The sequence below is a fragment of the Sapajus apella genome, unplaced genomic scaffold (assembly GCF_009761245.1).
Source record: "Sapajus apella isolate SASKATOON/1434 unplaced genomic scaffold, GSC_monkey_1.0 scaffold21, whole genome shotgun sequence".
NCBI lineage: Eukaryota > Metazoa > Chordata > Mammalia > Primates > Cebidae > Sapajus > Sapajus apella.
In genome coordinates, this window is record NW_022436961.1 from 5,972,224 (window position 1) to 6,041,248 (window position 69,025).

The following is a 69,025-nucleotide window of genomic DNA, read 5'->3' on the forward strand; positions in this document are numbered from 1 at the left end:
AATAAATAAATAAATAAATAACTGTTGTATTTTCACTTAGAGGAAGGGCCCCTCTTACCTCAACATCATCATGTTCGATATGGATAGGAAGGTTTAAACAGACTATTTCTGATCTATGAGCTGTTCTTAAAAAAAAAAACAGTACAGTAAGTTGGCCAGAATTAACTTTGGTTTTAAAACAAAAACAAAAAATTATATGAAATTCAATTTCAGCACCCATAGAGGAAGCTTTATTGGAATATAGCCATGACCATTTGTCTGTTTATGTAACTGTCTATGGCTGTTTTCACATTACAACAGCAGGGTTGAGTAACTGCAACAGAGTATCTACTGTTCACAAAATCCAAAATATTTGCTATCTGGCCTTTTATAGAAAAAGTCTGATGGCCAGGTAAGTGACTCATGCCTGTAATCCCAGAATTTTTGGAGGCCGAGGCAGGCGGATCATTTGAGCCCAGGAATCTGAGACCAGCCTGGGCAACATAGTGAGATCCTGTTTCTGAAAAAAAAAATTAATAAAAAATATTTTTTAAAAATAAGTTTGCCAACCCCTAGGCCAGGATTGCTTTGAGGGGCAGGAAGATAATGTTCTATGATTCACTTGGAATCGTGGAGGATTGGGGCAGGCAGGGAAAATGGAGGCCATATGACTCAATCCTCTCTCGGGACTTTCCATAAAGATGAGCCTCAGCCTCCCAGCAGAGAGGCGTTCCAGGTCAGGTTGCTCTGGGCCTCCACAGTGCACCAGGTCTGTGCTGTGACCACCTTCCTCAAGTTACCAGATACCTTTGTTCCTAGGAGTTCAAGAAACTGAACATGTGAATCCTTAGCCTGGAGAGAAGTGGCTAGGAGGGGCAGACTAAACTATGCAGAAGGGAAGCTGCATGTGAGTGAGGAAAGGTGCTTGGCACGGGGATTTGGGAAGCTCCCAGCATGCTCTGCTCTGAGGCTATCTCATCGGAAGGTGCTGGAGAAGGAGCACCCACTGAAGAGCGGTGGGAGGGAAGTCCGGTCAGAGAGGCTCCAAGGCCTAAGGCAACCGCCAGGCCCGGTGCCACAGTGCGAGCTGTACTCAGCGCTCGGTGAAACTGGGTCAGGGTCGCAAAGCATCGTCAGCTGAGCTGAGAGCTCAGGACTGAGGCCGGAAGGCAGGCCTGGAGAGTAGCTGCTGTCAGCAGTCACTTGCTCTAGATGGAAATGGCCTACCTCGGAGGAACGGGGTATATTTGGTGCTTCTGCTTCTTTAATTTTTTTTTTTTTTTTTTTTTTTTTTTAGAGTCAGGGTCTCAACTCTGTTGCCCAGGCTGGAGTGTATTAGTGCAATCATAGCTCATGGCAGCCTCTAACTCCTGGGCTCAAGTGATCCTCCTGCCTTAGTCTCCCAAGTGGCTGGGATTATAAGTGCACACCACTATGCCCTGCTAATTTCTTTTGAGTGGGGAGGGGGTTCTCACTATGTTGCCCAGGACAGTCTCGAACTCCTGGTCTCAAGCTATCTTCCCACATCAGACTCCCAAAGTGTTGGGGTTACAGTCGTGAGCCACGTGCCTGGCCTATTTGGTGTTTTGAACAGGCCCTCCTAGGACAGGAATTCACAGGAGTTGGACTCCTCTTTACTGAGTGCCAGCCTGCACTTTAGGAGGTCCTCCTGGGGACACAAGGATGAGAAAGCCAGATGGTTCCCACAGAGACTTCCATCCAAAGAGAAAGTCAGACAGTGAACTAGAATGTACACAGCCAACCAAGGGAGGATGGGCAGAGGGCTTCATTCAGGTGCCAGATCCTCCTCTTCCTCAGTGCCTTCCTCTACTCTCCTCTAGAAAGAACTCTGGCCTCAACGTCAGCATTATACATCTGGTTCACAGCTGGGCTGCCGTTCAATGGTCTCCCCCCAGCAGCTTTCTGATCTGGCCAAGCCCACCCTGGGTACTCAGCTCGAGGGACATCTGTTAAAAAGATAATCACTGCCAGGTGCAATGGCTCACTTCTGTAATCCCAGCACTTTGAGAGGCTGAAGTGGACGGATCAGGAGGTCAGGAGTTTGAGACCAGCCTGGCCAACATGGTGAAACCCCATCTTTACTAAAAACACAAAAATTAGCCAGGCATGGTGGTGGGCACCTGTGATCCCAGCTACTCAGGAAGCTGAGGCAGGAGAATTGAACCTGGGAGGTGGAGGCTGCAGTGAGTTGAGATTGTGTCACTGCACTTCAGCCTGGGTGACAGAGCGAGACTCTGTCTCAAAAAAAAAAAAAAAAAAAAAAAAGCCAATCACTACCACCAATAATGATAACTTTTAGATGAGTTGGGAGTAGTGGAGAGGGCACCGAGGATTATTTCCACGCCTGTCCTGATTTACTGGAGCAAGGCAAATACATTTCCCAAATAAATGGACTTCTGCCTGAGAAAGTGAACCTCAAACTTACACATCTTAGTGGAGAGCGCCATCTTCTGGCCTAGACCCTGCCTCCCTCCCAGCCAGTGTGTGCCCCAGGACCAGGCTCTTCTAGGCTCGCAGCAAGTATCGCACACGTGTGACTGGGAAAGACAACCAGCCTTCTCCTCCTTCCATGACTGGCTGCAGGATCATAAAACTGCTTTCCCACTTTACAATCAATCAGGTTGGGGCAAGCGGAATGTCAAGGCTTCTGTCACAGGTAGATGGGCTCTGTAAAGTCCCACTTAAAAAAAAGTTGAAGTAGGTTCAAGATCTGCACACAACTGGGGATAAGGGGAGTCTGATGCTCTGCTGTGTAATAATGCAAGGAGCTGCTCCAGTGCAAGCTATGTCGCCTTTAGGGACATCTTCTCCCAAGTAAGAATGTCAACCACAGTGTCTGAAACTAATGGATGTCTCTGTGGTGTGTGTTTGCACGTGTGCATGTGCAAGTGTGTCTTAATTAACTGTCAGACAGCCAAAATAAGTCCTCATCTCATACTTCACACTAGCAGGAGGTCTAGAAAATGGGGAGCTTGGACTGCCAAAGCCCACCCATGATTAATGTGCTGAAGCCCCCTTCCGTGATGACACTGGAGTAATTTGAATTGAAGAGAAAGGGTGTCGTTGTGTCCCTTGGCCCTCCAATGTGATCAAGCCCTGTGGAAATGGATGGGATGTCTCTGAGAAGGAGTAGTGATTCTCACACTCTGAGAAAGTAGTCTCTTAGGGAGGGGATGATGTCTTTAGGTTTGAATATCAGGTGTAAAAATTGGATGTGGAAAAGAAGGGACTGACACTTCATAAAGGTATGTTTTGTTTTGTTTGAGATGGAGTCTTGCTCTGTCGCCCAGACTGGAGTGCAGTGGTGCAATCTTGGCTCACTGCAACCTGTGCCTCCTGGGTTCAAGCAATTCTCTTGCCTCAGCCTCCCGAGTAGCTGGGATTACAGGCATGTGCCGCCACGCCCAACTAATTGTATTTTTAGGATTTCGCCATGTTGGCCAGGCTGGTCTTGAATTCCTGACCTCAACTGAGACACATGCCTCAGCCTCCCAAAGTGCTGGGATTACAAGCATGGGCCACCATGCCCGATCTGTTTTGTTTTGTTTTGAATGCTTTCCTCTTGAACTGTGAAGACAGTCTTGTGACAATTCGTGTTTTACAAGTATTTTTCTTTTTTTTTTTTTTTTGAGACGGAGTTTCGCTCTCGTTACCCAGGCTGGAGTGCAATGGCGCGATCTCGGCTCACCGCAACCTCCGCCTCCTGGGTTCAGGCAATTCTCCTGCCTCAGCCTCCTGAGTAGCTGGGATTACAGGCACGTGCCACCATGCCCAGCTAATTTTTTGTAGTTTTAGTAGAGACGGGGTTTCACCATGCTGACCAGGATGGTCTCGATCTCTTGACCTCGTGATCCACCCACATCGGCCTCCCAAAGTGCTGGGATTACAGGCTTGAGCCACCGTACCCGGCCCACAAGTATTTTTCATCTATTTACAATCACCTTAAGTCCCTCAACCCTTCAGTAAAGTCTCATTTTTGTTTTGTTTTGTTTTTGTCTTTTTTGAAATGGAGTCTTGTTCTGTTGCCCAGGCTAGAGTGCAGTGGCGTGATCTCAGCTAACTGCAACCTCTGCCTCCCGAATTCAAGTGATTCTCCCACTTCAGCCTCCTGAGTAGCTGGGATTACAGGTGCCCCCCCACCACGCCCAGCTAATTTTTGTATTTTTAGTAGAGATAGGTTTCACCATGTTGGCCAGGCTGGTCTCAAACTCCTGATCTCAAATGATCAGCCTGCCTCAGCCTCCCAAAGTGCTGGGATTACAGGCATGAGCCACCACACCCGGCCTAATGTCTCACTGTTAACACTCTCATGTGATACTCCTGTGGAAAATGTAAAAATGGAAGTTTGGCTGCTTTGTGTTCAAGGGTCAACTAACACTTAGTCAACAGGCCAGCATCCTGCCAGTCCACTCAGGTCAGAGGTACAGGAATTTCCGTCGTCCAGTAGTAAGAGAAAGGAAGTTTTTAGCATAGCTGTGAATAGAGGGCAGGGACCTGTAAGCCACCAGCGGCAAAATTGTACTCAAGATTCTTTGATCTATTCTATACCAAGCTAGGAACTTTGGAGCCAGAATCGTGGAGCATCTTAAAGCTCAAGTTTTGTTTTGTTTTGTTTTTAAAGACAAAGTCTTGCTCTTGTTGCCCAGGTTGGAGTGCAGTGGCACGATCTTGCCTCACTGCAACCTCCACCTCCAGGGTTCAAGCGATTCTCCTGTCTCAGCCTCCTGAGTAGCTGGGGTTAGAGATGTGCACCATGATGCCCAGCTAATTTTGTGTATTTTTAGTAGAGACGGGGTTTCACCATGTTGCCCAGGCTGGTCTTGAACCCCCAAGCTCAGGTGATCCACCTGCCTTGGTCGCCCAAAGTGCTGGGATTACAGGTGTGAGCCACCACACCTGGCTAGCTCAAGGTTTTTAAAAAACATCTGAATCTGCCTTTTTGCACCCTCCAGCTTGCCAAAAGCCCCATCACTCCATATTCTTTCACTCCAAACTCCCTTAGCCATTCCTGCCGTGCCGCCAAAAGCATTTGGGTTTGCCACTCGATTTTATTTCAACTTCCTCATTTTACAGTCGAGAAAAACAGGAGGTAAAGAGAGAAAGGAACCTGCAAAGGAAGCAGCTCTGGAGGCCAGGAGCAGTGGCTCACTCCTGTAATCCCAGCACTTAAAAAAAAAAAAAAAAAAAAAAAAAAGGCAGCTTGGGAAAGGGGAACACAATTTCCTGCTCTTTGTCTCTCTTCACTACTATCCCCTCAAAAAATGTACTTTTTTCTACGGCCAAATTCAACATTCATTACCAACGTGTCCACTAGGACTTTAAAAGGATTGTTGTTAATTGGGACAACAATCTCCTGTCTGTTATACGTGTCCATGTAGGTAGAAACGTACCCAAATTCAACCCCTAGTCTGGGCCCAAACACTAACTACAGAGAGTTTATAAAACAGAACGGGCCGGGCGCGGTGGCTCACGCCTGTAATCCCAGTACTTTGGGAGGCCGAGGCGGGTGGATCACGAGGTCAAGAGATCGAGACCATCCTGGTCAACATGGTGAAACCCCGTCTCTACTAAAAATACAAAAAATCAGCTGGACATGGTGGCGCATGCCTGTAATCCCAGCTACTCAGGAGGCTGAGGCAGGAGAATTGCTTGAACCCAGGACGCGGAGGTTGCGGTGAGCCGAGATTGCGCCATTGCACTCCACCCTGGGTAACAAGAGTGAAACTCCGTCTCAAAAAAAAAAAAAAAAACAGAAGGATACAGTTCAGACCAGGAACCTCCCCTCCTAGCTCACGTTTCTACCCGAGCCCGCGGAGGAACAGACAGGAAGTGGCGCGCAGCCGCCCAGCGGTTGGAACGGCCTATCCCGCCGTCGCGCTGGCCGGAAGACTAGGGCGCAACCTTAGAAGTGTCCGTTCCTACTTCTTGTCGCACGGTTGCCTTTGCAGACGCAGGAGTCTCCGAAGGATTCCGCGGCCTTGGGGCCGGTTGTGAGATGCCAGGCAGAGGCCGCTGCCCCGACTGCGGCTCTACGGAGCTCGTGGAAGACTCGCACTATTCGCAGAGCCAGCTGGTGTGCTCCGACTGCGGCTGCGTAGTCACCGAGGGCGTCCTTACCACTACCTTCAGCGACGAGGGCAACCTCCGAGGTACTGTGGCCCTGGGGACAGCCTGGGGCGGTGGAGGGATTAACATCAGATTCCTTTTGTCTCCCCGCTCCCCCCCAAACTGCTAACTGGAACGCGCACACTTAATATGGGAAAAAACGACCTAAAGTGAGTGAGGGAGCGGAAGGAGATGGGGACTGCCATTGATCTGTGTTTCCCTAGCACTTAGTAGCTGGCATATACGGTGCGTATAATAAATGTTGAATAAGTGAAACAGAAACAAGTTCCACTCATACTTGCCATGTCTGGTCATGGTGGAAGGATTGCCTGTCGCCTAGTTCTTTATGATTATAGCATGTATTATTACTCTGAAATAGCTTTACGCACAAACTGGCACATCACTTTTTTCCTTTGCTTTCCAAGTTTCTGACCAGTGAAGCCCTCAAAATCTGCAGCCATTGTCTGGGTGGAGTGGCTTACGCCTGTAATCCTAGCGCTTTGGGAGGTAGAGCAGAGAGGATTGTTTGAGCCAGGTAGTTTGAGACCAGCCTGGGCAACGTAATGAGACAAATGCCTTGGGGAAAAAAAAAAAAAAAAATTAACAATTGGCCAGGTGTGGTGGCATACACCTGTAATACCAGCTATCCAGGAGTCTGAGGCAGGAGGATTGCTTGAGCCTGGGAGTTGAAGGCTGCCGTGACCTATGATTGCACCACTGCACTCCAGCCTGGGCTGTAGAGGAAAACTCCTTAACAAACAACAAAAAAGTCTGCTACTAGGAAAATTGTCTGTATGGAATGTACTGGAAGGATGACTTGAAATTTGGAACACATGGAGCTCCTTTAGTGCAGTCCTAATCTTTCCCAGTCTCCGTGTATCTGGAATTGCTTGTAGACATAGAAAACTAGATGGGGCTTTTAATTGTGCAGCAGCAGATGCTCAATAGTTTGAATCCTGTGTCCTGGTTTTGTGTGGTGGAAGGGCAGCGTTCTGATGAATAAAGGCTAAGCACACTATTTGTTGTTTATTATCTTACAGAGGTAACATATTCCCGAAGCACAGGGGAAAACGAACAAGTTAGTCGCAGTCAGCAACGAGGTGAGAATTGACCTTTTATGATACAGTGGTTTTAAAGAAAACTATCCGAGGCTACGTGCTGTGGCCCATGCCGATAATCCCAGCACTTTGAGAGGCCAAGGTGGTGGATCACCTGAGGTCAGGAGTTCAAGACCAGCCTAGCCAACATGGTGAAGCCCTGTCTCTACTAAAAATACAAAAATCAGCCTGGCTTGGTGGCACCCGCCTGTAGTCCCAGCTACTTGGGAGGCTGAGGCAGGAGAATTGCTAGAACCTGGGAGGTGGAGGTTGCAGTGAGCCGAGATCGTGCCCTGCACTCCAGCCTGGGTGATAGACCAAGACTCCATCTTCAAAAAAAAAAAAAAAAAAAAAAAAAAAGAAAGAAAATTGTCCTGGTGGTGGCCCTACCCCTGCTCTTCGCTTTTCCTGTTTTCAGCATTGCTGGTGTGAGGCAGAGTAGAAGCAAATGGCAGTTAGGAATTTAAAATGGGAATGGTGGCTCACACCTGTAGTCTGAGCACTTTTGGAGATCGAGACTGGCAGATCGCTTGAGGTCAGGAGTTCAAGACCAGCATGGGCGTGGTGCTACGCACTTGTAATCCCAGCTACTCAGGAGGCTGAGGCAGGAGAATCACTTTAACCTGGGAGGAGGAGGTTTCAGTGAGCTAAGATTGCCCCACTGCACTCCAATCTGGGTGACTGAGCCAGGCTCTATTTCAGAAAAATAAATAAAAGAAAATAAAATGGGATGGTTCTGATAAGGCAGCAATTCAGTATAAGGTTTAGGTTTGATCAGATGTATGTTAGAGGTAGCCTCTAAGAGCCTGGTTAAAACTTTGGCTTGGTCCTGAATCAAACCAGCCTCCGAAAACTAGTAGGTTGAAATGTGACTTCTTTACAGAAATGTTTTTGTGTCTTTAGAATGATGGTACCAAGTGTCACTTCTGTTTATGCAGAAAGGCACATAATTTATGCATCTGGTATCTGAGGCAAGTTTAGCAGATCTAAGTAAGTCCTAGCAGAATGTTCTAGGAACTGCATGATAGCTCCTTTGACCCCTCTAACTCTTCCCGTGGGTTTTTCCTAGGTCTCCGCCGAGTGAGAGACCTTTGTCGAGTTCTGCAGTTGCCACCAACATTTGAGGACACAGCAGTTGCCTACTACCAACAGGCATACCGGCATGCTGGCATCCGAGCTGCCAGGCTGCAAAAGAAGGAGGTGTTGGTTGGGTGCTGTGTCTTAATCACCTGTCGACAGCATAACTGGCCCCTAACTATGGGAGCCATCTGCACGCTGTTGTATGTAGATTTGGATGTATTTTCTAGCACTTACATGCAGATAGTGAAGCTTCTGGGACTGGATGTGCCATCTCTGTGCTTGGCAGAACTGGTGAAGACCTATTGCAACAGGTACCTTCCTGGTGGGAGACAGTGGGATGGGATGGGTCCTTAGACCTGAGTTCTTTGACCTTTGGCCATCTCTTTTTTTTTTTTTTTTTTTTTTTGAGATGGAATCTTGCTTTTGTCACCCAGGCTGGAGTGCAGTGGTGTGATTTCAGCTCACTGCAACCTCTGCCTCCTTGGTTAAAGCTATTCTCCTGCCTCAGCCTCCCAAGTAGCTGGGATTACAGGTGCCCGCCACCACCCTGTATTTTTTATTTTTTAGTAGAGGTGGGGTTTCACTATGTTGACCAGGCTGATCTCGAACAACCCTATGGGGGCGCCATTGTTTATAGGACTAGCCTTAGGGACTGACTAGATTCTGCCCCCGTTCCACCTGCCAGCTCCCTCTACTTCCCTCAGTTCACCTGACCTCAGGTGATCCTTCTGCCTCAGCCTCGAAAAGTGCTGGGATAACAGGCATGAGCTACTGCTCCTGGCCCTGGCCATCTTTTTTTGACCAAAGCCCATGTAAAAGGATGTGGGAGAAAGATCTTTAGTTTATACTTGTACTAATAAGGTTAATATTGTTTTACCTGTTTCGAATGCTATAATTTGTTTTTTTTTTTTGAGTCCGTGTCTTGCTGTGTCGCCCAGGCCTGGAGTGCAGTGGCATGATTTCAGCTCACTGCAACCTCCGCCTCGTGGGTTCAAGTGATTTTCGTGCCTCAGCCTCCCCCGTAGCTGAGACTACAGGTGCATGCCACCACACCTGGCTAATTTTTGTGTTTTTAGTAGAGATGGGGTTTCACCATGTTGCCCAGGCTGGTCTTGAACTCCTGGGGTTAAGCGATCCACCCATTTCAGCCTCCCAAAGTGCTTGGATTACAACCATAAGCCACTGTGCCCCGCCAAAGAATGCTATAATTTTCAAACCTCTTTTCCCTCACAGCAACCCAATAATGTGGGGAAAGTAGGTCTGAGCCTTGGCACAGGGCTGCTGAGTTGTGCCACTCATGTGCTGTGTACATGGCAGTTCCTAGAGTTGTGCTGTGCTCGGGCCTGTGTGGCTGAATGCCCAGCTCTGTCTCAGCAGGATCATCTGCATAGGAAGCCGAAAGGACATTAGTTAACGACAGAACTGGGCTTGGAAGCTGAATTTTTTTTCTAGTTTTTTTTTAAAGACGGTCTCACTCTTGTTACCCAGCCTGGAGTGCAGTGGCGCCATCCTAGCTCACTGCAGCCTGGAACTCCTGGGCTCAAGCGATCTGCCCGCCTCAGCCCCCAAAAGTGCTAGTATTACAGGCATGAGCCACCACGCCCAGCAACCCTTTTCTCATTTGAAGTAGCTGTGTTCTTTTCTTTTTTCTGACAAATAATGTTGAAAGCAGAGGCTGTTGGTGTCAAATAGCCTTGTATTTGAAGCTTGGTTACTGCGTGGCTGGATGACCTGCGGGCAAGTTTTTCAACTATACATGCACGTAAGATGGTGCATGTGCCTGTAGATTACATGAGAACATTGTAAAGCACTCAGAATAATGGCGACTGGGAGGCACTCAGTAAATGTTCACGCTCTCATGCATTCCTCCGCCTTCCCCTAACAAGCGGAAGACACCCTCTTTTTTCTCACTGCTTTTATAAACTTGCTGCCCAGTGAGCTTGAGTAGTCCTGAGGGCAGAATAGCTTCCCTGTCTTGAGTGGGCTGCCTTTCCTCAATGTGGGAGAGCAGCCCCCATATCATTAAGATCCAACCCTCATTTTGGTTGTTTCAGCTTCAAACTGTTCGAAGCTTCGCCTTCTGTGCCAGCCAAATACGTGGAAGACAAAGAGAAGATGCTGTCTCGAACACTGCAGTTGGTGGAGCTGGCAAGTGAGACGTGGCTGGTGACCGGGCGGCATCCCTTGCCCGTCATCACTGCTGCAACTTTCCTGGCTTGGCAGTCACTGCAGCCTGCATATCGGCTGTCATGCTCCCTTGCTCGATTTTGTAAATTGGCAAATGTGGACCTGCCCTACCCTGCATCCTCCCGCCTGCAGGAGCTGCTGGCTGTGCTGCTGCGGATGGCTGAGCACCTGGCCTGGTTACGGGTTCTGAGGCTTGACAAACGGTCTGTGGTGAAGCACATTGGTGACCTTCTCCAGCACCGCCACTCGCTGGTCCGCTCGGCCTTTCGGGATGGGACAGGAGAAGTGGAGACCCTAGAGAAGGAGCCACCGGGGCAGGGACAGGGGCAGGCAGAAGGGGAAGTGGGGAATAATTCCTTAGGTTTGCTCCAGGGGAAGCGCCCGGCCAGTCCTGCCCTTCTCCTCCCACCGTGTATGTTGAAGCCCCCGAAGCGGACCTGCCCCACACCCCCTGTCTCCACTGTCACTGGAGAAGAGGACATTTCTGACAGTGAAATAGAACAGTATTTGCGTACCCCTCAGGAAGTTAGGGACTTTCAGAGAGCCCAGGCTGCTAGACAGGCTGCCCCGAGTGTCGCTAACCCTCCCTGAGGCACATCCATTGGGGGCACTTCATCCCATTCTGATAGCAGCTTGGAAACCTGTCATAGCCGAGGATGGAAGTGTACACGGGTCCGTAGGTGTTGCGTTTCTTATCTGAAGGAACCAAGAGGGGCTCTGCCATTAGTTGGACCCTGGGTCCTGGAGTAAAGTCAGGAGTTGCAGGGATGGTTATAGGTAGGAGAGACCCCCATCCCTTGGTGCAGGAGAGCAAGTTACATATGTAGTGTCCTGTGAGATGGCTTTCCTCATAGATGGTTGGGGAAATGCCAGGCCCTTTGCTGCAGGTTTGAATTGGACACACTGCTGCTGCTCCTGCAGGCCCGAGGGGACTTCCCTCTGCTTGTGAAGCGGTTGACATTCCCAGCAGTATCAACCCTTAAAGGAGCAGGAACTGGGGATTTCCTGGCCCTGTGTCCGTTCACAGGCGGTAGGTTTGTGTGTATGGTGTCATGAGAGCCCCTACCTCATAACAAGGACAGTGGGTGGACTAAGGCAGTAGCTCAAAGGGCTTTGCAAAATTTTAATATATTAAAACAAGAGGCATCTGCTAGAAAACATTCTATTGTATAAAACCCGAGCTCTTAAAAACATGTTTTCTTTGGCACTTTCATTCCCTCCCTCCCTTTTCCCCAGCATATTGCAAAAAGCTCTCCAGTGCTAAGGCATTGGCAGGGTATGTAAACAGCAGCCAGCATATGTGGAAGAATAATACAAAGCTTTTTTTCTTCTAATAAGTCTGTGCAGCAAGCATAAATAACAGGACCCATCCCAAGGAGTGTGTGTGGGTTTTTCCCCTCCCGTGTCCGTGTCCGCTGTCGCCTTGGTGATCAGGCCAGGGTGATACAAAGACTGGGAGGAAATCTAGGCCAGACCTGGATTTCTTGCTCTCCCCAAGACCCAGGGTTCCCTCAGTTTCCATTTGGTCATGTAGTAAGATGCTGGTGGTTGGTTTTAGGCTGGGGAAAAGATGGATGCTGGTGTTTGAAAGTAGTAAAGGCATAGGCCCCTCCTGCTCTGCAGGGACCCCAGCCACCGCCTCTGGGGTGGGGTTGGGCTCCTGGGAGTTGGGAAGCTGGTTTGACATTTTGTAGGTTTCTCTGCTGTGGAGCTGGAGATCAAATGATTGGGATAGTTCTTCCATCTGGCCTCATAGAGGCAAGGAAGTGCTCTTCCTTAGTCCCTTGGTGTTGTAAGGCTAAGACTGGGGCGATGGGTCTTGTAACTGAGAAGTAAGCTTCTCCAAACACCACCTGCAGCTTTATGGGGGTGCCATCATTTATAGGACTAGCTTTAGGGCCTGACTAGATTCTGCCCCACTTCCACCTGCCAGCCTCCTCTACTCCGCTCAGTACCCGCTGGCACCTGGCAGTCAGCTGTTGAGGTGCAGGGCCTTGGCTTTGTCCCAGTGCGCCACCTCTGAGCCCTGCTGTTTGGTTTAAGTACCACTTCTGTGGGAATGGTAGCTTTGTTCCTAGTTGTGTGGGTTCCCACTCAGCTCAGCTGGGACTGGTTGATCTCTAGAGCTGCCTTTCACAGGGCCCCGCCCTCCCCTCTTGCATAGTTGATCTGAAAAGCAGCACCCTGTGATTTCACATCACCTGCTTCATGTGCTGGGCTGGCTCTCCTGCCAGCCAAACCCAGGAGGAAAAGGGGCCTAGGATCTAGGCAGACGCTGGGCTGACTTCGGGAGAGGGCAGGGAGGAAAGAGCAGTTCCCACGCTCTCACCTCTTTGCTTCCCTAGTGAGGCTGATGGCCTCCAGTGAGGCCGCAGGGACAGTGCGTAGGGGTGGGAGTACTTGGGGAGGGCCCACCTGGGCTGTGCTGTGCCTTCACTCTTGTGGGTGACCCCACAGACGGAAGCCTTCCCACTTCCTGGCAGGGCACCGACTGTCCAGACTGTCCCGGGCTGGACGGAAATGTATTACGCATGTTCTGGGATTGTCTGTCGCTACCCCAGAGGGGTGCCCTCTAGGCAAGTGGTGAACATCTGCCTATCGGATCCTCCGCCTCCAACCCGCTGGCTAGCGAGACGCCTTGGAGGACCCCGAGAAGCGGGGGAACGAGGCGCGTGGCCAGCCCGTCAACCGCGTCGCCCCCGCCAACCCTAGACGGTGGTCTCGCTCTTCCAGAGTCCGGTCTTCATGCAGCTACCTGCCGACTCCGCGCCCGTCACGGTGACGTCATCGTACTTGCCCCCCTTGGGGGCACCGTTCAGGCTGGCTGCGTTAAGCGGGTACGAGCGGCGCTTGCTCTCCTTCTCCGGCACGCCACTGCCCTTGAGGCTGTCGCGGCTGGCGCTGCGGTGCTGGCCCGGCCGGCCCGCCTCGGGGAGTGGCGCGGCGCTGGTGTCGCTGCCCTCGGAGGGCGTGAGCATGGGCTCGCCCTCCAGCTGCAGGCCGGCGCCTGGGCTGTTGCGGCTGCTGCTGGGGTAGCTGTCGGTGGGGCTGTTGTGCAGGCTGCCACTCTCGCTGGACAGCAGCTCGGGCGCCCCCGCCGCGCCCCCACGCAGGGCCTTGAGCCGGTTCTTTCCGCCGGCCTCCCCAGCACGGTGCCCCTTGGCCCGGCTCTTGTGCGCCCGACGCCCGTGGTGCACGTTGTTGTGGTGGCGGGGGGCGAGGCTCCCCCGAGGGCCCATGAGCTCCAGCTCTCCTTCCCCGCGGGCCACCGCCCCTGGCTCACACACCTGACTCTGGGCCAACTGCAGGTTGGTGAGCTTGCAGGGGCCCAGAGCCAGCGCGTGGGCGCTGCTGCCGCTCGGGGAGGACTTGAGGGAGGGGGGCCCCTCCCCGAACACCGGGGAACCGTCCTCTGCGGTGGCAGGCAGGGCCCGGGGTGGGGCATGGGGAGCCGAGGGCGAGGCAGAGGGGCAGCAGGCGCGCCACGATGCTCTCACGTCCCTCCGCCTGGCACAGTGGTGGGTGAAGACAAAGAGGCCCAGGGCAGAGGCTGCCACCCCATACAGGCAGCTGCACACCACCCTGGGCAGCCAGCGCTGGGACACGGCCAGAGCCCCGCAGGCCCACATGGCCAGGTACAGGAAGTGCGTGGTCACCAGCGCCCCTAGCTGGACTCCTGGAGAATAGAGGCTGTCACCATCCTCCGGGGGCCCGGGCGTCCCCACCCGCGTGCTCCCAGCAGCCAGAAGGGAACCTGAGTCACTTAGGAGGGGGCCGCTGCCCCTGAGCCTGGTAGAGCCCCTCAGCTCCTCCCCTGCCTCCAAGGAGGCTCTGGTGTTGCCTGCCTTGGGGCTCTGTGCCAGAGGGCCCCGTAAGCGTAGCCCTGTACACAGGAAATAGATCCAGGTGATGAGCAGAATCAAAGCCACTGGGATGTAGAAGGCACCGAGGCTTGGACGCCACACCAGCCAGCAGCTGCAGGAGACACAGAAGCAGTAATGAGGACAGGGGGCATGGCTGGGTTAGGGCCAGGGGCCAGGGTGGTTGGGGAAGACAGGATATGGTGAATGCTGAGGCAAGGACGGGTTGGTCAGCATGCATGGGCTTGGGTTGGGTTACTGCTGGGTGGACTTGGCAGGTGGCCCTGCCAGTGGAGCAGAAGGCATTGGTGTTAGGTAGGTGGCCTTGGGGCAGGACGGAGCGGTGCTCACTAGGGAGTGTGGTCCCGGTAGTTGTGGATGTTGACGGCAGCTGTGATGCCACAGATGATGAGTGGAATCCCTCCAGCTATCAAATAGAACCTGGAGGGAATAAGGGATTGGGAGTCTGAGAGGTGAAAGCGAAGGGAAGAACTGCGTGCTCAGAGCCCTTTGCTTGGTGTTTCTGTCCCGTCCTCTTTCTCTTTTAGTCAGAATTTTTTGCCAGGGATGCAAGTCCCTGCAGGGACTATTTGGACTTGAACACGACTGTTCTAAGGGGCAGAGGCCAGAATTGCTCTCTCACCCTCAACAGTGCAGAAGTCAGGGGTGCCACTCAGGTTCCCCGGTTCCTTGCCATGACATTTGGAGTCACCTCCTTCCCTGGCCTTGTTATGCCCCAGAAGCCTGCCGGACACCCCCGTGCATGGCCTAGTGTGACCTGCTGAGTCTAGGACCTAGCTTCCCCTGTCTTTGGAGAGTGATCTCCTAGGGACCTTGAACACACCCCGGGAGGCTTCCTACACCTGCCTCGGATTCTCTCCCCCACTGCAAACTGGAATTGAAAGTAGGTACCGGAGCATAGGACGGGGAGCCGGCAGGGCAGGGTCCCCTTCTTGTGGAGGGGGTGCCTTCCAGGTGAGCTCCTTGTGGAGCACTCGTGCCTTCATGCCCATCCAGAGCAGCGTGGACAGGGAGGAGTAGTGCAGGGTGATGCCCACCTGTGGGGTCGAGGCAGGGAGGCTGGGGAACAGAGGGCTACAACTGGGTCCTCCCAGAGCCTCATACCTGCAGGAGTCCTCCCAGGCTTCCAGCCCCTGGCCCCCAGCTCTTTCACTTTACCCAGCTCACTCCCCATACATTCCCCAAGCTTCCACCCCTGCTGCCACCCTGTGCCTCCACCTCAGTGTTCTCTCCCACCGCAGGGCTTCCCCATGACCCTGACTCGGCTATCTGGCTGATCCCCCACCTCTCCACCACTGCAGGTCCCCACTCTCCACTTTGAAGCCCATCTCCTATTCTCTCTGATCAGGCTCTTACCACTCCCTTCTCTCACTCTCCACACCCCCCTACCCCTGCCTTCCAAGGCTGCCACAGAGGAAGCTATGGAGCTGTGGCCTATGAGCCTTTTTCTGCCAGCGCATCTCCCTACTGTATGCCTAGCTGCCAGCACTCATCTTGGGGCACCACCCCTGAGCCCCTGCTCCTGCCTACCGCCTGGCAGACCATCTGGTAGTTGGTGAGTGTGATGCCCCCTGCAAAGACGGCGGAGGTCATGGCCATGTGGAAGCACAGGTTCAGCAGCATGTGCCAGCCCTTCCGGGACACACGGATGGAGCTGCCCAGAAACAGTCTCAGATTAATGCCCCCCCCCCAAACCCAAGGTCAGGCCCATGGGGTCTCAAGGCCACTGGGAGAGCCACGAGGTGCAGGCAGATATCTGCGTGTATGCATGGGTGGGAATGTGACAGATACCACAGGGCAGGGAGTCCTTAACCTCTCAAAGTGATTCCAACCCCAGGACCCTCAAATGCGTGAGAGACAGAAAGTCATGTGAACCCACCTAGGAAAAAAACTCTGCCAAGTCCTCAGTGAGCCCACCCTGCACCCGCCCTGGGAGGCTCCCACACCTGCCTCGGAGTTCCTCCCTCATTGCAAAGCTGAATTCCATGCCTGCCCACCACGCCCTCCCTCCTGCAGGAGTGCCCACCTGTGGTTGAGGATGTAGGTGATGATGGTGGCGAAAAGGCAGAGCAGCAGCAGGGCTGTGCAGGGGTATACCACGGGGTGCAGCCCCGCCCCCATGCCCCCCACCTCCCTGGGGAAGGCGCTCAGTTCCTGGGAAAGGGCAGGAAGGAGGATGTGAGGAAGGAGGACGTGAGGAATGAGGACACCTCGCCAGACCCCCAGGCCAGCCTTCCTCTTCCCAGGCCCATCAGCCTTGGTCCTATGCTTTGGTGCTTAGTGCAGGGCAGGGGGGTAAGCTTTGGGCTGTCCACTTAGGAAGCCAGCCCTACTAAGCCAGATACTGCTGCCCCTTCCCTGCCTCCAGTCCCGCCTTGCTGGGGACTCTTCACACCCCAAGCCTGAGATACCAGAGATGAGAGAGGGAGCAGGTGCTGCCCGTGACCAGCGGCAGGCCTGCAGGACTGGAGAGTGGCAGTACCATGAGCCATGAGGGAGGGGTGACCAGAAAGGAGAAGGGTTCCCAGATTGTCTTTTTCTACTTTAAAGAATCTGGTCTCGGCCAGGTACAGTGAATCCCAGCACTTTGGGAGGCCGAGGCAGCAGATCATTTGAGGTCAGGAGTTTGAGAGCAGCCTGGCCAACATGGTGAAACCCCATCTCTACTAAAAATAGAAAAATTAGCTGGGCATGGTGGCACATGCCTGTAATCCCAGCTACTTGGGAGGCTGATCAGGAGAATTGCTTGGACCCAGGAGGCGGAGGTAGAATTGAGCCAAGATTGTGCCACTGCGCTCCAGCCTGGATAACAAAGCGAGACTCCATCTCCATCTCAAAACAAAAAATCAAAAAAACCAAAATATCTGGTATCAGGAGTGCAGGGCGTGAAAGCCAGGCTGGGAGTTCCAGATCCATCTATCCTGATACAGGAGTGGAGGCTGGACCTCCCTGTCTCCTGAAATATGGAGAGGTGTAGGAGAGGCCAGAGGGCCGTTTCCCACATCCCTCCAGTCCTGGGGCCCAGCGGGGCTGCTGTCCTTCCTGTATTTCTCCATGGTCCCAGGTGGTCAGAGTGCCCTCACCCCCATTTTCCATGCGGACCGTATCCCAGCCCCCCACCTCTCACCCTGCTGCATACCCACCATGAGTACGGCCACGTTGCCCAAGTGCTGGCAGTGCAGGGCGCTGACATTGGGCTGGCTGGAGCGGAGGTGGCAGCCCTCGGAGGTCCAGCCCCCAGACCCCCCGGGCCCCTCCTGGCTCCACCAAGCGGCCACAGGTTCAGCTCCCTCAGCCCAGTGCCGCAGCGAAACTGCCACTGGCTCCGTCAGGTTTCCCACGCCACAGCCACCTACAGGGGGAGAGGGACATCCACAACATCCACACAGACACACACAGGGCATCAGGGAGGTGGCTTAGCTGGGACTCAGCAGCAGCAGCAGTGGCAGGGCGTGCACTAGGCTCCTGCTGGGCAGGACATGGTGCTGGGCTTGGGCATGTGGTCAGATGCCAAGGACGGCCTCAGTCTAACAGGGGACACAGAATGGGGATTTGCAAGGATGATGGTGGAAAATGTGAGCCCCAGGAGGTGGTCTGCCCTGAGTGCTGGATGAGCAGTGATGCTGTGCTCCAAGGCAGAACTCAGGCTGGGGGACTCAGGGACAAGAACACAGAAGTGCAGAGGGAAGGAGCAGAAGCCAGGTAAAGGGAGGAGGGAGGCGGGTGGGATAGAGGGAGGATGAGGAGGAGGCATTCCCAGTGGGAGAGGGGCTCTCGGAGCAGGCCCTGGGCTCCACAGACCCCTCACCCACCCGCCTCTCCCCACACACTCCCAGAGCCCACGTGGCTGTGGACATAGGGCTTTCGCCTTCCCAGGCCACCTTACTTGTCCCTCAGGTCTTGGTGGTTTTCAGGAAAGGCCTCCCTGACCTCCAGCTAGGTCGGGCTATCCCTTGTCCTGTGCCCTCCAAAACACCTCGTGCAGCTGCTCACTTACGAGCTGCACTTAAACCACTGTACACTGCCTGTCCTCTCTGCTGAAGGGTGTGTTCCTCAAGGACACAGCTGCAACTGTCTGTACACAGGTGTGTCCCAGCCCAGGCACGGTCTGGCACAAACCAGGTACTCAGTGAGTGTCCCTGGCCAGAACCCACAACCTGACAGCAGGCGTCTGTGCTAGGAACAGGAAGGAACCCAGGGTGGGGCAGCGGCGCTTTCTGGCTGTGCACAGGGGATGCCGCCGCAGCTCTAGGACCCTAGAGAGCTCGTGGAGGAGGCAGACGTCCTGATGATGGAAGTGGCCCAAGACTTTGAAGGGGCTCTCTGATGTGCACAGTGCAGTTTGCAGAAGGTGAACCTAGTGACAGCACGAGGGATGGACTGAGATGGAGACGTGGGGGCCAGAGACGGGCTGATGCCAGCGACAATGGAATCGCCGACAGAAAGAAGGTAGGTGTGGGGGTCGCTGGTCCCGAGAGGAGAGATGGAACGGTGAGAGGAGGGCTGCACGTGGTCCATCTGCTTCCCCGGTGCCAGGGCCCCAGGTGGGTGGTGAGTCAGACACTCAGTATCTCCCACTTCCCACGCTTCTGCTCATGTTGTTTTTCTTCTACCCTGGTCTCCACCCTTCTAGTGTCTGTGGAACTCCTGATCATCCCTCAAGGCCCATCCGTGCCAGTCCCACCTCCACAACTGCTGCCTTTTCAGAATGCTTCTCACCTGGGCTGCCTGGAATCTCTCCTACGGCTGCCCTGGGAGGTTACTTCGCCCTCTACTGCTCAGTGAGATGGTGGCCTCTGTGGGAGTGGGGACCATTCTTATTCCTTCCAGCACCAATGATAGCACTGTTTCTAGCAGGCCCCATTCAGCATTGCTTGCCTGCTTTGGGCCCACGGTGTGTGTGTGTTAGAGGGGGTTGTGCTCATAGCCGTCTTGAAACTGAACAAATCTGGGATATAAAATGCAATGTCTTCCTGAGCCTTTTCTCCACCAAACCCTTTCTCTATGGGGTGTCTCTGCCCTCTGCCCTGCTGGGAAAAGGTGAGGGACCCAACATCCTCTGTCAGTTCCACTAGGGAACAGAGGGGCTGTGGGCCAGGGAAGGGCAGGATGAAGGGGTGCAGGGCAGAGACACAGGAGGCACCCCAGGCGGGGCAGGAAGTTCAGTCCCTTACTGGTTCCTGCGAAGATGACAGGGGTAGCCACGCCACGCCTCTTGCCAGGCCCGGCAGCTCCAGGGCGGGAGGTATTGCCATGGCTGCGGAAGAGGCGGCCATTTCGGAAGACGAGCAGTTGTAGGGTGCAGTCTGGGGGCACTGGTGGAGCCAGGGCAGCCGGAAGGGATGAGAACAGACTTGGGGGCAGCTGGATGGAGGCCAGGGCCACGCTGTTCTGGGGGGACATAGGAGCTCCTCAGAGACACCAGGACCCCCTAGAGCACTGATGTCTTGCAGCCTCCTCCTCCCACCTCTCACTGCCCCCACCAGGCACCTGCGTCTGGGTGCCTCCCATCTCCCACCACCTCCCCCTCCCCCAGCGCCCACCTTGATGTGGAAGGACGACAGAGAAACATTGGGCCTCCCCGTGGTGCAGCGGAAGCGGAGCTGCTGGTCAGCTGGGGGCTCGGGCTCAGGTGGAGGGTTCTGGCCAGCGTTTCCTGGCTGTGTGCCCAGCACCCCTCCCTCCCTCCTCTGGAAGGCTGTGCAGGTCAGGCCCACGTAGCTGTGCGGTTTGATGAGGTAGGCCTCCAATGCCACATTCCTCGCGTTCTGGGGACAGGAACCTTGTCATCCCACCATTTGAGATGGTGGCCTTCTGCTTGGGACTGCACATACCCTCTCAATGGACCTGCTCAGGCTGTAGTCTTCCCCTCCAATCCTCGGTCTTTTCAAAGCCACCTGTCTCTCTCTTTTTTTTTTTTTTTTTTTTTTTTTGAGAAACAGGTTCTTGCTGTGTCACCCAGGCTGGCGTGCAGGGCACAATCATAGCACACTGCAGCCTACAAATCCTGGGCTCAAGTGATCCTCCCACCTCAGCCTCCTGAGTAGCCAGGACTACAGAGAAGTCACCATGCCCATCTAATTAAAAACATATTTCTTTTGTAGAGATGAGGTTTCACCGTGTTGCCCAGGCTAGTCTCAAACTCCAGGCCTCAAGTGATCCTCCTACCTTGGCCTCCCGAATAGCTGGGACCACAGGCACATGCCAACACTCCTGGCTAATTTTTATATTTTTTTGTAGAGACTGGGTCTCTCTTTGTGACCCAGGCTGGTCTCCAACTCCTGGCCTTGGAAGATCCTCCCGCCGTGGCCTCCCAAAGTGCTGAGATTACAGGTGGAGCCACGCCTGGCATCTGGCTCACCTCTTAATTATGCCAGTTCTGTTGCCCGACTCAGCTGCAGAGCAGGCTCCATGTCTCGCCCCTGTGCCCTGCCCTAAGGGCATGCATGTAGAGGATGCTGTACCGCGGTTGTTAGCAGACTGAAGCCCTCACCTCCTCTCAGAGAACTTCCATTACTCACTCGATCTCCAGTGCTGTCTGTCCTGCCATCAAGCCCTCCTCCCGTCCCCTCTACTCCATTTACCTTTCCTCCTGCTTATTCCCGTCAGGCTGGCCGTTTGGCTCAGTTCCCCACTACAGAGTCTGGCCTCACTTATCCAGGGTCCCCGGTTGCCTCTCTTTAGCGCTGCCCCTGACAACTTGGAAGTGAAACCCATGGCTCAGAACTTTGTCACATCTGCTGCCGTTGCTAGCTGGGGCACAGCAGGTGTATGCCCGAGAGGGGGCGCCTCCCTCCTCTGCATGCTGGGGCCATCCCCCATGCTGACCCCCATTACCACTGAGATGTGCTGGGCATGGGGGCTGAGGGCAGCCCCCCCAATTCGCTCCAGGGCACCCACGATGCGGCTGCAGGCCTTGTCCTCGCGCTGGGCCAGCCACAGCAGGTGTTCATCCACCAGCATCAGGTTGCTGGCCATGTCCACCATTACCTCCACCAGCTGGGGGTACACAGGAATTGCTAAGGGCAGGGCTTGGGACCTGGGGCTAGGATGAGAGAGAGACTTGAGCAAATGCAGGATGCGGGCATTCTGCGATCTCCAGAAGTCCAACTGCCTCACCTCTTTGATCTGGTCGACATAACCCAAAAATTTCTGGATCATCTGAGCCACATAGACTACATCCATCATGTCTGAAAAGCTGGCGGCCTCGGCTGTGTACACGCGCAGCTGGTGAGCCAGGGTCAGCGCGTTAGAGGCGTTGATGGGCATCTGGGGATTGTGGGAAGAGAGAGGATCATCCTGCCTGTTCCTTCTGCCCCCGAACTGCCCCTGAGGACTCTCTGCTCTGTGCCAGCTCTCTGTACCTGGGCACAGGAGTCCAGACCGCCTGCTGGGTCTCATCAAGCTAGGAGGGCGGAGGAAGCTGAGACCATCACAGCCTAAGGCCACCACTGCCAGCACCCCCGGTGTAAGGACAGTGGGACTCTGCCTTTAGTGTTGGTGAGTAAAGGGGCATGAAGTGGCCGGATGGGATGGAGGCCTGGCGTCTTTCCCCACTGTGGCCTCAGTGGGTCTGAATCCCCCGGCAGAGGGTGGCTCCTGGCTCTCTACAGGCAGGGACAGGAGGCACAGCCCAGCGGCCCAGAGGCCAGGCTCCCCTTGCCTGTTAGGTTGGCTTCTCCCTTCCCCATGCCCCCGAGCTCCTCACCAGCACGAAGGTGTACAGCACCCTGGTGATGTCGTTGGTGTAGAGACAGTGGGAGTAGTCCCCTGGCTCCCAGCGGCCGGCGCGATCACACCGGCGGGAGGCTCGGGTGCCCGGGGCGCCCCCACTCAGGGGCACTGAGGTGAAGGGATACTGCAGGCAGGACTGGTAGGCTGTGATGCCAGCCAGAGTTCTGGGCCACCTGGGGGCAAAGGCAGGAGGTTGCCGATGACCCAGACTTCTCAGGACAATGGTCCCTCCCCTGACTTTAGTGTGAGGCCTGACTCCTTGGGGGCTTGGGGAAGGATTGAGGAGCGGGGTTCAGACCAGCCTTCCAGGGGTTCCCAGGTTGCACTCTCTTTGTTCTGACCGGACTGTCACAGTTGATAGAGGGCCATACTTTAGAATTCTGAGTTCAAGTTCAAGTTCTGCCACTTATTTGCTGTGGCTTCAGGCAAGGCATTTATCCTTTCTGGGCCTCAGTATTCTCGGCCATACAATGGGGAGAATAACAGCTTCCCTGCATAACAGAGAGAGTCACTGGGATCTTAAAAGGCGATACTCTTTGTGGGCGAGCTTTCGCAAACTATGACTGTAAGGAAGCAAATAAAAGCCTTTTTGTGGCCAGGTGCAGTGAGTCATGCCTGTAATCCCAGCACTTTGGGAGGCTGAGGCGTGAGGATTGCTTAAACCCAGGAGTTTGAGACCAGCCCGGGCAACAAAGTGAGACTGTCTCTACAGAAAACAACACAATAAGCCCCAGCTTATTGCCTCTAGTCCCCGCTCCTCTGGAGGCAGAGGTGGGAGGATTGCTTGAGCCCAGGAGTTCAAGACTGCATTGAGCTATGATTGTGCCACTGCACCAGAGCCTGGACGAAAGAGTGAGATCCTGTCTAAAAAAATAAGTCTTGGCCGGGTGCGGTGGCTCAAGCCTGTAATCCCAGCACTTCAGGAGGCCAAGGCAGGTGGATCACTTGAGGTCAGGAGTTCAAGACCAGCCTGGTCAACATGGTGAAACCCCATCTCTACTGAAAATACAAAAATTAGCAGGGCATGGTGGCAGGTGCCTGTAATCCCAGCTACTGGGGAGGCTGAGGCAGTGAGATCACACCACTGCACTCCAGCCTGGCCAGCAGAGCGGGACTCCTCAAAAAAAAAAAAAAAAATTCTTTTTGTGCAGCACATCTCAGATGGTAATTTGTGTTTTTGAGACTGAGTCTCACTCTTGTCACCCAGGCTGGAGTGCAGCGGCATGATCTTGGCTCACTGTAACCTCTGCCTCCCAGGTTCAAGCAATTCTCCTGCCTCAGCCTTCTGAGTAACTGGGATTACGGGTGCCCGCTGCCACACCCGACTAATTTTTAGCAGAGACAGGGTTTTGCCATGTTGACCAGGCTGGTCTTGAACTTCTCACCTCAGGTGATCCGTCCACCTCAGCCTCCCAAACTGCTGGGATTACAGGCATCAGCCACCGTGCCTGGCCTCAGATGGTAATTTTTTTTTTTTTTTTTTTTTTTCCCGAGGCGGAGTTTCGCTCTTGTTACCCAGGCTGGAGTGCAATGGCGCGATCTCGGCTCACCGCAATCTCCGCCTCCTGGGTTCAGGCAATTCTCCTGCCTCAGCCTCCCGAGTAGCTGGGATTACAGGCATGCGCCACCATGCCCAGCTAATGTTTTGTATTTTTAGTAGAGACGGGGTTTCACCATGTTGACCAGGATGGTCTCGATCTCTTGACCTCGTGATCCACCCGCCTCGGCCTCCCAAAGTGCTGGGATTACAGGCTTGAGCCACCGGGCCCGGCCTCAGATGGTAATTTTATACATAAAGTGTATTTGATAGCAAGGCTTCAGGCTGAATGATAAAAGGAAGTGTTTCCTCCATCTTTAGGACCCAATGGAGACAGTGGATGGGTAAGCCGTGGACACCTGTGATGTCAGGTGCAAGGGTGGGGTTGGGGTGGGGCAGCCCTCTACTGGGCTGAGCGGGCCAAACCTGAAGTCCCCGCGGTTGTTGGCAACGCGCTCGGCGGGGCAGTAGGAAGCAGAGGTCTCCAGCACCACGATCTCCACCTTCTTGCTGGCGTTGCCCTGAGCCATTGACACGGAGCACTCCCACTCGCCTGAGGCCCACAGGCCGATGTGAGACAGCGTCAGCTCACTGCAGGTTGCAGGCGGGGCTGGCTGGTGAGTCACCCTCAGGCCCACCAGGTATGAACCATGCCACCCTCCCTCGGCACTGTCCTAGGGCACTAGCTGCAGGTCCTGCTTTCTTTAATGAAACAAGGGATGCAGGGACGCACTTCTTTTATTCTGATTGGCCTTATGAAACTGCTATTTTGAGCTTCGATTTCCCCGTCCTTAACATGGAGCTGATAATATCTCTCTTGCAGGTCTACTGTAGAGATTAAATCTGGTGATGTAGGTGGGAGCCATTCTATACAGTGTAAGGACACTAAAGAGATGTCAAGTGTCATGACTTTGTTCTATCAGATGTTTATTTGTAGCCTCTACCCAGACCACTGATAACTTAGTCCAAGCTTTCCATAAATACACATGCACGTTCTCCCAGGAACACATCTGGATACAGCTCTTTTGAGGGGTGGGTGACAGGTAGGGTGGGCCCCCATCCCCATGCCGAGGCCTGAGGAGGGGCAGCGGGGCTCATACCTGGTGATGAAGGTGCAGTCGTGGATGAGGCTCTCGGCCAGGAGGATGCCTGCCTGCTCGTCACCCTCTATGGGGGTGCGGTTGTGGTACCAGCGGATGCGGGTGTCATTACCCAGGTAGCTGGCGGAGCACTGGAAGGGCAGCCGGTCCCCCTGGAACACCACTTGGCGCAGGGATGGGATGAGGTGGTGTGTGTGCAGCTCCAGAGCTCCCTCTGTGGGAGGAGAAGCCAGGAGTGAGGCCTGAGTGCACATGCGTGTGAGGCTGCACGTGTGAGCGAGAGTCCAGCAGGATGGGGCGGGGCAGGGCAGGGCAGGGCAGGGCAGGGCAGGGCCCTCTGCCTGTAGCCTGCTCCCGCTAGAAAGGAAAAGGCGTCAAGGGAAAGTCTCCAGGATAAGGGTAAAGGGGAGGGACAGGCGGTTTTTGGACAAAGGAAAGTGCTCCTTTCTCAACACTCATGTTACCCCAAGAGGTGGGGCCAGATGAAAACATAAACAAGCACCTCCAAGGGGCTGAGATAGAGGCCGGGCGTGGTGGCTCATGCCTATAATCCCAGCATTTTGGGAGACTGAGGCGGGTGGATCACGAGGGCAGAAGTTCAAGGCCAGCCTGGCCAAGATAGTGAAACCTTGTCTCTACTAAAACTGCAAAAGTTAGCCGGGTGCGGTGGCAGGCACTTGTAATCCCAGCTACTTGGGAGTCTGAGACAGAAGAATCACTTGAACCTGGGAGGCAGAGATTGTAGTGAGCCGATATACCACTGCACTCCAGTCTGGGCCATAGAGAGAGACTCCGTCTCAAAAAAAAAAAAAAGAAGAAAGAAAAGAAAAGATAAGCTGATAGAGGCCTGACTGGGGACACCAAGGGAAAGGGGATGCCCGGGAGGCCACGCCCAGCACACAGCATTAGGCGGAGTGGGGAGAAATACACCAGTCCCACACGGAGGGTCACTGGGGTATTAAATGTAATTCTCGTTGTGGGAGAGCTGTTGCAAACCACTAATGAAGGAGAGCACAGAACAGCCTTTTTGTGCTGGGCACATCTCGGATGGCGACTAATACATAAACATGAGTTCTCCCTAAATGCAAGAGCAGGACTCAGTGTCGTGGTCTTTTGCAAATTGCAATAGAAGGGTAAAACTCTGTGGGTCTCAGGGAGAAGGCCCGTGTCTGGGTCCCGGGTTGGTGGGAGGCAGGGTCCCTGGTAGACGTGCAGTGGGGGAGGCCTTGCTCACCACAGCAGAGTTGGGCCTCCTGGAGGCTGCCCAGAGCCTGGGCATGCAGGGCGCTGGGGTAGGCACAGAGGGTGTGCTCCGACAGCTGCAGGGAGCGGTTTCGGGCCCAGGGCAGCAGCCAGCGCAGGTGGCAGTCGCAGGTCAGGAACTCGGTGCCCAAGTCCCTGCAGGGTGGGCAGAGGGGTCACGGAGCAGAGCAGAGGGAGCATGGGCTCATGGGTGGCCTGGGGCCCCAGGGAGGGACAAGGCTGGAGGGGGTGGGAGGGCAAACTCCGGTCTGTGTGTGTCATCTCTGCCCTGGGCCATTGCGGTAAATTGGGGGAGGGGGGTTGCGTTTCAGGCACTGTCTGCTGTGCTCACTCGTGAGGCCAGCTACAGTAGTCACGATGCTTATACATCCCTCCTGGGCAGAGAAAGGGACAGGGGTCTGGGTCCTTGCGCTAGGAAGAGATACTCACACAACCTTAAGGGCTGGCAGCTCATCAAAGACCCCAGGTTGCAGACTGGAGAAGATGTTTCCAGATATGTTTCTGCGGGGGACAGGGAACAACTGAGGTAGGATCTTAGGGTCTCCCTGGGCTGGCAGAGGGGAGCAAGTGGGACATAGAAGGGTTCGGGGCCACCGCTTGCTTCCCATGCACTTCTTCCCTCTCCTCTCCTCCCTGCTTCTTGCCCCATCACTCACAGTCGGAGAAGCCTGGGGAGGCCCTGGAAGGTCTCGGAGGAGAGACAGCCAATCCGGTTGTTGGAGAGATCTCTAGAGAGACACAGGCAAGCTCAGCGAGCTGGCCACGCGGTAGCACAAAGGTCCACTTGTGAGGGACACATGGGTGGGACCAGGGCTTGTGTGGGGGGCAGGATGAAAAAAGAGATGGGGTTGAGGCCAGGGCCACAGCTGGACTGGAAATGGCAGCTCCTTTGACCCCAGCCACAGCGCCAAGCGGGAAGGAGGGGTAGGTGGGGGTGGGCAAGAGGAACGGGTGGGTGTGGGGTAGGAGGGGTGACTTTCTCCCTCGGGAGGGAAGGGCATGCCACTCACAAGCGCTTCAGCTCCCCCAGGCCCAGGAAGGCGCCGGGCTGCACTGTACTGATGACATTGTTCCTCAAGTCCCTGCAGAGGCAAGTGCACGGGCCCTCACACCTCTCCCCGCTGGGGCTGCCCTGCTCCCCGGGCAGGATCCTCACTGTCACCTCGGTGTTGTTGCTGGGTTTCTCAAGGACTTCGCTTCCTGCTAAACCTCTGCTGTCCTCAGCACTGGGTATGAGGTGGGATTAAAGAACCACCCCCCTCCGCCGGGGCGCTGTGGCTCAGGCGGGTAATCCCAGCACTTGGGAGGTCGAGGCGGGTGGATTATGAGGTCAAGAGATCGAGACCATCCTGGCCAAAAATGGTGAAAGCCCATCTCTACTAAAAATACAAAAAAATTTAGCTGGGCATGGTGGTAGGTGCCTGTAGTGCCAGCTCCTCGAGAGACTGAGGCAGGAGATTGCTGGAACCTGGGAGGCAGAGTTTGCGGTAAGCCAAGATCGCACCACTGCACTCCAGCCTGGGTGACAGAGCAAGACTCCATCTCAAAAACAAAACAAAACAAAACAAAACAAAACCAATTCCTGGGACAGGCCTCCTCCGCCTCCTCCCTGGCTACCATCAGGGGGCACTAGTCAGAATGGAGAGAAGACGAAGAAGCCAAGAGTTGGGACTGGGAGTCAGGAAGCCTCCTTTCCCACCCCGCCCCACCTCCAAGCTGCCCTGAAGGTGGCCGGGGCTGCCCTGGGAAGCATTTGAAAACAGGTGTCATGGTCTTTTGTAAATGGCTACACAAAGGTAGAAGCTTCTTGAGCCTAGCCATTGTGGGCAGGGGAGGGGGTGCATGGCAGGGGTAGTTTTTTTGTTTTGTTTTTGAGGCGGGGTCTCTCTGTCCCCCAGGCTGGAGTGCAGTGGTATGATCGTGGCTCATTGTAACCTCAAATTCCTGGGCCCAAGCCATCCCTCAACCTCAGCTTCCCAAGCAACTGGCACCACAGGTGTGTGCCACACATCCAGCTAATTAAAAAAACATTTTTTTTTTTTTTTGGTAGAGACAGGGTCCCAATATATTGCCCAGGCTGGTCTTGAACTCCTGGGCTCAAGCGATCCTCCCGCCTCGGCCTCCCAAAGTGCTGGGGTTACAGGTGTGAGCCACCATGCTCGGCCAAGGGAGGTGTTTTTGTGGCTATTTTATCCCTGTCCCTCTGTCGTCTGACAGGCGAGGATACAGGTCAGTTGGCTGGCTGACGCCCAGCTGAACTCTGCCTGGCTCCTTTCCAGGACAGGGTGTAAGTCCTGCTGTCCAGCCTCTTCCTTCAGACAAGGAAGCCAGTGAGGTGACAGCTTGTTCAAGGTCCTCAGTCCTGTCTTCTCTATGGGTCTCTGCAGGAGCCCGAAGTGCAGACACAGGACAAAAGGGGGCTGTGACCCCCCAGGGATCCCAGGGGCCAGGCCCGGCCAGGAGGAGTGAGCCATAGGTGAGTCCTCACGGCAGCTTCCAGCCCTGAGACTGTGGCTCAAATTCAACCCTGGCCAGAGCACAACTCTCTGCCCACTCCCTCACCTGCTCCTGGGGCTGCAGGGACAGTGCCCACCCACAGGGGACCTGCTGGGTACCTGCCTGCTCCAACCCCACACCTGCCAGGTCCTTGGGGCAGGCAGGACCACAGAAGACCGAGGTGGGTGTCAGTTCATTAGCCTTCTCCCTCACCCTGTCCTCTGTGCCCAGCACAGCCAGGATACAGGTGCCTAGAAGGCAGGGTGGTGAGGTCAGTTGCCCACCTGCTCAAAGGCCACCTGGCTGTTTCCTAAGCTAAACGGGACAGGCCTCAGGTCCACAGAGCTCACGGGGCTCATGGCCCAGCCGGCCTTCCTGTCCTGGGGCCTGAGATGGAGGCAGAGGCCTCTTGACTCCCACCCAGTGGCAGGAGACTGTGAGGCAGCCGGTAAGGGTGGGGACCCTGGGACAGCCCACGTGTCTGAAGGGGCTGTGGCGGGAAGACAGGAGACCCACAGAGATGTCTGGAGTCCACCTGTTTTCCCAGGCCCTGCCACACCTCAGCCCAGATGGAGGAGGGGTCAGGGATGGGGGCGCTGAGGGGGCTCTTGGCCCTGCCCACCACAGCCGCATCAACGTCTCTGGAGTACCAGGCAGGAGGGGGTTAACCAAGCGGACCGACCGCTGGGAGGAGAGGAAATGGGTGTTCAGGACAGGGAGGTCCTGTCCCACCAGGGGGCCTGTTTGTGCATAGTCCTGGTTGGGGACAGAAACACCCTGCACAGCTCTTCCCACGGCCAGGGGAGCCCTCGCCCTCAGCTCCTTCTCATAGGAGGGACTTGAAGGACCCAGCCGGCCTCCATGACCCCGAGTCCCTGGAGAAGGAAGGGGTGGCCACCAGAAGGGGCCAGTTCCCTAGAGGAGGGACGGCTTCCACGCTGGGGTGTGCTGGGAGGTGCCCCCGGGTGGGGCACATGCACAGACTGTGCCAGGACACTGACCCTAGGCCCCTGGCAGAGGGAGCGGGACGCAGGATAAGTACCTTGGCTGCACAGGGTTGCCCCTCCAGCCAGCCCCCACCATTCTGCTGCCAGACCCCATCCTCACTGCCCGCCCTTCCGGGGCTGTCCCAGCATGTGCCCCCTGGCCCCTGTTGGGGTCTGGCCATTCTCAGGGCTCAGCCTCCCACCCTCACGTCAGGGAGGGGCAGAGGGAAACACATTCCTCATTGTGTCACTTCCCTTCATGGGCTGCCAAGGGGCTTAGGCGCAGCCCCCCTTCCCTCCCCGCTCACTTGTGTTTATTCTCATTTCCTCCCCGGCCCCCCTCAAAAGCCCCCACCCGCCTGCCCCACTGATGCTCTGCAGATGGGAGCAGGCGGCGCCCAGGCCCAGCCCCTCTTCCTGCCCTCGGTTTCCTGCAACTCAGCCCTGCTGGGGCCTTGGAGAGGGCGCCTCCACCTCCAGAAGGGTGGGCATGCCTTCTCCCTCGCCTCAAGCCTGCCTCGGGAGGAACCTCAGGGTAACCAAGGCAGCCCCCAGGAGTGCCCGTGGGAACTGGCCTGTCTCAGCTCCCTGGGCTGAGCTCTGGGAGCCTGAAGGACCCAAGGGAAGCCGATGCTGCCTGGTCCCCCTGGGGAAGAAGCCGGGTCCTCCTTCAGGGTGAGGGAAATGCTACCACAGGACTTGGACATTGTGGAGACCTCCGAGGCTCCTATAGCTTGGTTGTTCTGAGCCTTTCTTGCTTAGCGCATCCTTTTGAAGATCTCATGAAGACCATGCATTTCTGCCGGAGAAAAACTCACTAGAGCCATCATTGTGCATACAATTTCCAGAGGGGTGCAGAGCCCATGTTAAGAAGCCCAGGCCAGGCGAATTGGCTCATGCCTGTAATCCCAGCACTTTGGGAGGCCTAGGTGGACCAATCACCTGAGGACAAGAGTTGGTGACCAGCCAGGCCAACATGGTAAAACCCTGTATCTAATAAAAATACACAAAAAGAAATGAGCCAGGCATGGTGGCACATGCCTGTAATTCCAGCTACTCAGGAGGCTGAGGCAGGAGAATCACCTGAATCCAGGAGGAGGAGGTTGCAGTGAGCTGAGAACGTGCCACTGCACTCCAGCCTGGATGACAGAGTGAGACTGTCTCAAAAAAAAAAAAAAAAAAAAGAAGCCCTGTGCTGGATGGTCCGATCTGATTCCTTCATTTCTCAGGTGAAGCTAGAGTAGCGCATGGAAGCATGCACAGGTGTTTCAGTCGTGAGGAAACTCCCACTCCCTGTGCTTGCACAGAGCCTGTCCTTGGAACCTGGGAAAGACGCAGTGTGTTAATGGAGGTTCCCCTCCCTGCTATCCACTGGCCCTTGACTCCCGGCTGCTCCTTCCCTGTAGCTCTGTCAATATGCAGGAGGAGGATTCCCCTAAGGCAGACCTGCCCTTCTTGGAAAAACAGAGGCTTTAGAAGCTGAGTGTGTGAGTTTGTGGGCAGCAGCAATGAAAGAAAAGATGGAGGAGGGAGCAACGGATGAATAAACGTTCAGAAAAAGCAAAATGGGGTGGAATAGGAAACAAAGCAAAGATCGTTAAGTCAGACTTAATAACGACTTAAACATTCACACCTCTGTAATCCCAGCACTTTAGGAGGTTGAGGTGGGTGGTTGACCTGAAGTCAGGAGTTTGAGATCAGCCTGGCCAACATGGCGAAACCCCGTCTCCACTAAAAATACAAAAAATTAGCTGGGTGTGGTGGCAGGCACCTGTAATCCCAGCTATTCCGGAGGCTGGGGCAGGAGAATCGCTTGAACCCAGGAGGCGGAGGTTGCAGTGAGCTGAGATCGCGCCATTGCACTCCAGCCTGGGCAATAATCGCAAAACTCCCATTTCAAAAAAAAAAAAAAAAAAAAAATTGCACCTGAAAGGATGCCATCAAGAAAGTGAAAGAGAACTACAGAATGAGAGAAAATATTTGCAAATCAGATCTGATAAGGCATGTCTCTCTAGAATATATACAGAACTCTTACAACTCTATAGCAAAAAGGCAAATAACCCAGTTGAAAAAAATGGGCAAAGGATCTGAATAGACATTTCATTGGAGAAGACACACAAATGGCCAATAAGCCCATTCAAAGATGCTAAGCGTCACCAGCAGTAAGGGAAATGCAAATCAAACCTACTAAGATGAGTATAATAAAAAAGAGACTACAGTAACTGTTGATGATAATGTGGAGAAACTGGAATGCTTACACGTTATTGGTGGGAAAGTAAAATGGTGCAGACACGTTGGAAAGCAGTTACACAGTTAGGGTTACCATATGACCCAGAAATTCTACTCCTCCTATATAGCCAAGAGAAATGCACATCTGTCCACACAAGATCTCATAGCTGAATGTCCACAGCAGCATTGTGCATAGTAGCCAAAAAGTAGAAACTAGGGGCCGGGCACGGTGGCTCAAGCCTGTAATCCCAGCACTTTGGGAGGCCGAGGCGGGTGGATCACGAGGTCAAGAGATCGAGACCATCCTGGTCAACATGGTGAAAACCCGTCTCTACTAAAAATACAAAAAACATTAGCTGGGCATGGTGGCGCATGGCTGTAATTCCAGCTACTCAGGAGGTTGAGGCAGGAGAATTGCCTGAACCCAGGAGGCGGAGGTTGCGGTGAGCGGAGATCGCGCCATTGCACTCCAGCCTGGGTAACATGAGTGAAACTCCGTCTCAAAAAAAAAAAAAAAGTAGAAACTGGCCTTGTGGTAGCTCAAGCCTGCAATCCCAACACTTTGGGAGGCTGAGGCAGGAGGATCACTTCAGGCCAGGAGTTGACCAGCCTGAGCAACACAGTGAGACCCCTGTCTCTACCAAAAAAAAAAAAAAAATTAGGCATGGTGGTGCGTGCCTGTAGTCCCAGCTACTCAGGAGGCTGAGGCAGTACGATTGCTTGAGCCAGGAAGTCAAAGTTGCAGTAAGCTATGATCATACCACTGCGCTCTAGCACTCTGGCCTGGGCGCCAGAGTGAGACCCTGTCTGTCAAAAAAAAAAAGTAATAACCACCCAAATACCAAGAGATGAAGGGATAAACAAAAAGTGGTGTCATCGTACAAAGGAATATTTTCTAGCCATTAAAACGAACAAAGTGCTGATACATGCCACAGCATGGGCGAGCCTTGAAAGCATCATGCTGAAAGAATCGCGTTACGAAAGATTACCTATTGCATGATTTCATTTATATAAAACGTCCAGAACAGGCACATCTGTGGATCTATAGACAGAAAGCGTAGTAGTGGTTGCTTGGGCCTGGGGAGGAGGGGGTGGAGGCATGAGGAGTGACTGTTAATGATTCAAGGTTTCTTCTGCAGATGATGAAAATGTTCTAAAATTAGATTATGGTGATGATTACACAATTCTGTAAAATATACTAGAAACCATTGGATTGCTTTTTTTAAACGGGTGAACTTTTAGGGCACTAAATTATATCTCACTAGAGCCGTTAAAGAGCATGTGTTTTTATGACCGTGTGTGTGTGTGTGTGTGTGTGTGTGTGTGTGTGTGTGTGTACACCCACATACAGGCAGGGTGGGGCGGCAGAGAGTCAACTCCCTCTGGCCCCCCACAGACCTCCCTGCTTGTGGGTTTGAAAACCAAATTATAGGTTCGGAGCCCACAAAACGGCCTTCCCTGAGCCTACAAGACTTCCAGGGTTCACTAGAAAGTGGGGGCTGGCTGAGAAGTGGGCCAGGACACCCCTGCAGGTATAGAAGTGTCTAGGGGAGGAAGGGAGAGGTTCTAGTCCCACCCTTCAGGCCCCTCTTGTCTCTGATAACAATCCACAGCTTATTTATTGAGCACGTACTCCATGCCAGGCACGGGCGCCACTGTGGCCAACAAGAGGGCTGTCCCTTAACCCATCAGCCTTCCCTCCTGGGTCTCAGTGGAGCCGGAGTCCAGGGCAGCTTCTCTGCGGCATTCCCTCCCCCGCCCCCCGGGGGCTGTTGGGGACGGGGAAGGGAGGAGGGACGGAGCCCAGCAGCCTCACCCTCGGCCCCGCCCACAGATTAATGGAAGCCACCTGGCGTGGGGTGAGCCGCACTCCACCCTCAGGCCCCCACTTGCCTTCGTTCCCATGAGCATCTGCTTCTAATGAGCGCCTCGGCACCCCTGCATACCAGCCCCCGGGGCTCATTAATCTCATTAAGTAATGACAAATCATCCCGGGGCTGACTGGGCTCCCCTCCCCAGGCTCTTTCCTTTAGCTGTGCACAGACTCCAGGGGCACACAGACCCACACAGATCCACACGCTGGCAGGCACACAGTCTCGCTCCCTTGGCCTCTCTCCTAGGGGCTGTCTGCCCTGGGCCAGCTCGGTCTCTGGTCTAGAGGTATCTTACTGTGACTGACACCCTCAGAGCCTCCCAGAAAAGTCCTGGGGGGCTGCTCCCCATTCCCTGTGCTTGGTGGGGGATCCTGGGGAATGAATCACCAGCTGTACTTGGAGCACGTTTATTACACAATTGCTTGCCCAAGGCTGGGAACTCTAGGCATATCTATGCAAATGACAGGCCCCCAGGGTAACATCTCGCAAGTGGGAACTCTTCAGAGGGGAAGAGAACTGCTACATACTGGAAGCCTGTGCTGCGGTGGGGGGGGGGGGGCATTTTGTGTAAGGAACTCCTCCTCTGTTCCTGTAACAGCTCCTCATAGCCCCATTTTCCAGGTGAGTCACCCGGGGCTGGGAGAGGCACCAAAAGGTAAAAGCAGGGATGAGGCTGGGCGTGGTGGCGGGTGCCTGTAATCCCAGCTACTCAGGAGGCTGAGGCAGGAGAATCACTTGAACCCAGGAGGAGGTGGTTGCAGTGAGCCAAGATCATGCTACTGTACTCCAGCCTGGGTGACAGAGCAAGACTCCGTCTCAAAAAAAAGGAGAGGTGATTCTACCCCAGGCTGCTTTTCACACCGGATGGAGTCCGCCGCTCTTTCACCAGCTCCTCTCTACCCCAAAAGTCTTTCTTTTGGGCAAGAAACAGGCTTGGCTGAGCCGAAGGGTGGTGGGAGAGAGGGCCCAGAGGTGCCAGGCGGGCCTTTTTTACACTCCCTGGCCAGCCCAGGAGGTGTTTCTATGGGGTCCTGTTTCGGGTCTTCCTGTCTGTCCTACCTGGCTGACAGAGGTGTGTCCCCCCATCTCCGCCCCCATCCCCAGCCTCTCTGGACCAAAGTCCTCCACAGGATCATCTGTGACACATTCCCACTGGGCATCCGCTCTGTGGCCCCTTCCCTGCCCTCCCTGCCCATGCTAGCCTCAGAACCCAGCATTGCAAAACAGACACCACGCAGATCTATGCCCAGCTCCTGGCCAACAAGTTCTCTGCCCCCACCCCACATACACACAGCCCAAGGGGCTCTCAGCCAAGGAGGCCATGCAGGCACGTTCTGCAACAGCCTGGACCTTCCATTTCAGTTAACAGACTGGGCCCCAACCCTCCCACAGGACGTGCTGCTCACAGACTGTGGGATGTTAAGTTGCCATGGCCTCAGCCGCCCAAGCCTAGACATCTGAGCCCAGCAGGACAGAGGGATCAGTGTTTCCTGAGCACCAACTACATGCCAGCCCGAATTCCTGATGAATAGGTCCTCAGTCTAGGGGTCATCTTGCCCACTGGCTCCTAACCCTGGATGAGCATGAGAATTGCCTGCATAGTGTGTAAAAATTTCCCAGGCCTCACGGGACAGATGAATTAGAATCTCTAGGAGGGAGGCCCAGCATCTGCATTACCCAAGGGCCTCTCCTTCTGGGGGGATAGTGGTTGTGATGGTTAGTTTTGTGTCAACTTGGCCAAGGCTATTGTACCCAGTGGTTTAATCACACACGAATCTAGATGTTGCTGTGCAGGTATTTTGTAGATGTGGTTGACATCTTCCATCAGCTGACCTCATGTGAAGAAGACGGTCCTATATTCTGTGGGTGAGCCTCACCCAATCAGCCGAAGGTCCAAAGAGCAGAAGGCTGGGCATAGTGGCTCTTGCTTGTAATCCCAGCACTTTTGGAGGCCGAGGTGGGCAAATCACAAGGACAGGAGTTGGAGAGCAGCCTGGCCAATATGGTAGAACCACGTCTCTACTAAAAATACAAAAATAAGCCAGGCATGGTGGCACAGGCCTGTAGTCCCAGCTACTCGGGATACCGAGGCAGAAGAATTGGTAGAACCTGGGAGGCGAAGTTGCAGTGAGCTGAGATCAGGACACTGCATTCCAGCCTGGGCGACAGGGTGAGACTCCATCTCAATAAAAAAAAAAAAGAAAAGAGAAAAGAAAAAAGAAAAAAAGCAGACACTGAGGTTTCCTAGAGAAGAAATTCTGCCCCAAGACTGCAGCGTGTGCTCCTGTCTGACTTCCCAGACTGCTGGCCTGCTGTACAGATTTGGGGTCTGCCAGCTGCCACAATCATGTGAATCAATTCTTTTTTAAAAAATGTCTTTGTGGCCAGACCCGGTGACTCACGCCTGTAATCCCAGCACTTTGGGAGGTCGAGGTGGGTGCATCACTTGAGGCTTGAGGTTACGAGTTCGAGACCAGCCTGGCCAACATGGTGAAACCCCATCTCTACTGAAAATATAAAAAGTAGCCAGTGTGGTGGCATATGCCTGTAATCCCAGCTACTCGGGGGGCTGAGGCAGAAGAATCACTTGAACCTGGGAGGTGGAGGTTGCAGTGAGCCGAGATTGCACCACTGTACTCCAGACTGGGCAACAGAGAGAAACTCTGTCTCAAAACAGAAAAAAGAAAAAAGCCTTCATATGTATAAATACAGGAGTGATCAGGTGACCATGCTGGAGACCCTGAGCTCCTCCAGCCCTGAACAGGCGCCATTCCTGTCCTGCTGCCACAGTGTACCCTTCTGCCCATATGGCCCCTCCTCGGGAAAGCCTGGCCCTGTCACTGCGTTCTGTGATCATTGTCTCCCTATGGGCGCTGTGGGTGTCCCACACGCATCCAACGATTGTAGAATTTTAGATCCATAATGTGCCTCCCAAACCACCCTGTCTACCCCCACCTTCTGACAATGAGGAATCGAAGGCCACCCCGGTGCCCACCCTGGCATCACACCCTACCTGTCTCCTACCACCTCCCCCTGGCTCGCTCTGCCTGCTTACACTGCCCTTCTGTTTCTCAGATTCACCAGGCATTCCCTGCACCCAAGGGCCTTGGCAGTGCCTGCTCTCTCCGTCCTTCCTGAGTGCTCCGGGCTTCCTGACTCATCCAGGCATGTCATCAGCAAGGCCTTGCTGACATTCATAAAATAGCACCCCTGGCCTTCTTGCTTTCTCTCCTTACTCTGCCTTGTTTTTCTCTGCTGCACTTAGGCCTTCAGACACACCACACATCTATTTGCTATTTTCTGGGTCCTATCAGTAGAGGTAAGGGCTGCAAGGGCAGGCACCTGGTCTCCTGTGCTCACTCCCAATGACTAGAACAGAGCCTGGCACATAGAAGGGCTCAGTGAGCACCTGTAGAATGAATGGATGGGGTGCCCAGCACAGAACAGGAGCTGGGACTCAGCGTTTGGAATTCCTACTCTAGTGCTGCTCCCACACCACACGATTCAGCATCCAGCCAGATGCCGCCTCTCCAGAGCTGCTGCTACCCCGATTCTTCTGATTGCCTGCCATGCTTGGGGTGCACATGCTCTCAGAAGGACGAGGATAAAGGGGCAAGGCTGAAGAAGGGGAGATGTCGGTGAGGCCACCAGGGGCACTGAGCAGCACCCGCTTGCTTGTGCTAAGGAGTAGGAGGAAGAGCCACTGCGGGAGGTGCCAGCCCGAGATGGGCAGAGCAGGGACTGAAGAGGCCACTTCGTTTGCCTTCCTCCAAAGACCCCTGGAAGGTCATCTGGTTTCCTGTGACTCAGCCTGCCAAGACCAAGAAGCCCGGACTCAGCAGAGGACGCAGAGCTCTTGAATGCTTAGCCACTTTCCTTCTTTGTTGGCACCCAAGGGGGCTTTTATTTCTGTTTATTTATTATTATTATCATTATTATTATTTTTGAGATGGAGTCTCACTCTGTTGCCCAGGCTGGAGTGCAATGGCGCCATCGCTGCTCACCGCAACCTCTGCCTTGGGGTTCAAGCAATTCTCCCTGCCTCGGCCTCCTAAGTAGCTGGGATTACAGGCGTGCACTACCATGCCTGGCGAATTTTTGTATTTTTAGTAGAGACAGGGTTTTGCCATGTTGACCAGGCTGGTCTCGAACTCCTGACCTCAGGTGATCTGCCCACCTTGGCCTCCCAAAGTGTTGGGATTACAGGCTTGAGCCATGGCACCCAGCCTATTTATTTAGAGAGACAGGATCTCACTCTTTCGCCCAGGCTGGAGAGCAGTGGCACAATTATGGCTCACTGCAGCCTCAACCTCCCTAGCTCAAGTGATTCCCACCTCAGCCTCCTGAGTAGGTGGAACTACAGGTGCATACCACCATGACTGGCTAATTAAAATTTTTTTTCTAGAGACAGGGTCTCACTATATTGCCCAGACTGGTCCTGGGCTCCTGAGCTCAAGCAATCTGCCTGCCTCCCAAAGCTTTAGAATTACCAGTGTGAGCCACCATGCCTGGCACCAAGGGGAGTTTTAGAAAGCGACTTGGTGGCAGCCCTTTCTCTGTATCAGGACCACTCTGTCTGCCAGCCACGGAGCAGATGGTCAGGGGACCTGGTCATGGAGCTGTGTGAGAATGTCACTGTCACCATGCCGGGTCCCCATGCTCTCCCAAGCTTGTCCCAGATTTGTAGACAGCCTGCTCTGCCTTTCTGCCCAAATATGGGATTTGTGCCTTCCCACTCCCAGGAACCCAGCCAGGCCATCACTCTTTCTTCCCAGCCTCGGGGGCTTGGGGCCAGCGGCTTCCCCTTCCACTGTGAAATGGGTGTCACAGGCTCCCTCACGAGACTGCTGTCATGGTGAGAGATCTCAACACCATGTCACATCCATACTGTCTCAATTAACTGTGAACACTCCTTTGGACTTAGCTGACATCTCCTTTGAACCTGACAGGAGCCCCAATCTCTGTGTGTGCGTGTGTGTGTGTGTGTGTGTGTGTGTGTGTTTTAAAACGGAGTCTGGTTCTGTCGCTCAGGCTGAACCTGACAGGAGCCCCAATCTGTGTGTGTGTGTGTGTGTGTGTGTGTGTGTGTGTGTGTGTGTGTGTGTGTGAAAACGGAGTCTGGTTCTGTCGCCCAGGCTGGAGTGCAGTGGTGCGATCTCAGATCACTGCAACCTCGGCTGCTGATGCCTTAGCCTTCCGAGTAGCTGGGACTACAGGCACATGCTACCACACCCAGCTAATTTTTGTATTTTTAGTAGAGATGGGGTTTCACCATGTTGGCCAGGGTGATCTTGAACGACCTCAAGTGATCCGCCTGCCTTGGCCTCCCAAAGTGTTGGGTTTGCAGGTGCAAGCCACCATGCCCAGCCTATGTGTGTGTGTTTTTAACAGGTAGGGTCTTACTCTGTTACCCAGGCTGGAGTGCAGTAGCACAGCCGTAACTCACTGCAGCCTTGAACTCCTGGGCTCAAGCGATTCTTCCAGCCTTGGCCTCCCAAAGTGCTGGGATTTATAGAACCACTGTGCCCAGCTTCCAGTCTGCTTAATTCTAATATACATGGCATTGTTTGTGGTCTGCCCTGGACTGCAATTGCCTGGGCTCTTTTCTAGCAGGCGTCACACCTTTTTCTTTTCTTTTTTTTTTTTGAGACGAAGTCTCACTCTGTCACCAGGCTGGAGTGCAGTGGTGCAATCTTGGCTCACTACAACCTCCACCTCCTGGGTTCAAGAGATTCTCCTGCCTCAGCCTCCCAGGTAGCTGGGACTACAGGCACGTGCCACCAAGCCCAGCCAATTTTTACGTTTTTAGTAGAGACAGGGTTTCACCGTGTTGGCCAGGATCGTCTCAATCTCTTGACCTCGTGATCCGCCTGCCGTGGCCTCCCAAAGTGCTGGGGTTACGGGCGTGAGCCACCACCACACCCAGCCCCGTCACACCTTATTCTTTTGTGTCTCCCATTGCACTGACCCAAAGCTTTTGGGCAACATGGTGCTAGAGGTGCCAAGGACCTGTTGGAGGAACTGGGAACGCCTAGAAGGATGGGAGCAAAGATGGGAGAGGAGCTGTGGGGTGGGGGTGGGGGAGCATAGAGAAACCAAAAGTCAGGCTCTGGGAGAGGTGGGGGGACAAGGCCTCCTCTGTGGAGGGGCAAGGCCCTGGGGCTGTGGTCCAGGCTGAGGCCCTGGAGTGTAGCGACAGAGCAGGGGGTTTAGAGAGAGGGGATTTCATTCCACGTTTGGCAGCTTCATGACTGGCCCAAATGGCCGAGTGAGGCCTCCCACCCAGGCCTTACCCTACCTCTCCACCAGCCCCGTGAACACTCTCCCTGCGAGGAGAGGGCACGGCTTCTGCATCCCCCATTTCCCTAACAACTCACAGCCACCAGCTACTCCTCGATAACCCTTTTCCCAAGCTGACCCCACCAGACACAGGGGCCCTGGTTCTGGGAAGGAGGTTCTGGCGGGCTAGCGGGGCCCTGGCAGCCACAGGCCCAAGGCCAGCCTGATGGCTGCTGCTGCCCAGGCAGCTCTGAACCAGGGTGGGGTGGGCTGGAGTAGGGGAGAGGGTTGGAAACGGCCTTCCCCACCCTCAGCCCCCTTGGGGCTTTGTTTGTTGATTTGTTTGTAGGGAAGGCGGAAAGGGGCCACAGTCAGTCGCTTTAAGCCGCCCTCGGCCCTTTAATGCTGGGCCCCCAGCTGGGAGGGGGAGCCAGCTGAGGGGGAGGCCCTCACAGCTAATTGCTCATTAAAGAGCGTTAATGAGCTTCTGGGAGCCCCCTCCCCGCCTGGCCTGGCCAGGCTTCCCGCTTCTCTCCCCGTGGCTGGCGGAGGAGCTGGTCTCTTGCTTCCACACCAGCGCCCCTCTGGCCTCTCCTTGTGGGTCAAGAGCTGGGCAGGGTCCCAGTGGGTCTAACTCTGGGCCCTGCTCGGCTGGCAGGTTCTGGAGTCACTCAGCGCCCAGCGTTCCTCCTCCTACCCGGGGTGACCTCTTGCCATCTCCACCAACGCCCACCTCCGCCACACCGTCCCCAACACTTACAGCTTCTCCAGCAGCGACAGTCCCAAGAAGGAGCCGTTGCGGAGCACCGTGATCTTGTTGTTGCTCAAGAGCCTGAAGGGACAGAGAGACAGGAGAAGGTGCTGTTACCCGCTGGGCATCCGCTTTCACCACTGGTTGGGCCAGGTTGCGTCTGTGTCGATGGCGCCCCCTGGAGCTGTGCCAGGCAGCAGCCCCACCCTCTACTCCGGCAGGGAGACCCGCCTGACCTGAGTCTCCCCCGAGCCTGACTCTGACGCGGGGCTCTGTGTGCATGTGGGGAGGGGGTCTGAGCAGGTGTGGGCAACGTTGTGATGCCCCCTTTCCATTCTGGAACCACAGGGCTGACCCCGGTGCCCCACCTGCCTTCCACAGCGCCACCCTTGCTCAAGCCCTTTGCCTAGTCTCCCGAGGACAGTGGTGGAGAATGGCTTGAATGGGGCCAGGATGCCCGGCGGGTCTGGAGCAGGCGGGAGCTGCCCCTCCTCAGGACCGCACACACTCTCACCTGTGAGCCGAGGACCTCGCAGGCCCCCATCTCAGAGGGCCTGAGCACACAGTGTCTGCACCCTGGCCTCCCAAGCATTCTGCAGCCTTGGCAGAAAGCCGATGGAGCCCCCAGTGTAGGGGAAGCCAGGCCTCAGCCTCAGGCTCTGCGCCCTCGGGTTCTGTTTATTTATTCATTTATATTTAGGGGAGGAGGAAAGGGGCCCCAAGCGACTGAGAGACACTGAGTGTCTCATCTCCGCCCACCCACTCAGCCTTTCTCTGCCAAGCTCCCTGCTGGGAGGAGGGAGACCCAGGCCAGCCAAAGGGCTCATCCCCCAGTTAATTGCTTATTAGAAGCTCTAATGAGCCTCTCAGCCCAAACTCTTGCCCCGCCTGGGCTGAGGCAAAGGGTCTCCCTTCTTTGGTCTCCAGAGTAGAGAAATGACCTGGAAGGCCAGAGGTGCAAGCCCTGGGCCTTTTCTTGAGCGGGTGGCCTCCAGGCTGGACTGGAAGGGAGGGGGAAGTGGGAAGGAGCAAGGCCCACGAGGAGTTGGCAAAGAGAAGAGCTGAAGAGCTTCCTGGAAGTGGTGGGTGAACAGACCGGGGCAGTGGGGAGACACCAACGGCTGACATTCCAGCTGCTCCATCTTCCATTGGCTCGTGGAGAATACGGTGGCCAGGAGGGAGGGAAGCATGGAAAAGCGTGAAAGGGGGCTTTCTAGGGCCATGGGAGGGGTGGAGACCTCATCTCCTTCCTTCCTTCTCCCCACTCCAGATAGATCCCTCCCACCCGTTCAGTCCCTGCCTGATGGTCCGGCCAATGGTGACATTTCCCAGTGGGAAGTCATGGGTAGGCTGGTAGGTTGGCTGGGTTTCCAAAATGCTTACACACACACACAGAGTACATCACAGTAGTCATTATATGGGCTATTAGACCTTCTATGAACTCTTTTTGTTTTTGAGATGGAGTTTCATTCTTGTTGCCCAGCCTGGAGCGCAATGGCACGACCTTGGCTCACTGCAACCTCTGCCTCCTGGGTTCAAGTGATCCTCCTGCCTCAGCCTCCCGAGTAGCTGGGATTACAGGCATGTACCACCATGCCCGGCTAATTTTGTATTTTTAGTAGAAATGGGGTTTCTCCATGTTGGTCAGGCTGGTCTCAAACTCCCGACCTCAGGATCCGCCCATCTCAGCCTGCCGGGATTACAGGCATGAGCCACTGTGCCCGGCCTCTATGAACTCTTTTATTCTCATTTTATGGGTTAGGGTAGTTTTATTTCACTTCATACATGGGGTGGTGGTGAATCATAATCTTGGCCATTCTTAGGGCCTCCAGAGGCCTCTAAAGGTCTTATTAGGCCCTGGTGGGGCTGGGGTGGCCTCTGAGTGGTGACAGGTTCTTTAAAAGAAAAATTAAAAACAACTTTTTTTAGAGATGGGGTCTTGCTCTGTCACCCTGGCTAGAGTGCAGTGGCACAGTTAGAGCTCACTGCAGCCTCACTCCTGGGCTTAAGGGATCCTCCAGCCTCCGCCTCCTCAGTAGCTGGGACTATAGGTGCGAGCCATCATGCCTGGCAGGTGACAGGCTCTGACTTTAAAATCAAAGCCTGCCTCACTCTACCCCCAGTTCATGCCCCTCCTATACTCCAGAGTTTACATTAAATGTTGGAGAAGCGGCTGGGTGTGGTGGCTCACATCTAGAACCCCGGCACTTTGGGAGGCTGAGGTGGGTAGATTGCTTGAGGCCAGGAGTTCAGGACCAGCCTGGGCAACATGGTAAAACCCCGTCTCTACAAAATAAATAAATAAATAAATATAGAAAATTAGCATGGTGGCATGGTGCCTGTAGCCCCACCTACTCAGGAGCCTGAGGCAAGAGGATCCTTTCACTTGAGTCCAGGAGTTGGAGGCTGCAGTGAGCTATGATGGCACCATTGCACTCCAGCCTGGGCTTACAGAGTGAGACCCAGTCTCAAACAACAACAACAAAAAAAAAAAAACAAAAAAAAACTGCACCTCCCAAATCCCCAATATTAAAACCTGAGGTCCCAGTTTGAGAGCCCTGCCCAGGCTGGGGCAGAGGTGGTGTTGGTGGGGGTGGTTTCCCACATTTTCCCAACTCTTTAGCCTTTAACCCACTTCAAATATCCCAAATTCTTTAACAGAGAGCTGACAAAAACAAAACAAAACACCATTACAAGTGCATGTCATTTTAAATTTTCTCTTTTTCCTTTCATTTTTGAAACGGAGTCCAGACTGGAGTGCAATAGCACAGTCTCAGCTCACTGCAACGTCTGCCTCCTGGGTTCAAGTGACTCTCCTGCCTCAGCCTCCCGAGTAGCTGGGATTACAGGCGCTTGTCAACATACTCAGGTAAGTTTTGTATTTTTAGTAGAGACTGGGTTTCGCCATGTTGGCCAGGCTGGTCTCGGACTCCTGACCTCAGGTGATCCACCTGGCCTCCCAAAGTGCTGGGATTTACAGGTGTGAGCCACCACGCCCAGCCCATATTGAATTTTCTAGTAGCCACATTTTAAAAGTTTAAAAGTTGGGCCAGGTGCGATGGCTCACACCTGTAAATCCCAGCACTTTGGGAGGCCAAGGTGAGTTGATCACCGGAGGTCACGAGTTCGAGACCAGCCTGGCCAACATGGTGAATCCCCGTCTGTACAATAATACAAAAAAATTTGCTGGGCGTGGTGGTGGGCACCTGTAATTCCAGCTACTGGGGAGGCTGAGCCAGAAGAATTGCTTGAACCCGAGTGGTGGAGGTTGCAGTGAGCTGAGAACGCGCCATAGCACTCCAGCCTCTGCAACAAGAGCAAAAACTCCATTTCAAACAAAAAAAAGTTTAAAAGTTCATTTTGAGAATATATTTTATTTAGGCCTGGTACAGTGGCTCATGCCTGTAATCCCAGTGCTTTGGAAGGCTGAGGCGGGAGGACTGCTTGAGGCCAAGAGCTCAAGACCAGTCTGGGCTACATAGCAAGACCCTGTCTCTACAAAACATGAAAAAACAAGTAGCCAGATGTGGTGGCCTGGAGTCATAGCTACTTGGGAGGATAAGGCAAGAGGATCCCTTGAGTCCAGGAGTTTGAGGCTGCAGTGAGCTGTATTGCACCATTGCACTCCAGCCTGGGTAACAGAGCGAGACCCTGTCCCTAAAACTATATGTGTATGTACGTGTGTGTGTATCTATATATATATCTATCTATATCTATCTATATATATGTGTGTATGTGTGTGTGTATATATATATATACACATATATATATGTATAAAATCTAACTCAATGTATCCAAAAGGTTATCACTTCAATATGTAATCAATATAAAGTGATTAATGAGACATTTTCCTTTTGATTTTGGTAGAAAGTCTTAGGACTCTGGCATGTATTCTGCTGTTCTTTTCTCTGCCAACACATCTCAGTTCAGACCAGCCGAGGGCCAAGTGCACTCGTGTCCGAGTGCAGGGCGGGAGCAGAGCAACAGATCAGGGACCAGCCCCAGAGGAGGGCAAGGACGAGTCTCTGGCCCAAAATAGCTTATCTCTGAGTCCAGCTCCCATTCCTCCCCAGCGGCCCTGAGCCCAGACTTCACGCAAGCCTGGACGGCCTCTCTCTCTCTCTCTCTCTCTCTCTCTCTCTTCCCTCCACCCCACCCCTCTTTCTGAGGCAGCCTCTGTGTGTGCTGGGAGGCATGAGCTGAGCTGGCGTGGGGGCAGCTGCAGCCCACGCTTCCGGCTTGGCTAGCCCGGCACCAACTCCAGCCCTGAAAGCCTTGAAATGAGATATTTTCTGGCTGCAGAGAACATGGTCCTGATGCCCCACTCTCTGACCCACTCGCAGACGCAGGCACCAGGCAAAGGCCTTTTCATCCTTCTCCTCAAGGGGCCCTCTTCTTGCTGTATTTCCAGCTCTTGGAAAGACCTCGGGCAGATCGCCGTGTGATTCGAGTCCCCAGATACTTAGCATTGTAGCTTTTGGCCTTAACGACCTGGAGAGGTCTGAAGAAGTTTACTCTACACCTAGATTATCCAGAGAGGGGCCTTCATTGAGCCTGCTGGTTCTGTTCTCCAGAGGGTGCCTTGTGGTGTGTTTCTCTGGGGAGAGGAGGGCAGGCAGTTTTAGACAGAGAGTGCAGGAGTTTGGTCCTTTTTTTTTTTTTTTTTAAGAGAGACAGGTCTTGCTCTACTACCCAGGCTGGACTACAGTGGTGTCATCACGAATCACTGCAGCCTCCACCTCTTGAGCTCAAGCAATCCTCTCACCTTGGCCTCCCCAGGAGCTGGGACTATAGGCATAAGCCACCATGACCAGCTAATTTTAAAAAAAAAGGAACGTGGCCAGGCACGGTGACTCACGCCTGTAATCCCAGCACTTTGGGAGGTTGAGGCTGGTGGATCACTTGAGGCCAGGAGTTTGAGACTAGGCTGGCCAATGTGGTAAAATCCTATCTCTACTAAAAACACAAAAATTAGCTGGGCGTGGTGGCGCACACCTGTAATCCCAGCTACTCTGGAGGCTGAGGCAGGAAAATTACTTGAACCTGGGAGGCAGAGGTTGCAGTGAACTGAGATGGTGACAGTGCACTCCATCCTGGGTGACAGAGCAAGACTCTGTCTCAAAAAAAAAAAAAGTTTTTCTAGAGACGGAGATCTCACTATATTACCCAGGCTAGTCTTGAACTTCTAAATTCAAGCAACCCACTCGCCCCAGCCTCTCCAAGTGCTGGGATTACAGGGATGAGCCACTGCGCCTGGCTGGGTCTAGCATTTTTATGGGCAGGTAGGAAGCTGGGCGTTACAGCACTGCTGATGGGGATGAACACACACACACACACACACACACACACACACACACACACACACACACTCTGCGCCTGGCTGGGTCTAGCATTTTTATGGGCAGGTAGGAAGCTGGGCGTTACAGCACTGCTGATGGGGATGAACACACACACACACACACACACACACACACACACACACACAGAGCTGAAAAATGTTCCCACCACTCTAGGCTGTCCCCTGGGAGGAAAGCAGGCAGAGTGGCCACAATTGGGCAGGGAAGGAGGGAGCCTTGACCCCAGAGCTCCATCCAGCACAGACACAGGACTGGCTTCAGCCCTCTTCAACCTCCAAGACAGACGCCTCCTCAGCCTGCTCCATCATCTGGCCCTAAAACCTCACAGGGGCCAGCCAGGTGGGTTTCCTGCCCAACCACATAAGCTGTGCCCCAGAGCCCTGGCTGGCCTGGCTGGGCTTCTTCATCTTCTTTCTTCCCTCCCCCCGACACCTCCTCCCACTCCCAATGTCAAGCTTTTCACAGGAAGGAGGGCCAGTCCCTGGAGTCTCCTGTTCTCTACTCCAGAGTTTGAAAACTGGCCAGAGACAGGGGGCACACCGAGTGCATTCCAGAACTCTCTCCCAGCTGGGGTCCTATTTTGGGGGAGAGAAGCAAGCAGAGTTCCCATTAATGAGGCTGGAGGCCAAGGGAGCGAGCGGCTGGCGTCTACAGAGAGGCCCTGTGGGCTCTGGGCAGCCGCAGGAACGTACTAGATACCACCCCGACATCAAAGATGACCCTGCAGGAGTCACATGGGCACAGCTCTGGGGGGCATGGTGCCAGTACATCCCTGAACTAAATATTTCTCACATGTACAGGGAGAGTCATATGTGTCAGCCCCCTGCCAACCACACAGACCCAACGAGCTCCTCTCTGGACTTGGGGGAACCCATGCTCTCTAGGGAGTCAGATCCTGGAGCCTCTGTAGATTCAGGCCATCCTAGGTTCCTAGAGGTTCCTAGACTCTGGGAGGTCCCCGTCTCCAACACTTGCCACTGGCAGCTTGGCCGTGTCCTAGGGAAACCATCAGAGAGCGGGTAGGAGGCAGTCGGTTTGCTGATGTCAAAAATCCTTGGGGCTTGAAGCCCCACTAAAATCAGAGCTCTCGGCCTCCCCTGCAGGCACTGTGCCTTTGAGCATTTCCAGGGCCCAAAAAGACGCCTAAAACCTAAAAAAGAAGCACTGCCTCTAAAATATAGATGCTGCAAAGGCGGAAAGTAACAAACACGTAATGACATAATTACCCAAGGTCATACTATGTCATTAGCAATAATTATTATGTTCGATGACGGATGTGGGTACATTTTAGTATGGTTGCTACGACAGTAGGGACTCCAAAAGTGAGGCTGCCCGCCTGCACAGGCCCTGCCTCAACACACAGCATCAGGCGAAAGGCTGGCCTATGGCTTCCATCCTTCCGAGGCTGCCTTCACGTGCATTTAGCCTGTCTGCAAGGGAGGTAAATGTTGGTGAGGACTTGTCAGGCGTCCTGCCCACTCCTGCACTTCCCTGCCACCCTTCCGTGGGTTGGACGCCTGTCTGGGCAGCCCTAAACACCGACTGGCAATAGAAGGAGGCCCAGGGAGGGGCTTTAGGGAGTTGGGTCCTGAGACGGCCCCTGAACTCAGCCTGTAAGCTGTGCTGTCCAGGCAGGGCTGAAGGCCAAGGCCATGAGAGAAAACAGACCTGCACGGAGTCCTGCTCCACCCTGCCTTCTCCCATAGGTCTTGTCTCCTTTCTCTAACCTACTCTTGCTACAAGGGCACCCCAGCCTGGTGGTGAGCTGGGGGAACCAAGAAACTGGGGCTTGGATGGAAAGGGAATCTGTGGCTTTGGGACGGACTCTGGAGGCAGAAGCCTAAGAAAATGCCAGGTGCAGCGGCTCACCTGTAATCTTTACCAGCACTTTGGGAGGACGAGGTGGGTGGATCACTTGAGGTCAAGAGTTCAAGACCAGCCTGGCCAACACTGTGAAACTCCATCTCTACTAAAATTACAAAAATTAGCCAGGCGTGGTGGCACATGCCTGTAATCCCAGCTACTAGGGAGGCTGAGGTGGAAGAATCACTTGAACCTGGGAGACGGAGGTTGCAGTAAGCCAAGATCGTGCCACTGCACTCCAGCCTGGGTGACAGAGGGAGACTCTGTCTCAAAAAAGAAAAAGAAAAAGAAAATGGGCTCTGGGTTTTCATGGAGGGTAATCAGTATGCCTTGATGGGGATTTGGGAGTCACAGCATCCTGGCTTGAGCACAAGGAACATAGTCTGCTATAACCATCACACTTAGATATTCATTCATTCATTCATTGCTCAGACCTACCTACCAGCCACTGTGCACTCAGCCATGTGTAACAGGCTAGTCCTATACACGTAAAACACACATGGCATCTCTACAAACTTCCATTCATAAAAAGTGAAGATAGAATGTTCGTGTATGTGTGTGTCTGTATCCACCCGATTTGTGGAGGCTGGGATATTACCCCCAATAGACCTTAAACATTTCCTCCACATAATCTAAAAGCCCCCCAGTGGGAAGCCAAGCTTTTGGGTGACGAAAATGGACCTCTTTGAGGGGTGGTTGACGATGGAGGTCTCACTTCGTTGCCTAGGCTGGTCCTGAACTCCTCTTGCCTCTGCCTCTGGAATAGCTGGTATGCCACCACGCTGGTACCTGTCTCAGGAGACTGTAAGGACAGAAGGGCAGAGCCTGGGTCTCTTGCCTCCTGCCATGGGGGAGGATACTTTGTGGGCATTGGCTGAGTGACAGTGGGGCAGAGCTCCAGGATGGAGGGGCTGTTTGGTCAACAGAGAGTTCACTGCTGAGCCTGGGTTTCCCCAAGCCACATGGCAGTTTCTTTCTACCTCCAGTTCCGTCTCTCTCCCCAACACCTAGGAGATAGCACCCATCCTTCTCTGAGTGAGCCTGCCTCCACAGTTCAGCCTTCTGGGACGCCACACCCATAGGGGTCATGTTGTCTGAAGCTACCCGACATGGTGCCAGAGCGGAAGAGGAAACAGTTGGAAGGGCATTTTAGAGACCATGGGCTGCACATTTCCTGGGTCAGACTGATTTCAAATACTCCATGCAGTGCTTCTGCACGGGGACCCCGTGAGGATGCTTGTATTTGTTAGGCCATTTTGGGGTCGGGGGAGCCCCTTTCCCCTGGCTCATGTATCCACGTGGAGGAAAATGGATGAGGGCATCTGCCCTGCCCCATCCCCAGGGATGGCTCCTCTGATTGGTCAGTGTGCAAAGAGGCCCCAGACCTTCCTGCCTGCAGAGCTGTTCAATGTGGGGCTCTCCCTGAGGGGGGCAGAGGGGAGTGGGCCTCGGATGTCCCCTGGGTGGGCAGCTCTGACTAAACTCATTGCTGCTGAACCTCTAAGCCAGGTCTTCTAATCTAGCTTTTATCAGCAATAACACCTGTATTCTGATCTCCTTCTGTCTGCTGATGTACTCTGTATCTCGGCAACCTTCTTCAAGTGAAGACAGGAAGTATTATTTTTGGGGTCAGGCCCCTTTAAACTCCCAGTCCCACGTGTCTGCATTTTGATTAGAAAACGCCCTTGCCATGAGCAGAGTGGGCAGTTGTGGTCTCCAGGACCCCTGCTGCCTGGGACAGTGTCGCTGTTTGGGAGACTGAGGGTAGTGAAGCTTTCAAAAGGTCTGAGAAGCTTCAGAGTCCCCAGAGCTCTCTGTTGTGCTTCCTCTCCCTTTCCTTTTCTACAGACGTGGCTGCCCTTGGTGGCTTTGTCTGGGTTCCCATCTGCACAGACTAACAGCAGAGGGGACCGGAGGCAGGAGCCCTGGGGTCTGGTTAGAGCTGCCTGGCTAAAGGTGGTGGTGTGTGTGTGTGTGTCTGTGAGTAACCATGGGCAGATTGACCCCTCCCTGGGGGTAAACTGGAGACCCCACACCTTCTATCTGATGGCCTTTCCCATCCTGGACACTGAGTCTCCTAAAGCCTAAAGTCATCGTTTCTGCCTCGACACACAATTTCCATCAAGGCTAGCAGCCATGGCATGGGGAGGGAGGAGGAGAGGGAGGAGAGGGAGGAGAGGGAGGAGGAGAGTGAGGAGGAGAGGCAGGAGGAGAGTGAGGAGGAGAGGCAGGAGGAGAGGGAGGAGGAGAGGCAGGAGGAGAGGGAGGAGGAGAGGCAGGAGGAGAGGGAGGAGGAGAGGGAGGAGAGGGAGGCAGGAGGAGAGTGAGGTGGAGAGGCAGGAGGAGAGGGAGGAGGAGAGGCAGGAGGAGAGGGAGGAGGAGAGGCAGGAGGAGAGGGAGGAGGAGAGGCAGGAGGAGAGGCAGGAGGAGAGGCAGGAGGAGAGGCAGGAGGAGAGGCAGGTGGGGCCTCAGATCTTCCCTTTCCAGCTGGGAGATGTCTGGCCCCACGGTTGAGGCTGGAACTCCCTGCCCAGGACTTGCTGTCCCACCCGTCCATTGCTTGCTCCTCTGTCACAGATGGGGTTCTGGGGCCTCACCTGGCCCCATCCATCCTGCACACCTCCTGGTTCCCAGGCAAGGGCTGGGAGGCTGGGAGGGTCCTGGGAGGCCGGGAGAGTCCAGGGAGGCTGCATTCCATGGCTTCTCTGCCCCCTCCCCCCCATAACCCAGTCCTGAAAGCAAAGGAATGTTCTGGAGTTTGGGAAGGATGGGGGCCCTGGGGGAGGGAGGAAGGGGAGGAGGCGGCTCCGTCCTGTCAGTGTCTGAGCTGTAAATAGAACAGAGCGGCTGGGCTGGGGGAATGAAAATAAACAGCCCCTCTGAGCAGCCCTTCCAAGCGGTTACCGGATCTTCCTTCTGGTCCCCCAGCCCGGGCCATTTCCCTCCTCTCCCCACCCCTGCTCTCTGGCTGCTCCCAGGGAGGCTGGGGCGGCCTCTACCTCTGGGGTGATGGGGAAGCTACCGGTGTCTGGGTCCAGGCTGTGTGGCGTCCAGGAACTCTCCTCCCCTCTCTGGGCTTTGCTGAGGGGAGCAGCCAGAGCCTCCATGGGGTGGAAGGACAGCAATCAACTCAGAGGTGGCTGGAAATTATTCTCCATCAGTAAAGGGTTCTTCTCCCAATGACTCCCATGTGGGATAAACTTAGAAACTCTTTCTTTAAAAACATGACCCCACATTGAAGGGTCAATTTATGGTTAGGTTCAAATTACACTGGTTTGCCGCTGCCTTTGGGGGAAATTCTCAGACTCCCCCCTAGGACGAGGGGTTGCTACTCCCCCTCCCTAATCACAGAGGAGAGCCGTGGTAGCCAGCAGGAGGGGACTTTGGTGGCTTCAGGAGTGACTGGTTTTATGCACTCGCAGGAATGAGTCTGGCCAATAACGCATTCTGGTCTCAGACCCACTGGGGGCAGAGTCACAAGTGTCCCCTTTGGAGCCAACATCATGCCCTCAGCAGCGTTTTTCATTCCACCAGTGAGCCCCAGAGAGCTCTGACCTCTGTCCAGTGTTCTCCCTAGGATGGGACCCTGAGTCTAGCATCCTGCAGAAGAGGGAGCCTCAGGGGAGGGGTCTCCAGGCCCCAGAGGACAGAAGGGAGGAATCCCCAGATCCTGAGCTAGCGACCTCCAGCTTCTCCAGTGGGTGGTGGGGAAGAATCCAGGAGAGACTGAGGCTTCTGCTGGGCCCATCCCTTTGAACAGGTGAGGTCCTGGAGCCCAGGCGGGAGAGCTGCAGCTGAGACCTGTACCCCTGGGTGGGGAGGGGAGTGGGTGCTGCAGCCTCCGGGCTTGCCCTGGCGTTCTCTGTCTCTGTCCTCTTCGCTCTCTTCTTTCCTTCGTTTTCTTCGCTCTTCTCCCCTCCCCCTCTTCTCTCACAAAAGCTCTCTGTACACAGCCACTTCCTCTGGCTGCTGTCTCTGCGCCCAGACCTTATGAGAACCATATGGGGGAAAGCTGGTGGAAGAGAAGGGGGTGGGGGCGCCGGCCTGGGCCCGCCCTTCCACCAGCATCCTGGTCCTGCCCTCGGGCCATGTGCACGATGCTTGGCACACTTTGCCCACATTCCCCTAACTGGATCCCAGTGTCTGTAGCAAGGGGCCCTGAAGTGAGTCCCAGCTGGCAGCCAGAGGTCCAGAGGGAGACCCGTGCCCAAGAACCACTTCCATGAGGCCCAACTTCCTCAACTTCCCCCACCAAGACCACTGAACTCCCAACAGAAGAACCCAGCTCGTGCTGGGCACACCTTCGACAGACAGCGTCTCCTCCCCTAGGTGGGCAGCCTGTGTGGTGGGCGCCCCCGCCTACCGGAATGGGAGGCTGAGCCGCCTGAAGGATTGCCTGTTCTGGGGAAATTCAAAGTGACCTCTCCTGGCCCAGCCTGGAATGTTCCCAGGTCAAAAGGGCTCGGGTCCTGCTGGGAAGGAACCAGGTTTTTAAAGTCTTTTGTGTCTAATGAGTCCCAAGTCCAGCCAGGTGAGCACCGAGGCCCTCACCTGGCAGGAATGCAATGCCCATCCTGGCACCAGTCCCCGCAGGCTGTGTGACTGTCAGCAAGGCACCCTCCATCTCCTGGCCTCAGTTTGCTCAGCTGTAAGACGTGGGACTGGACTTCCTTATCGCTAAGACCCTTTGGAGCCAGGCCATCTGGGACTTTATGACACTGGCTGGTATCCTCGGAGTGGCTGCCATCCTGGGAGGTCTTCGCAGATCTCCTTCTGGAGTTATCTACAAACAGTCCTTTCCTGGAATTCCTTATCCTCAGTCCCCTTCCCCCTCACTCACTCACAGAGCCGAGAACCTCAGCCCTCAGCTGATAGTGAGCCCTGAGCTAATAGTGGGGCTCACAGTGGTCTGCACCTTCCTTCCACACCCAGGTTCTCCCTGTCACAGGCCACCCCCTCCAAGGGACCTTTTCCCTGGGGGAGGCCCACAAAAGCTCCTGCTCTTTCTGTTCTGGAGCACGGGTGCCCACAGCTGCCCTGCAGACTGGACCGGGAGCCTGGGGGGTGGGGTGGGACAGAGGGATCAGGAAGGAAGCCAAGAGCTCAGCTTTCCTGGAAAACTGGGAATGAAAATCCACCAGAGAAAAAAAATGCAAAGGATGGGGGAGAAGGGGGGTGCAAAAACAGCAGGCAGAGTTGAGATAATGGGTGGAGGTGGTGGGAGGGCTTTCCAGGCGGCAAACAGGACTGGGAACCGGCCACCTCCGACTGCAGGAACGCTTTGTTGGAGGGCAGGAGGAGGCTCTCCGCACACAGGGACCCCGCCTTCGTGGAGGCTCTCCGCACACAGGGACCCCGCCTTTGTGCCTGAACAGACCCCAGCACTCAGGCTCCCCAAGGGTCAATCCTGAGTCCCCAGGGGCTCCATCTTGGAGGAAAAATAAGGGGTCCTCCATGGAATGTGGGGGAGATGGGGAGGGAGGATAAAGTCATAATGCAAAAATGAAGGGCTCCAGTCCTATTTGCACCAGGTGACAAGCTAAAAGGTGAAAAGGAATATTTTCATGGCAGAAAAATAATCAAGTATGAAGGAGGAGTTTGGAAGCGAGTCTGGCCATTTGCATGTGGCGGTCTCAGCTCTTGGCCTCTGGCTTTGCTGCCGAGCAAAAGAAGCAGCAGCTCCCTCCTTCCCAGATACAGGGGCTCAGAGAGCGATACCCTAAAGATCAGCCACTTTGACATACTGAGAGACCTTGGGAGCCTGAGAACTTGGAGCTCAGAACCAAGATCCTGCTAATTTATCTTGTCCCCTGTGCCCCCAGGGCAGGGAGGGGGCACTCCCCATGGAATTCCCTTACCTGATGGGGTAAAACTTCTCCCCAAATGAAAGGCAATGGTCTTACTACCGCCTCCCTAGCGATCTCAGCAAATAACCGATAAAGAGAAGAAGAGACAGGTGAGTCGTCACCACACCCAAAGAGACTTCTCATCTACTCTTCCGGAGGGCAGCTCTGAGAGGTCATCTGAGAGGTGTCATCCGAATAACCAGACCACCTTGGCTTCTGTGCAGCTCACCTTCTCCTGAGTCCCATCACCTGCCAGCCACCTCCCACCTCCCGGTCCATATATTTCTCTCCTGCAGAGATAGCATTTCGGCCTCACTGACTCCCGTGCACACGTGTGTGCGTGACAGTAATACATGAGTTATGCTTTAGCTGTGTTAACCTGGGGTTTTTGTTGTTCTTAGAGGGCTGTCAGCTGTAGCTCTTCCCAATGGGGAGGAGACGGATCATCCCCTTTCAGCCCCTACACAGACCTTCTCCTGTTCCTTCCCTTGAGATGTATCCTGGCGTGGGGCATGGGGGTGCTGGAGGGACTGAGCCTGAGGAAGGAACCCTCGCCCAGCTTCAGCTGAAGGAGAGCATGAGTTCTTTTTCTTTCCAAAGACAGCTAGTGGGGGTGGGGGTGGGGGTGCCATGAGGATGAGGATTATGTGGAGCCTGGCAGGAGAGCTAAGCAGTAAGTCTGTGACTGAGGATTCCATTACCCTCCAGGCTGCAGGTCTCTTGGGCTCTCCAGGGCATCCCTGGCCTGCCCTGTCTGTGTCCCTGTGGGGAATCAGAGCCAGGCTTGGGGGCTGCTCCTTAAAGGATATCCTATCCTAAGCCGGTAGGTCAGTGGCCTGGGAGGGTTTGGGATGGGAGGGTGAACTAGGGGTCACCTTTGCTGCCACCCGGTTCTAATGCATTTTTACCAAGAATTGGCCCCACTCTCTCCTTGGAGTGGTGTGGATGGGAATGAACCATGGCCTGATCATTCTAAGATGTACTGCAAAACTGCCTGTCTATCCACCCCCTACTCCACCCCTCACCCTCCGCCAGCCATTTCCTTTTGCCTTTGAAATGTTAGGATTCCCTAACCCTGACACAGAGAAACGCAGAGAGTGCGCATCCCACAAATGTGCATAAGCAGACACTAGAGCGTGCACACATGCACGCCCAGATCTCAGCTCTGAATTATTATACAGCTGGGACTCAAGGCAGACACGACCGACTATTCCGCAGAGCAAGCGTTTCTCTCCTCCAGAACTGAGTGGGCTGCGGAATGCCCAGGCCTGCCTGGACCCTCAAACCCCAGCGGACACTCAGAGAGAGCTACCCTGAACAGCCACAGGTGACTTCCCTGGCCACGGCTTTAGCCCTGAGCAGCCGGAGGCGGGAGCGAGCAGACACACCGCCTCCACCCCTAAGGCACACACAGGCGCACACACATACACCCGGGCCAGGGAAAAAGCAGGCCGGGCGGGCAGCGTCAGAGGCTGACCAGTTGTGTCCTGTCAGGAAGCGGGCAGCCTCTGAACTCACCCAACCAGAGGCGTTACTGTATTGTTCTGGACACAATCGAAAAGACTGGGCCAGCCCCGACTCCGGGCAAGGGGCGGTGGAGAAACGGTTGCCACTGGGGTCAGAAGGACAGGGAAAGGGAAGCTGCTCTTAGGCTCGATTTGGGACAGGAAAGGAAGCGGCGGCCGCGGGGGCCCGACCCTCAAGTCCACGGCATGCGTGGAGCTGCGAGCACGTGGCCGGCGCAGGAAATCTCTGCGGCTGGGAGGGGTTGCCAATGCTTGCGCGGCTGCTGGGACTTGCGACCCCGTTGGAGGAGGCTTGGGGTCGGGTTGCGGCGCCGCTGCGCTTGCTGCCAGCAAAGCAAGGGCGTACTGAGGCCCTGACTGAGAGGGAAGTCGCGGGAGGAGGCCGGGGTGGGCTGCGGTGGGGGAATCCCGCTTCCCCAGCCGCTTTTCTTTCTTGGCAATCTTTGCGCGAAATCAATCAAGAAACAGCCAAAGCTCGAGTTATTTCCAGGGGAGGCAAAGAAGAGGCAGGGAAGCGGGATCCAGCACAGAGCTCACTGCACAAACGGCGCCGGGGGAGAGGGGCCCTAGAGCGATCGGGGCGTCAGGGTCTCCCGCAGCCCAGAAGCGCCGGAATTCCAAGGGCCGACTTTCCCGAGCCCAGCCTCCCCTTGCTTTAAAGAGACCGGTTGCAAGCGGCGCTGGCAGGGCAGGGGGTATGGATGGGATGACCCCAATGGGAGGGACAAGGCCAGGCGGGTAAATTCGGAGACTCCTCCGGCCAGGTCCGGGACGAGTCCGCAGTGGTTAGGACCACAGCCCCGTCCTGGGCCACGGGTGTCTATCTTTCCTAAGCCTTCCCCGCTCTCACCTTTCTCAGATCTTAAAAGTCCGCAACCCTAGTCCAGGCTGGAACCCCGGGGCATGGGTGCCCTGCAGGCGTGCACTCCACTTCACCTGTGCAGGTGAGTGGGCGCCTGCGGTGCCTCTCTCCTGGGCGCGCCTGCCCCCGCAGCCCCTTCCCGCCTCCGCGCTCCAGGAGCCCCAGTCGCCCCGCTGCTCCTCCAACTCACCCCTCCGGGCGCCTGAATATCTAAAGTGGGGGTATCGTCCCCTTCCCCCGCTCCCGCCCCTCCCGTCTCGCTGCCCTTGGTCCCCCGTCCCAGCTCGGGCCGAGCTGGCCTGATAGGGTACTCACAGGGTAACGGTGCCGTTAGGCAGAAGGCCAGGCTCGGGAGGCTCCGGGAGGTCTCCACCGCCGCACACCACCCTCCTGCGTGACGGGCCGGGGGCGCCGCCGCTCAGCCCCTTGGGCCGCTCCCCCGAGCACTTGCAGCTGCGGATGGGGAGCGGGCAGCCGGGCGCGCCCCGAGCCTCCGGCGCCAGGAGCAGGAGGAGCCACGGCAGCAGCTGCAGCAGCAGGCGCGCGGGCGCCCCCCGCATCCTGCGTCCCCCGGCGCCCATCAACCCATCTCCCCGCGGGGACCCACAGTGCTGGGGCCCGGCTGCGCGCCGGCCGGAGGGACCCAGGCGTGCGAGAGGCGTGCTCAGCGGGGACCCGGGGCGCCCGAGGGCGGGGCGGGGGGCCCTGGGCGGAGGCGAGCCCGGGGGTCCCCACCGCCGCGCCCCGGGGACATGTCCGGCGAGCGCCCCGGCGGGGAGGACGCTGGCGCGGCTGTCAGCGCAGCGCGGGCGGCCCCGGGCAGCGCGGCCCGAGTCTCAGCGCCCGGCCCTCGGCCCGGTGGAGGCCCGGCCCCTCCGCGTCGCCTGCTTGCTGAGCGCTGGGCTGGGACCTAGCGGATCGCGCCGGGCTTCTGCTGCCGCCGCCGCTGCTGCCGCTCCGGGCCATGGATGGAGGCAGCTAGTGCCGCGCTGCTCCCGCCGCCGGCCCCCACCCGCCCGGGCCTTCCGCGGGGCCCTAGCGCCGTCCGACTCGCGGCCAGGCCGAGTCCCTCGGCCGAGTGGGGGCGGGCCAGCTGGCTCCAGGACCCTGCGTCCCCGCGCCCGCCCTGAACCAAAACACTCCTCTCCCGCTCATCCCCGTCCCCGGGCCAGGACCCTTCCTCTCCGTCACCCATCTCAGACCTCTGAGCCGGCCACCACCACCAAAACCTCCCTCGCCCGTGCTGGTGCAGCCTGCACCCCCAGGCTGCTGGGCCGTCCTGGACCCGCGTGCTTGGGCAGAGACGTCTGGGTGCCCTGTTTTGGGTTGGACTTGGTGCTCCGCTCTGAGGTTTCCCTTGGCTCCTGACATGATGGTCAGTCTGGAAGTTGGCTTTCACTCTCCCTCCAGCTCCGGTGGAGGCCGCCACAGGAGGATGGCAGCCAAGACGAAGGAGGCGGCAAGCCCTCCTCCGCTGCAGTGACCTCGCTCAGCTGGGGGTGCATGTCATTCGGCCAAGGAGAGGTCAAAGGCCAAGGCAGACAAGGCTGGATTGGGCCTCCTACATTTTCCACAAAGTTGTGTGTGTGAGAGTGTGTGCGTGAGTGTGTGTGTGTGTGTGTGAGAGAGAGAATGTGTGTGTGTGTGAGCGTGTATGCATGAGTGTGTGCGTGTGTGTGTGTGTGGGTGTGTGTGACAGAATGTGTGTGTGTTTGCACGCGTTTTGGGAACAGTGAGTGGGAACAAGGGAACAGTAGATGAGGAGGAGCAGGGCTTTGCAGCAGGGTGTGGAAAGAGCACTGCGCAGTGAGTCTGGAGATCCCTATTCCAGACTCCACTCTGCCTCTTATTACTGTGTCTGACGGTGGACACAGCCCCCAGCTTGCTGGCGTAGCTGATCTCTGGGGTTGAAATGGGGCTCTGCCTGGTCCCCAGTTTATCGTGGCAGTAGGAGAGAGTGTGGTGGGGAGGAGGGGCACGTGGTTTCCAAAGACAGAGGACTGGTGGCCTTGATAGGCATGACCTTGACAGCTAGTGGTGGGTATAAAGCTGCCTGCAGGCCCTGCAGTGGCTCACACCTGTAATCCCAGCACTTTTGGAGGCCAAGGCAGGTGGTTCACTTGAGGTGAGGAGTTTGAGATCAGCCTGGCCAGCATGGTGAAATCCTGTCCCTACTAAAAATGCAAAAATTAGCTGGGTGTGGTGGCGGACACCTGTAATCCCAGCTACTTGGGACGCTGAGGCACGAGAATCGTTTGAACCTAGGAGGTGGAGGTGGCAGTGAGCTTAGATCGTGCCACTGCACTGCAGCCTGGGTGACAAAGAAAGACTCCATCTCAAAAACAAATAAACAAACAAATAAATAAATAAAAATTAAAAAATAAAGCTGTCTGCAGTATACAGGAACCAAGGCTGGGGACAGGCAGGAAGAAGTGCAGCCCAGGGGTCTGTTTCCCCACAGAGGCTCACCTTTCTGCTGCTTCAGAGAGCTGCCAGGATGGGGCAGGACTCCTGTTCCCTCTCCTTCACTCTCTGACCCAAGCGGTCCCCAAGGTGAGCGCCTCCTTCTTTCTTGAGCTTAGCCCTGCAGGTGTGTGCGGGGCCTTTTCAAAGGTCCCTGTGCCTGTCAGCCCAGTCTCCAGCAACTACACGGAACGTGGCTTTTCTCCTGTGCCTGCTGGCGTTGGTGTTGGTGGCAGGCAGGGGGCCTAGACGTTGGCCTCTTCACTTTCCCTCCCTGGCTCCACAGATCTCTCCCAGTTGCAGGCTCTCTGGTTCCTTGAACTTCCAAAGATAAATAAATAGTGATTGCAAATGGAGGGAGGGAGAAGGGGAATGGACTCCCCCAGCGGGGGGCCCTCGAAGGCGGCGGCCCAGGCTGCATTCCTCGGGAAAGAGCTGACAGCAGAGTCACAGCCCATAGGCAGGGCTGTGCAGCCGTCCTGTTCACAGGCGAGGAGGACTCCAAGATCTCTGGCCTGGGCCATGCAGCTCTTCTGTGATTTCCTTTTGCTACATGAAGACATTCAAAATCTAAAGAGGAATTCTACCGGAACACCCACCCCTGGAGGCTGAACAGAGGCCAAAGGCCATTTAATGAGGCGAGGCTTCCCCACTGCTGGGAATGAGGTATCTGTTGGAGACATTTGTAAAACACTGGCTTGTCCTGAGGGTCACCACATTTGACTTCTTACCCACCCAGAGAGGTGATGAAGTGGGGGTTAGTTTCTTCTTCTTTTCTTCTTTTTTTTTTTTTTTTGAGATGGAGTCTCGCTCTATTGCTTAGGCTGGAGTGCAGTGGTGTGATCTCAGCTCACTGCAACCTCCATCTCCTGGGTTTAAGCGAGTCTCGACCTGCCTCAGCCTCCTGAGTAGCTGGGATTACAGGCGCCCACTACCACGCCTGGCTAATTTTTGCATTTTTTTTTTTTAAAGATGGGGTTTCACCATGATGGCCAGGCTGGTCTTGAACTCCTGACCTCAGGTGATCCACCCACCTTGGCCTCCCAAAGTGCTAGGATTACAGGCATGAGCCACCGTGCCCGGCAATTTTTGCATTTTTAGTAGAGACGGAGTTTCACCATGTTGGTCAGGCTGGTCTCGAACTCCTGACCCTGTGATCCGCCTGCCTCAGCCTCCCAAAGTGCTGGGATTCCAGGTGTGAGCCACCATGCCTGGCCATGAGCATGTTTATTTTTTTGAGATGGAGTCTTGCTCTGTCGCTCAGACTGCAGTGCAGTGGTGTGATCTCAGCTCACTGTAACCTCTGCCTCCTGGGTTCAAGTGATTCTCCTGCCTCAGCCTCCTGAGTAGTGGGGATTACAGGTGCCCACCACCATGCCTGGCTGATTTTTGTATTTTTAGGAGAGACAGGTTTCGCCATGTTGGTCAGGCTGGTCTCTTGACTTCCTGACCTGAGGTAACCCACCTGTCTTGGCCTCCCAAAGTGCTGGGATTATAGGAGTGAGCCACCGTGACCTGCCATGAGCATGTTTTAATCCTTTTTTTGTGTATGCTTCTAGTATATAGTGCCCAGCTGTGGATTCTCTTCTCTGAGCCACAGAGGATCTTTCCTCTGGGAAGCTTCCCGCCAATCTCTCCTTGGAGATGCAGGGAGGAGTGAACGAGTTGCCCACATCAAAAATCTTTTTGTTTTGAGGTTTGTTTGAGATAGGAGAATGATTCAAATTTAGTTCCAGACCTCAGAAAATCTGCTAGGGAGCCTGATCAATTAAATATACCTTGATTAAAGGTGATGAGCTCTTCACCAGTGGCCATCACAGAGACAAGGCTGAATTAATTCTGACCAGAGCAAGGGAGAGGGGACTTTCCAAAAGTGTTTTTAATCTGGGCAAGTCTACCAGACTCTGTAAGACCTTATTTCCCTAAGAGTCTAGGGGCTTGTATCTGCCATCTCCCTCTCAAAAGAAGTATGCCTTTGGCAGGAGCGAGCTGCTAGCTGATCTCTCTGAGACTGAGCGGATTGGAGCTATCACAGGAGGTACATGAGGAGAGCTGAGTGCTTATTATGTGCCAGGCACTTGCTGAGTACATTTCATAAGAATTAGCTCATTTAGCCAGGCAGGGGGCTCACACCTGTAATCCCAGCACTTTGGGAGGCTGAGGCAGGCAGATCACCTGAGACCAGGAGTTCGAGACCAGCCTGACCCACAGGGTGAAACCTCGTCTCTACTAAAAATACAAAAATTAGCTGGGCGTGGTGGCGGGCGCCTGTAATCCCAGCTACTCGGGAGGTTGAGGCAGGAGAATCACTTGAAATCGCATCACTGCACTCCAGCCTGGGGGACAGAGTGAGACTCCATTAAACAAAAAAATCTCATTTAGTTCTCAAAACGGAATGAGGACGATTGCTTTTTTTTTTTTGAGGCGGAGTTTCACTCTTGTTACCCAGGCTGGAGTGCAATGGCGCGATCTCGGCTCACTGCAACCTCCGCCTCCTGGGTTCAAGCAATTCTCCTGCCTCAGCCTCCCGAGTAGCTGGGACTACAGGCGTGCGCCACCATGCCCAGCTAATTTTTGTATTTTTAGTAGAGATGGGGTTTCACCATGTTGACCAGGATGATCTCGATCTCTTGACCTTGTGATCCACCCGTCTCGGCCTCCCAAAGTGCTGGGATTATAGGCGTGAGCCACCGCGCCCGGCCTGAAATTTTTTTGAGATAGGGTTTTGATCTGTTGCCCAGGCTGGAGTGCAATGGTACCATCGTAGCTCACTGCAGCCTTGAACTCCCGGGCTCAAGCAATCCTCCCACTTTAGCCTTCTGAGTAACTGGGACCACAGGCATGTGCCACCACACTTGGCTAATTTTTAAATTTTTTGTAGAGATGAGGTCTTGCTATGTTGCCCAGGCTGGTCTCAAACTCCCAGCCTCAAGTGATCCTCCTGCCTCAGGCCTCCCTAAATACTGAGATTACAAGCGTGAGCCATGGTGCCTGGCCTAGAGACCAAATTTTAAACTGCTATACTCTGTCATTTCTAGGGAGGAGAAGAGCTCGCAAAACTCTCCCAAGGGTTTCATTTCCCCTTGTGGTTGTTTTACTTTGATTTTCTGGCCTTCTCTGAGCCAGACCTTTAGAGATGTCCACTCTTAACCCAGAGCCGGTAGAACCAGGACACACTTGGCTTTTTCCCGAATCCAGTCCAGGAACGGAGAAACTTCCCGAACTTCACTACTAAGCTTGGAGAAAATAATGGGTGGATAAAGAATATACACAGACTGCCAGGCACGGTGGCTCACGCCTGTAATCCCAGCACTTTGGGAGGCCAAGATGGACAGATCATGAGGCCAAGAGATCCAGACCATCCTGGCCAACATGGTGAAACCCCATCTCTACTAAAAAAAATAAAGAAATATCTGGGCGTGGTGGCATGCGCCTGTAGTCCCAGCTACTCAGGAGGCTGAGGCAGGAGAATCGCTTGAACCCAGGAGGTGGAGGTTGAAATGAGCTGAGATCACGCCACTGTACTCCAGCCTGGCAACAGAGCAAGACTCTGTCAAAAAAAAAAAAAGAATATACACAGACACAGACTATAAGCATGAGGAAGTGTCAGGGACGACAGAAGCTAACGAGCTCCCAGCACAAGGCCCTCTCTTCTGCAGTGTGTCAGAGGGTCCCACCCAGGCTGTTCACCTTTCTGGTTTTTTTTGGGGGGGGTTGAGACAAGGTCTCACTCTGTCATTCAGGCTGGAGTGCAGTGCTGTGACCATACCTCATAGCAGCCCTGAACTCCTGGGCTCCAGCAATCCTTCCACCCTGGCCTCCCAAAGTGCTGGGATTGCAGGCATGAGCCACCGTGCCTGGCCTTACCTTTTAATGCTAAGATTTTCTGATTTCCTTCTGTGCCTTGTCATCCTTCAGATTTTAACAACCAGACTCAGGTCAACAGTGGTTGAAGTAATGGCCCATAATTGGCTTGAGAATGCAAACGTGGCATTTCTCCAGAGTTTCATTAGTGCAGAGTGACAAGGTGATCCCCTGTCCCACTTCCTTCCCGGGGCTTCCTCTGAGCTCTTGTCCCTGTCCTGCTGAGCTGCTGGTCCTGTTGGTGCATTCATGCTGGTGTTCATGATGGAGAAAGGCCCATAAAGGAATGAATCAGAACTGGTGGATGCTATGCAGACAAATATTTAGGCCTGTGAGGGCTTCTCTTTGGTGATCCGATTCCACCACATACAAGGTACCTGACCGTAATTCAGACATTCCTGCAGGAAAGGGTCATAATCTCTGTCTCTATTAAAGTCCAATTTATCCTTTAAGTGAAATCTACTCACAGTCTTGCAGATAGGGACTGCTTCCTGCACGATGAACATGGTGGCTAAGAGCTCGGACTCTGGCATGGATTTGGATTCTGGCTCTCCATTTTACTGATCGTGTGACTTCGGGCAAGTCACTTAATTTACTCAGGCCTCAGTTTTCTCATCTGTGAAATGGGGAAAAATACAGTGCCTACTTAGATTATGATGATGGTGGCAGTTGCATGTCTATGTGCTGAAATACAAACATATTTGGACTTTGTTCCTGGTTCCTAACATAGAGACCCTAAATTCTTGCAATTTCCTGAGTGATGAGAGTGTTTTTGGTTATTCATAATGAGTCTCTCTCCTTCATACTTGAGTTGACGCTAATGAGGTGACTTAGGGTGTGGCCCCTAGTTAGCCTCAGAATGGGGCTGGTCACCAGAAAGACCAAGTGATTAGAGGGTTGGAGCTTTAAGTCCCGCACATCAACCCCTGGGAAGGGGAGCTGGAACTGGAGATAGAGCTCTATCAAAACGATTGAACAGGCCTGGCGTGGTGGTTCACACCTGTAGTCCCAGCACTTTGGGAGGCCTAGGCGGGCGGATTGCCTGAGCCCAGGAGTTCGAGACCCCCCTGGGCAACATGGCAAAACCTCATCTCTACAAAAAATAAAAAAAATTATTGGTATGGTGGCACCCTGGGCAACATGGCAAAACCTCATCTCTACAAAAAATAAAAAAATAACTGGTGTGGTGGCACATGCCTGTAGTCCCAGCTACTAGGGAGGCTGAGGTGGAAGGATCGTTTGAGCCCAAGAGTTCAAGACTGCAGTGAGCTGTGATCGCACCACTTCACTCCAGCTTGGGTGACAGAGGGAGACCCTAACTACAAAAAAAAGAAAAAAATTAAATATTTTTTTTCTTTTTTTGAGATGGAATTTTGCTCTGTCGTCCAGGCTGAAGTGCAGTGGCGTGATCTTGGCTCACTGCAACCTCTGCCTCCCAGGTTCAAGCAATTCTTCTGCCTCAGCCTCCCAAGTAGCTGGGACTACAGGTATGTGCCACCATGCCCGGCTAATTTTTAAAATATTTTTAGTAGAGATGGAGTTTCACCATGTTGGCCAGGCTGATCTCGAACTCCTGGCCTCAAGTGATCTGCCTGCCTCAGTCTCCCAAAGCACCGGGATTACAGGCATGAGCCACCATGCCCAGCCTAAAAATTTAAAAACTTTTGAACAATAAGACTGAATCTCTTTCAAAAGACTGAAAGAGCTTTTGGGTTGGTGAATGCATCATCAAGGTGCTGGGAGGGTGGCATGCCCAGAGCGGGCATGGAAGCTCTGTGTCCTGTATCGTCCTCCCAACACCTTGCCCTATGCCTCTTATCCACCTGACTGTTTCTGAGTTGTATCTTTCACAATAAACCAGCAAACATAAGTAAAGCATTTCCCCGAGTTCTATAGGCCATTCTAGCAAGTTGTGTAACCTGGGGAAGGGGTCACAGAAACCCCTGATTGATAGCCAGTCAATCAGAAGCCTGGGACTTGCTGATGGCTTCTGAAGTGGGGGCCGTCTTGTTGGGCTTGCTGCTATTTTTTTTAATTGGCACCTACTTAATTTTGTCTTATGGGAGTTTTGTTGTTTACATACTTGACTCTTCCACTAGATAAGGTCCCAGAAGAGGGGATTCTTTTATTTATTTCTGTGACTCCTAGCCTCTTTTAGTGCCCAGTAAATAACTGGAGACATTCATTGAACTCATTTAGCAAAGTGACACTGAAGCCTTAGTCATTTAGTTAAGCAATATTTATTGAGCATCTACTATGTGCCAGATACTGTTTCAGGCACTGAAGATACAGCAGTGAACCAAAAGAAGGTCTGTGGTTTCATGAAACTAACATACAGCAGAGGGGGGACAAACAATATATAAATAAATGTGTAAATATGCATTAGCTAGGATAGGGGCAGTAAGATCACTGGAGCAAAATGAATCAGGGCAGCAATTGAAGAGTGATGGGGAGGCCTCTCTGACAAGGTGACCTTTGAGCAGAGTCCTGAAGGACTGATGGAGTGGGCCACATGGATTCTGGGGGATTGAGCATTGCATGTCGGGAAACAGGAAGCGGCAGCAAGGTGGAAGAGCAAAGAAAAGAGTTAAGGGAAGAGTTAAGGGGTGGTGTGGTGTGGTTGGAGTGGAGGGAGTAAGAGAGAGAGAAATAAGAGCTGGGGCCACAGTGCCTTCTGACCACACGTGGGTCCAGATTTCATAAGGTATTAAGACCACATTCAAGAAGAATGTTATTTTGTGTGAGAAGAGGGCCCTGGAGGGTTTGAGATGAGGAATCATTGACTCCGAATTAGGCTCAATTGGCCTCTCATGGCCAGGCGCGGTGGCTCATGCCTGTAATCCCAGCACTTTGGGAGGCCAAGACAGTTCGATCACCTGAGGTCAGGAGTTCGAGACCAGCCTGGCCAACATGGTGAAACCCCATCTCTACTAAAAATACAAAAGTTAGTCGGGCATGGTGGCAGGCACCTGTAATCCCAGCTACCCAGGAGGCTGAGGCAGGAGAATTGCTTGAACCCGGGAGATGGGGGTTGCAGTGAGCTGAGATCCCACCACTGTACTCCAGCCTGGGCAACAGAGCAAGACTCCTTCTCAAAAAAAAAAGGCCTCTCTTCTGCCTCCGTGGAGGTTCAGGAATGGTGAGACAAGTGGGGTTGCAGGAGACAGCGAGGAGGCCAGGTGCACAGGCCAGTGGAGGCCTCTTGGGCAAAGGGGATGGGAAGGAGAGGCTGGATCCCGGAGGTAGCCTGCAGGTGGAGTCCCACGGGATTTCCCGACGCATGAAAAGAAGGATGTCAGAAACACTGGTCAAGAATGTTCTCTTGGGTGTTCGGCGTGAGCTGTGAGGATGGAATGGTGTTTCCTAAGCTGGAGGAGACTTGGGAAGGATAAGATTTGGGCAGGAAATTGAAGAGTCTGACTTACCGCTCTGCTAGGCGCTGGGGATTTCATGGTAAACAAGAAAGACACAGTCACCGCCCTCATGCAGTTGACAATCCGGGAGAGGCAGCTAGTATTATTATTATTATTATTTTATTTTTATTTTTTTGAGTCGGAGTTTCGTTCTTGTTGCCCAGGCTGGAGTGTAATGGCGTGATCTCGGCTCACCGCAACTTCCGCCTCCTGGGTTCAGGCAATTCTCCTGCCTCGGCCTCCTGAGTAGCTGGGATTACAGGCACGCACCACCATGCCCAGCTAATTTTTTGTATTTTTAGTAGAGATGGGGTTTCACTATGTTGACCAGGATGGTCTCGATCTCTTGACCTCGTGATCCACCCGCCTCAGCCTCCCAAAGTATTATTATTATTATTATTATTATTTTTAGAGACTTGCTGTGGCTCACAGGGTCTCACAGGCTGGAGTGCAGTGATGTGATCATGGCTCACTGTAACCTTAAACTCCTGGGCTCAAGCGATCTTCCTGCCTCAGCTTTCTAAGTAGCTCAGACTTATTAAGTACACCCCGCCATATCCAGTTACTAAAAAAAAATTCATGTGTGGAAATGGGGCCATGCTATGTTGCCCAGGCTGGTGTCCAACTCCTGGCCTCAAGCAATCCTCCCACCTCAGCCTCCCAAAGTGCTGGTATTACAGGCATGAGCCACCGCACTTGGTCCTGAGAGGCAGTTATTGAGCAAACACGGACACACGTGACTATAATTCGACATTGTGTCGTGCTGTAAGGGGAAAGCAGGCATTAGAGAGGATCAGGCAGAGGCCCTCAGTTTCCATGAGGATCAGGAAAGGTCTCTGTGGAAGTAACAGCTAAACTGACCTGAAAGATCAACAGGTGTTAGCCCCAAGAAGAGAGCATCAGGGGCCGGGCACAGTGGGTCACCCCTGTAATCCCAGCACTTTGGGAGGCTGAGGTGGGCAGATCACCTGAAGTCAGGAGTTGGAGACCAGCCTGGCCAATATGACGAAACTCTGTCTTTACTAAAAATACAAAAGTTAGCTGGGTGTGGTGGTGCGTGCCTGTAATTCCAGCTACTTGGTAGGCTGAGGCTGGAGAATCGCTTGAACCCTGGAGGTGGAGGTTGTAGTGAGCTGAGATCGTGCCACTGCATTCCAGCCTGGGCAACAGGGCAATACTCTGTCTAAACAAATAAATAAATTTTTTTTTTAAAAAAAAAGAGCATCGGGGAACCTCCCCTAACTCCGGGTAGGACAGAGCTTGGCACCTCAGACAGAGGTGAGATCTGCCTTGCTGGAGGAAGTAAAGGGGAGAAGGAGGGAGAGAGCTGGTGAGGGCTGGAGGCCCGGCCTCCACTCTCCCCTCCTCCTCCTGTTCATCCCCTGGTAGCTCCCAGGCTCCTCGGAGCTCAGGGGAAAGTGTGGCTCTCTCTTGCCCAGGGTCTTATGGACGGATCAGGACTCCAGGGGTTCGCAGCCTCACTAGGCCACAACAGGGAGGGGCTTTTGGGGGTTTCTGGGACCATGCCCATCCAGGTCTGGCTTCCCATCTGGTTTCAGGGCTCCTAGGGGCGTGGTCTGTAACTCATGCCAGGCCCATGCAAGGGGCTGCGCCATCGCCAGCCTTTTTTCCCAGAGGCAGCCAAGATGCCGAGGCCCTGCCTCAGGCCTGCGTCCCTCTCGCTGAACCCTACGGGGTTAGACATTCAGGTCTCAGAAGGAGGGAGGCAGCTCTGGCTAAGAGAAGCGTGTGTGTGTGCATGGGGGATGGGGGGGATGGGGGTGACAGAGGGGAGAGAAGGGGGCATGAGGCCTGCATTTTTGCACACGTGTGTGGACCTGTGGCTTTCCTGCTGTAGATAAGAAAATACAGAGGATGAGGGAGGCACTAAGGCCCGTCCTGCGCAGTGTCTGGTTTAACCCTCACACCGAGCCATATGTGGCTATTGCTTTTCACAGATGAGGACATTAGCACTCAGAGAGGGTGTGTGCATGTGTGTGTGTCTGTGCATGTGTGCATGTGTGTTGGGGCTGGGGCTTCATCAGGTCTCACTCCTTTCTGTACTGGAACGGGGTCACATGGTGGAGGAGCTGGGGTGGCGCCTGGGCTCCCCGATACCCACTGCTCCCCGATGCCCGCTGCTCCCCGATGCCCACTGCTCCCCGATGTCCGCTGCTCCCAGATGTCCGCTGTTCCTCCATGCCCACTGCTCCCTGATGACCCCGCTCTTGCCCCCTGCTGCCGTGCCCTGCAGTGGGTGAGTGTTGGCCCATGCAGATCTCTGCTCTGCTGACCCGCCTGCACCCCCACACCCCACAGGAGGCCTGAACCACCATGGAAGGGAACCAGAGAGGAGCGCAGAGCCGGCTGGAGGAGAAAGTTGCAGGCTTTCTTCCAGGCAGGAGGAGGGGTAGGGAACACCCGGGGAAGCTTGGAGCATTTGGGGTCATCCCCAGGGCACTGGGCCAGGTGGGGGCTGGTGCGAGTGAGGGATGGGCGCCCCCTCTGCCGGGCCTGTGGCGGGGCGCCTGAGGTTGAGGCCAACCTCAAAAGTGTGCCTGCCTCTAGCTCTCACCGCTGTTTAAAAAACTCATTTTTATCGAAGCAACACACACATGTGGTTAAGAATCGGAATAGCCTGGAAGAGCTTGTGATGAAAAGGCCGAGGGCCCTCCCCGTCCTGCTCCCTGGAGGCAGTGGAGTTGGACAGCTGGGCTCTGAGTTCTCTGCTCTTTGTTGAAGCAGTCACGGAATGGGCTTAGTGGCCTGAGAGACCAGCCCTGTCTCAGGGTGGGTTTTCAAACCCAGTGTTTAGGAGCTGCCTACCAGGCATGCCGGTTTTCGCTGTGGCTCTCCGCAGATTTCCACACCAGCTTCTCAGAGTCTCTGTTGCCTTCTTTCCAGAGGCCACTCCACCCACTCCAACACTAAACCCCGTCACGCTGCAGCCTGAGAAGTGCCCTCATTAGCACACAGCCCAGGCCAATGGCAGCTTGGGTTTTTAATTTGCTGGAAAAGTCCATCTATGCATGGAACCTCAATTCCTACCAGCAGCTGGATTCTTGATGCCTCGCTGGGGCTGACCTTTTTCTTTCTTTTTTTATTTTTTTAGGGACAGGGTCTCATTCTGTCACCTAGTCTGTAGTGCAGTGGCACCATCATAGCTCACTGCAGCCTCCAACTCCTGGACTCAAGCGATCCTCCTGCCTTAGCCTCTAGAGTAGCTGGGACT

The 69,025-nt window shown here is 54.5% G+C and overlaps 2 protein-coding genes across 3 annotated transcripts; one reads left to right on the forward strand and one right to left on the reverse strand.

The window, feature by feature from the left end:
- Window positions 1-5,806: 5,806 nt before the first annotated feature.
- Window positions 5,807-11,838, forward strand: BRF2 (BRF2 RNA polymerase III transcription initiation factor subunit). The gene is made up of 4 exons (XM_032288242.1): window positions 5,807-6,149; window positions 7,146-7,205; window positions 8,272-8,593; window positions 10,337-11,838. Exons 1-4 carry the CDS (start codon window positions 5,996-5,998, stop codon window positions 11,058-11,060), a joined length of 1,260 nt encoding a protein of 419 aa, XP_032144133.1. The 5' UTR covers window positions 5,807-5,995; the 3' UTR covers window positions 11,061-11,838.
- On the reverse strand, window positions 11,568-57,018 carry ADGRA2 (adhesion G protein-coupled receptor A2). 2 transcript variants are annotated; one of them, XM_032288240.1, is made up of 19 exons: window positions 56,369-57,018; window positions 40,609-40,680; window positions 26,995-27,066; window positions 26,641-26,712; window positions 26,414-26,485; window positions 25,956-26,119; window positions 24,722-24,935; window positions 24,048-24,212; window positions 22,059-22,257; window positions 21,470-21,619; window positions 21,188-21,349; window positions 19,894-20,118; window positions 19,525-19,741; window positions 17,494-17,702; window positions 16,377-16,504; window positions 15,881-16,004; window positions 15,242-15,387; window positions 14,681-14,770; window positions 11,568-14,444 (listed from the first exon to the last, which is right to left on the reverse strand). In XM_032288240.1, the coding sequence occupies exons 1-19, from the start codon at window positions 56,632-56,634 to the stop codon at window positions 13,178-13,180; spliced, it is 4,014 nt and encodes a 1,337-aa protein (XP_032144131.1). In that variant the 5' UTR covers window positions 56,635-57,018; the 3' UTR covers window positions 11,568-13,177. The 2 variants fall into 2 exon arrangements, with proteins under 2 accessions (XP_032144131.1, XP_032144132.1); XM_032288241.1 differs by lacking the exons at window positions 26,995-27,066; window positions 40,609-40,680; window positions 56,369-57,018 and having other exon boundaries at window positions 11,579-14,444; window positions 26,419-26,485.
- Between the last annotated feature and the right edge of the window lie 12,007 nt (window positions 57,019-69,025).

Excerpts from the sequence above, each read along its gene's own strand:
- BRF2 (XM_032288242.1), top strand. The coding sequence starts at position 5,996 with ATGCCAGGCAGAGGCCGCTGCCCCGACTGCGGCTCTACGGAGCTCGTG. Across the intron at positions 7,206-8,271 it reads TAGTCGCAGTCAGCAACGAG|GTCTCCGCCGAGTGAGAGAC; the intron begins GTGAGAATTGAC and ends GGTTTTTCCTAG. Across the intron at positions 8,594-10,336 it reads GTGAAGACCTATTGCAACAG|CTTCAAACTGTTCGAAGCTT; the intron begins GTACCTTCCTGG and ends TGGTTGTTTCAG.
- ADGRA2 (XM_032288240.1), bottom strand. The coding sequence starts at position 56,634 with ATGGGCGCCGGGGGACGCAGGATGCGGGGGGCGCCCGCGCGCCTGCTG. Across the intron at positions 21,620-22,058 it reads TGCTGTACACCTTCGTGCTG|ATGCCCATCAACGCCTCTAA; the intron begins GTGAGGAGCTCG and ends CACAATCCCCAG. Across the intron at positions 20,119-21,187 it reads ATGCCCAGCACATCTCAGTG|AACGCGAGGAATGTGGCATT; the intron begins GTAATGGGGGTC and ends TCCTGTCCCCAG.